At 40.5% G+C, this 72,089-nt stretch overlaps 1 protein-coding gene across 2 annotated transcripts; it reads left to right on the forward strand.

The window, feature by feature from the left end:
- Positions 1 to 9,570: 9,570 nt before the first annotated feature.
- On the forward strand, positions 9,571 to 27,611 carry TNFSF4 (TNF superfamily member 4). 2 transcript variants are annotated; one of them, XM_036343806.1, is made up of 3 exons: positions 9,571 to 10,140; positions 22,647 to 22,695; positions 24,647 to 27,611. In XM_036343806.1, the coding sequence occupies exons 1-3, from the start codon at positions 9,988 to 9,990 to the stop codon at positions 24,994 to 24,996; spliced, it is 552 nt and encodes a 183-aa protein (XP_036199699.1). In that variant the 5' UTR covers positions 9,571 to 9,987; the 3' UTR covers positions 24,997 to 27,611. The 2 variants fall into 2 exon arrangements, 1 of the variants encoding a protein (XP_036199699.1); XR_004973337.1 differs by lacking the exon at positions 9,571 to 10,140 and adding an exon at positions 11,653 to 11,868 and having other exon boundaries at positions 24,647 to 24,709.
- The last annotated feature ends 44,478 nt before the right edge of the window (positions 27,612 to 72,089 follow it).

Raw genomic sequence — 72,089 nt, forward strand, 5'->3', positions numbered from 1 at the left:
ATTCAGGGCTTATCATGATAGAGAAAGAATAGTATTTCCAAAGGCACTCTGATGTTGGGGGAACATGGGGATGGTGGACGAGGCTGCTGCTCTGGGGTTGGCCCAGGGAAGGAATTTTCTAGGTATTGAATTGCACAGTTTTGCTCATTTTGGACCAGTTCTTCCTGTGAGGTCAGCCAAAGGGGGAAATGCTTTTGAATGCTCTTCACCTTTGGCTTCTCAGTGTTAAGATCTCTATTGTCTGATTGTATCATGTGTGGTTTTGTGTGTTTTTTTTTTCACTGATGCAACTAACTTTCCCTGATTAAGATTGGGACTTTTTCTCTAAGGTCATTTTAGACCCTTTAGGTGGAGTTTTCATATCTTGTCTTTCCCTCTGATGTTTTCTTTACTTAAGCTTTATTTCAGGTTTCACTTAGTAATCCCCCTGCCCCAGCTCCACCCTAATTTTTAGATGTAGATAACAGAGAGTACCCACCACAAACCATCAGGTTCGCATTCTGCTCTGTAGTCTTAATGAGAAATAAAACTAAGACCAAGGCTGAAGGCCATTTGGAAGGACAAGATATACCTCCAAGATGGGTCCTTTTAGTTGGAGTAAATCCAGGATGATAATACTACATATTCCTAGCTTTGGAAGTGACCGATTATATCATTAGCTAACATTTACTACCCATTTATTATATGTTAGGTCATGCTCATGGCCTATCTTGTCTCTCCTGACATACAAACTCTGAGCAGAGAAATTTTCATTTTCAAGAGGAGAAAAGTTAGAGCTTAGAGAAATTAAGTGCCTTGCCAAAAGGTTGTACAACTAGTAAGTGGGGGTCCTGGGATTCAAATTCAGCAGCCTTAACCTTTCCACAGCTGTGTAAAGAGAAATATCACCAAGAGTGAGTGAGCCAACGGACCTTGGTCAAATTACATAACCTCTCTGTGCTTTAGTTTCCTTATCTGTAAAATGGGGAAAAGGAAATGACTCTTGGAGTCATTTTAAGCACCTCTGTGGTGCTTAAATAATGAGCTGTTTAAAACAGAGCTCTTGATTTGCAAACTGCCTCCCCCCATGGGCTCCTTCTCAGCCTTCCTCTTAACTTAGTTGATTCCTGATTCCCATGATTCCTTTGATTCCCTGATTTCCATCAGTTACCATATGTAATCCAGTAAGTCTCATTGCTCTATCTGCAAAGCACACTCCAAAGCTGACCATTTGTTATCTTCTTTATTGGTACAACTCTAATAGTCCAGGAATTTCCCATTTTGCCTGGATTCCTGTATCTAACTGCTTATATAAATTGTTAGCATGAATCAAGCAAACAAATCAACAAAATTTTATCCCTTTTATTTTTCTAAGCAGTAAGGAAAAGACCTTGTAGCAATGGAATCCCACATATAATGCATTATGAAGGAGCTTTACTATAAGGTAAAAGTTAGAGTTGGGGGCAAGTAGGAAACAGCTAATGTGGTTTTCTTTGTATGTTAGAGGAATTCTGTCTCTCATAGAATTCTGCCCTTCTATCCCTGGGTTAGTAATTAGAGGGCATAAAACAAGGGGGCTCTACATATAAGGAGTCTTAGAATTCTTTCATTGGTGGGCATTGAGTGGGCCCTTCCCTTGCCATCTGGAGACTGTGATGAAGTGGGTAGGGACCCTCGAGGTAGAAGCATTGGGTTCTCGAGTGCTGTGAGTAGATGTTTCTAGTAGCTGTAAAGGGGACCTAATCCACAGAAAACAGGAACAGGGAGATAGAGAGATCCGTCTGGGATGTCAAGGTGATAAGACTATGCAAGGGGCCAGAAGACTCAGGAAGAATAATGGTTCCAAGGGAGAACTGCTGGCAAAAGTGACAACCATCAACCAGGACTGATGTGTGGAGCCGCTGAGCTCTCCCTAGGATGCTCAGAAATATATGGACCATACTGTGAGGTGTGATTGGGTAATGCTACCCAAGTAACACAGCAGAAACTAGAAAGGAGAGGCTGGGAAGAATCCCCTAAGCCAATTTGCATAAAGCTGAAGGGTTTTTTTGGGTGTATGATTTTCTGAAGAAAGGACCTACCTCACTGACTTATCAGTACAGCCTAAAGAGGTGGAAATGAGTGAAGTAACCATATACAGTGGAACTGGGGATTGGGAGATTAGGGAATTCTATCTTTAAAAAGAGAGAGACTGCTGATTGGACTTGCAGAAAACTGTGAGAGGTGGCTAATGTAACATATGTCAGTGAAAGAATAAACACTGAAATGCACTTATAGGTTTAAGAAAACACAATACAATAACATCTGGTTAAGGTCTACTCTGTCTAGATATATTGTTCTATGTGCTATATATAGCTTATTTCACTGTAGCTCCAAAATAGGAAGTACATTCAGAAAAGAGTTCCTTAGAAGAACTTGATGATGACAGAATAAAATGTGTGGACAAACCTGAATGGAGTTCAGAAAACAATGCTCTTTTGGTATAGTATTTATTATTTCCAGCTGTCTTAGTCTGCTCGGGCTGCCATAACAAAACACTGTAGGGTGGCTTAAACAACAAAAATTTATTTTTTCACAGTTTGGAGGCTTGAAGGACATGAGCAAGGAGCCAGCATGGTCAGATGCTAGTGAGGGCTCTCTTCTTGGATTGCAGGTAACTGCCTTCTTACCGTATCCTCACTTGGGGAGAGAGAGAGAGATCTGGTGCTTCTCTCTGGTGCTTCTTTTTATGGGCACTTATTCCATCAGACCAGGGCCTCACTCTCATGACCTAATTACCCCATGAAGGCCCCATATCTAAATACCATCATAATGGGGGCTCACTACATGAATTTTGGAGGGACATAAACATTCAGTTTATAACACTATCTACTGAGTGTTTGGTATAGTTAAACAGACAAACCCAGATGATCTTGGCTCAAATCCCAACACTATTGTGGTTAAGTTACTCTGAGAGTCTGGTTCCTCATGTTAAAGATGTGGTTAGTAATAACCAAGCAGAGTATGCCTGCAGGTTTAAATGAAAGGAAGATTTTGTGTCTGGGATACGGAAGGCATCCAAGAAACATGTATTCCCATTCACCAATAATTTGAGGGGGAAAAGATCTAATCAATAGGAAACTTTTTCTTATTAAACTCATAGCTCTGTGCATTTGGCATGTTAATATCTACTCAGAATGTATTGTTTACTAAGTGCCCAGCCCAGACACAGAGCTTATATTTTCATTTAAAAATCACTATTTATCACATAGGTTTTAAGAACAGGCTCCACAGTCAAAGGACCTGCATTGAGATCCCCGCTCTTTCACGTACAAAATTTGTGGCCTTGGCCAAGTTACTTCATCTTGCTAAGCCTCAGCTTCTCTCAATGACAAAATGGGGAGAAAAGTAGTACCCTCCTCAAAGATTTGTTGTTGGGAGGTGGAGAGGCATTTCAGACAGGACAATAAGTAAAGGCAAAGACTATATTGCTTCATTCATGGTCAATGAAGGACATGGACATCTACACCAGAGTTTCCAACATCAGCATTATTGACATTTTAGGCCCATAATCCTTCGTTGTAGTGGAGGCTGTCCTGTGCCTTACAGGATGTTTAGCAGTGTCCCTGGACTCTATCTGCTAGGTAGCAGCAGCACCCACCCCAAATCCAGGCAGCCAAAAATGTCTCCAGACATTGCTAAATGATTCCTGGGGGACAAACTTGCCCCCAGTTGAGAATCATCGATTTACATTGGTTCCAATTTATACCCAATAAATGTATTTTGGAAGGAGGAGGGAATGTTTTATGTATTCAGTTTAGATTTGCTTTTAGAATTATTACTACTTAAAGAAAATGAGCTTTTGGGATGAATAAAGGTTCTGTATAGGATTGTGGCTTCATGAGTACATACAACTGTCAAAACACATCTAATTGTTCACTTTAAGTAGACACAGCTTATTGTCTGTAATTATATTTTAATACAGTTGATTTTTAAAAGAGAAAATTGCCACCCTAACCGGTTTGGCTCAGTGGATAGAACATTGGCCTGCTGACTGAAGGATCTCAGGTTCGATTCCGGTCAAGGGCATGTACCTGGGTTGCGGGCACATCCCCAGTAGGGGGCGTGCAAGAAGCAGCTGAATCGATGTTTTTCTCTCATCGATGTTTCTAACTCTGTATCCCTTTCCCTCTCCCTCTCTGTAAAAAATCAATAAAATATATTAAAAAGAGAGAAAATTGTCTATATTCTATTATGAATTAAAAGATGAATTAAAAGATGACTTATGAATTAAAAGATCTACTTACAAATTTCCACATGTCCTTGGCATTGCACATGTGTTTTAAATGCACAATTTAAAGTGTAATTTTGTGAGTGCCAATAATCTGTCTAGATTATTGCTTTGCTTTCCATAATGTTGTACTACTTCATGGGCATGTCTCCACAGACACAAACATTTCTGTTGCTGTTTTGTGCCACTAAGTTTTAGAATCTATCATCATGCCCTAAAATAACTGCCAGGGGTAAACTCAAGATAAAGTAAAGTAGCAAACATGAAGAATGAAAGGGAAAGTCAGCCCTGGGAGAAAAGGGGTTGACAAGGGAGGGTCTCAAGAGTCTGAAACCCAAAAGGAATGTCATTATGTGGGTTCACATTTGCATTTGAACCAATACTGTACATCCGGTTTCAATGAAAAGTACACATTTCAAGTTTGCTCATTCTTCACGTCTAAGTTCAAAGTCCAGCTATCAGGAGATTTCTGTGTTTAATAGTGCCATTTTCAGTTTTGTTAAGACTCTCATTCTGTTCTTGTCCTGAAAGTAGCATGCTGCAGATTGGCAGCAAGCAAATTCAATTTAATTTGGCAAATAATCTTTATAGAAAGGCTATCCCAGCCCTGCGAGTGAGTGCAGTACTGGACTCCTGACCTCAGAACCATGCAACATAATGGGGGAGACTGAAATAAATTTAAATAGCTATAAGACAAGACGAAGCATGATCAATGCACTCAAAATTGGTGGAAACAGCTGCATTCTTGCTGAAGGCCCAGGGAAGGCTTCTCATCACAGAAATGTAACAGTGAAAGAGAACTTAAGTGGTCATGTGGCGGGGGGGGGGGGGGGGGGGGGCGGGGGGGATTCACATCTGGGTTTTATGGAAACTTGTAGAAATACAGATTCATAAGGCATTATTCCAACCTTATGATTCAACCAGAATTTCTAGAGTAACGAGTTTGGAAATCTGGATCTTTCAAAACTCCCAGTGATTATGATGATCAGCTAGGCTTTGGGAACTACTGAGGCGACAAATTCTCTACCCAATGCTAGAATCCCCTGAACAGTGTTCCTTCAGAGTTTTGTTTAATCTCTTCTGGAACAATGCAAGCTCACGATCTCTCAAGGCATCCAGCCCTTAAGAGATGAAGGGTAAGGATATATCAGAAATAATTAGGAAACAGAGGGAGGTAAGTTTGGAGAGGAGACTTGGGGTTTCATGATGGAGTGATTTGAATATCACACTGAAGAATTTCAACTTTATCCTCTCTGAGATGGAGGCCCCTGATAGGATCTTGGTCGTCACTGGGTTTAAAAGCCTGTTGAAGCACAAAGGGAATGGAAGTTTAACTCAGGAGTTCAAGTGACCCAAATAAGGACTTTAGGTCAGAAGCAGCAGGAACAGCAATGTGGAGGGAAGTCTAAGCTGTACTGCAGTTCAGCCCTACAAAGCTTGACTGATTGGGGACAAGGAAGGGTCAAAGCTGATTCCGGGGTTTTGAGGTCCTAGAGTGCTGAAAACGTGAAGAATGGGAACTGCAGGATCAAGAGCAGGTTAAGAAGACAGATGGCTGCCCTGGCTGGTGTGACTCAGTAGGTTAGAACGTCGGCCCACACATAAAGGGTCCCAGGTTTGATTCCTGGTCAAGGGCACGTACTTGGGTTGAGGGTTCACTCCCAGCCTATGTGGGAGGCAACTAGTTGATGTGTCTCTCACATCTCTCTCTCTCTCTTTCCCTCCTTCTCCTCCACTCTCTGCAATGGAAAATATATCCTCAGGTGAGGAATAACAACAACAACAACAAAAGACAGATGGTCAATCAGGCTTTTGACATTGGTAATGCATTGGTTTCCATCACCATGCATCCTCCTGTCACCTGTGTCAGAGCAGAGCTTAGTTATGACCCCCTTGTGAAATAAGAGATGGGCCCTCAAAATGTCTGTTGACTTAAAATAGTCCTTCTCCTCTCAGGATCCTCTCTGCTTGAATTTAGGAGCTTATTATTTCTCACTTAAATAAACATAAGCCTGAGGACTGCCCCACTCATGCTGCTATCTTTGTGTGAATTAGAACAGTACCCTTTTTGAGTTTATAAATTAGAAAAAGTGGCTTTTGTTTGGGTGGAGGCAGCCCTTTGTTCAGGGCTTGGGCCACAGAGCACACCTTTGTGGGACAATGAAAACTCCCCTTCCTGTAGGATGAACTCCCTGTCCAGTATAGAGGGCTCAGGGAGCTGAGTGCAGGGGTGGGGGACCCCACTTGCTGCCTCAGCTGGTACACACACCCCTGGATTGGTTTCCCAGATGGTCTCTTTGATCCCCCTTGCCATTTCTATTTTACACAGAGTGATTTTTTTTTTCTAAAATAAAATTATATCTCATTCTGCCTCAAACTTTTCCATGTTCTCCCAATGTCTTCAGGATAAAGTTCCAATTCTTAACTAGTAACAGAAGTCCATTCGCGACAGCTTCCCACCCTCTTCCTGGGCCATTCTCCTCACCGTCCTCCTCTCCACTCACAGATACCTGGATGAGAAATGCACGAAGAAATGCTTGCTGGACCAGGCTGCGTTTTCTCACTCCCTGCCAGGCAAGCACTGTCCCTCCCACTCCCCCAAAGGCCAGATGGCTTCTGGCTTTTCTGAGGTTTACTTGACTCATCTCAAGGAAGCTGCCCTAGTCCTAATAGCAGTCTGCATGGGATCCGCCCCCGGGTGCCCTTCTTCCTGCACAGCCACCTGGAGCCAACACTTCCCTGGCTCTGACCTCCTGGAGGACTGAGAATATGGTCTGCTCCTGTCTTTTCCCTCAGCACCGTTATGCAGGGACCTGGCTCATCCTTGTTGAAATGGACAATGATTTAGAAACAAATGAAAAGTACAGAGTTTAACACCACCTCACACCAAACAAACAAAATAACAACAAAAAACCCAAAATCAAAAAAAGGTTTTGCTGCTTTCTAAACAGAAGATATTCTGTCAGTTGTTGAAGCCATTTTATTTTCCCTACTTTTCTGTAGTCTTAAAAGGGGTGTACATTTAGAGACTAATGATCTTTGGAAAGGTAACTGCTTGAATGAAGTCTGAGGCTTCCATTTCAAGGCTGGTTTGCTCAGGTGTGTCTGTGTATTTGACCTTTGTGAGATGCTTTAAAATATTGCCCATAGATTCAGGGAACATACTTGATCTCTTTCAAAACATGCCAGCTTTGAAGATGGAGGACTCTTGCCGTTGCTCTAAGATGGCAATGCCATCAGTGGTATCTCTGATGGTGTTCCAGCTGCTAGACCAGCCCAATGATGAACTTCATTCCATGTGTTCCAGCTGCTAGACCAGCCCAATGATGAATTTTGAAACACTTCCCTAATCTATCCAAAGGTTCCAGGAACTTTCAAGTCAATTTGCATTTATTTTTCTGTGTGCAGTCCCTGTCTTACCACAAAGAATGTGAAGAGGCTGTGAGAATGTGTTCAATGAAAAACAAACAATTAAATGTAAAGTATTACTTAAACTTCAACAAAAATTACAAGGAGGCAAAATATGACAGTCGGAGCTGAAACCAATTTGGCTCAGTGGATAGAGCGTCGGCTTGCGGACTGAGGGGTCCCAGGTTCGATTCCGGTTAGGGGCATGTACCTGGGTTGCGGGCACATCCCCGGTGGGGGATGTGCAGGAGGCAGCTGATCGATGTCTCTCTCATCGATGTTTCTAGCTCTCTATCTCTCTCCCTTCCTCTCTGTAAAAAATCAATAAAATATATTTAAAAAAAAAATGACAGTCGGAGACTGAGATATGGGAGATGAGAGCTGTGTCTTAGATGTGCCCGCCCAAATGTTGATATAGTTGACACTGTGCTTCCTTGGGATAACATCCAAATGGAAATCATTCTGTAGCACAATTCTCACTGTCTATAAGGAAATATGGTCGTTGCCAAATTTCCTTCATAGAAGCTATGTTAACAGTGAAAAGAGATGCTGCTCAAGCATGAGTCTGCACTTTGTAAATGTGTTTTTATTTTTTTTCAACCTTTGGCCATCATTTAAAAATATTTTCTTTGGTTTTTAGCACTAATAGTTTTCACTTTTTTTTCAGCTGGTTTTCATCAGTTTCCAATAGCATCTTAGCTTTAAAGAATTTTTTTTTTTTTGCTGTGATTCTTTTAGTGTTTTAAAATAAATGCATAAGTACTTATCAACTTTAATATTTACTATCACTATTAATAATTACACAAAAATTGAGCTCTATGCACTGACTTTTATTTCATTTCCCCCCTTCACACCCTGCATATTACACATACTTTGCTCATGGGAATGATCATTTTGAGGTAAGTTTGATTTTTAGTTTTGGCTGGGCATCTATGATACAGTGTCTCAGTTCCCTTATCTTTCAGGCAAAAACTTGAACTTCTGAAAACCAGTGCGTCCTCCAAATGCAAGGCATAATGTTTATCATGAGGGTATTAAATCATATTTTAATTGATTAATACTATAATAATAAATAAATGCACTTTTCTTTTCCCACAAGCTCTCTTTGGAATATGTCTCCTATCCATTTTCTATAAGACTAAATGCCTAAAACAACTCCTATTGTTGATTATAAAAATATTCCTCCTCCCTTCTTTCTTTAAACAGCTGTTTAGTGACTAATGGGGAGCTCAGAGGGACACATTTGTCCCAGAAGAGAGAATTCTGTCTTAATCAGCCCCTCCCCATCATCCTTTGTCATCCAGGACAGCACTAGGCTTATTACTATGTACTCAGTAAATATTTGTCAGTTTGAACTTGATATTATAAATGATTTTGCCATTTATTTCAGTGGTAAAGGGTAAGTAGTGTCTGCCAATTGATAGAATACTCTTATTTTCCAAGTTCCGAGTCCACCCTTGACTTCAAAGAAAGGAGCAACCTTCAAAGCTTTTTTTCTGAGTCCGTTCATTCATTTGTGCACATCTCAGGAGAAAGTAAAATGGACAGAAGGGGGGAAAATCAGGATACTCTTCTGCTTCTTTTCTGCTTTGCTTAACATTAACCATCTAAGTGTTTGCTAACTTCACCTGAAAGGATCAAATGAGAAGAAGACCACAGAAGCTCACTACATGCTAGCTTATTTATTACACTGTAATGGAATACAATTAGAGGATCTTACTCCTTTATTTCTACATGATCCCCCATCCTATTTTCTTCTTTTCTCTTTTTTTTCACTTTGAGAAGGATTTGTGTGTGCTTCTCCCTAAAATCTGTAGAATGGTTTCAAAGCTTAGTTTCCAGCATTTTCCTTAAGTATTTTCTGTGATTTAAGGCACCTGGGGGGAGGGATAGACGAGCTTCCACATCAACGGATGATGCTTCTTATCTTTATAAGTGACCCACAGTTTGGTTACTGGTGCAATGAGAAATTAAGAAAAGTGCACATGTCAATGACTGCCATTTCACAGTCACTCAAATCAGAACTGGGATGCCACAAAAACAACTCCCTGTTAGCCCAGAGAAGAAAAAAAGAAGAAAGAAAGTAAAGGGGAAATTCAGATTAGTCACAAAGAAGTTCCCCGCCTGCTGCAAAGCGGCAGTGTTAAAACTGAAGAGAGTCCGCTCTGCTCTTTCAATTGCCTCTTATCTCTGGTCCTGCCACCTCTGTGGATTTGCTGATTGATACGCCTGGTTTTATCTTCAGCTCCTTCTTGGCAGGGGAGACATCAGTTCTCTCTCAGATCTCCCTTTGGCCCAGTTTTCATCTTTGCTGCATCCAGACTGTGAAGATGGAAGGGGTTCAGCCCCTGGATGAGAATGTGAGAAACGCGCCAGGTCTGAGATTCCAGACACACAAGCTCATGCTGGTGGCCTCTGTGGTCCAGGGGCTGGGGCTGCTCCTGTGTCTCACCTACATCTGCCTGCACTTTTATGCTCCTCAGGTAAGATGCACACCCAGCACCTTGTTGCCACCAGCTCACGCTGATGGCAGCTCCAATAGCTGCAAAGGGTCACTTGGAAAGAATCTGATAACCAAATTGTCCAGGTGTTTGTTTTTTTCTTCCCCCCCTAGCAATTTTAAAGTGTGGTTAAACACCCTCTGGTCTCCTTTTTCCTTCCCTTTTCTCAGTAGTGGCAATGGTGGGGCGCAGTGGAGGTAGGGCAGGGGCGCTGCTTCTGGATTATTCTCTTTTTCTTGGCAATGCAGGAATACTGGTATTTTTTTATGAGCCGTCACTTTGAAGCTTCGAGTCATTGATACAGCTGGTTTACCTATTTTCTTAGTGTCTGATCAGGGAATTAATATAAAAAGGAAATAAAATGAGCTCAGTTCCACTTTGCCATTGTATTCATAAAACCCACAGACACTCGTGGACATTTGCTCCTGCTTTGCAAAGAATGCTGAAGGTATCAATAGTAAGTTCTTTTAAATAGCTAATAGTTCTTTTAAAGGCAGAGATGTGTGTGTTCCGTGCATCCGCGCACATGGCCAAACATTTACTCCAACAACTTACCCTGATATTCTCACAGCTTTTCTCTACCAATTACAACGTACAGACATCACTTTGTCTATTTTATACTTTATCCAATATATTATGTGGTGGGTGCATCTTTCTTGTATTTCCCCCACCTAATGAAGATATTCCTTGCAATCTCCCTTCTCTTTATTCTGATCCCCTTTACATTTCTTTTTTCTTATGTATTTGTTCAGACCTGCAAACATTATTCAGTCTTTAAGGATGTTCTTGACTGCTGGCAACTCCACTGAAAATAAATGTACAGTCTGCCCGTGTTCCCTTGTTGAGGCTAGTCTGATCATACTATTTCCCTGGCGGGTTGCTTGAGTTTAGAAAAGTCTGTCCCTGGTAAAGATTAGACAATAGGAACTTTTATTTCTGATGGACAGGTCAGAGTCTGAGTATCTCAAACAAAACTAGGATAAGACCAGTGGAGTCCTGGCAGACGCCTGGGCTTGCCTCTGCCCACCGGAAACAGGGGTTTTCAGTGCAGAGAGGCTGGTGAGAGTGTGGTTGTGATCACTGTACTGCAAAGAGGGCTCACATCCCCCGATTCCAGAAATGTAGCAGGTGTCATGCTCAAGTCTGCAGACTGGCAAGCAGAACACCACACTCACCCTCTCCTCATCATGCCTTTCTTTCTCTCTGCAGAACCCTTTGGGTGCAATTAGAATAGGCAATTTGGGTCGCGAGTGTGGGGGTGGTGCAATGTGTCCATGGCAGGGTGCCTAAGACGCAGACCGGAATTAGGCTCTTCCGAGAAGAAAACAAAGAGCGTAACCAAAAATAGAACAGCTGAGTGCATGCAACAGGTCTGGGAGCCCTGAGAGTGCTTTTTCAAATAACCACAGTGTCACAGACACTGTGACGATGAAAAGACAGGACAGATGGCTCCAGTCAAGACTCAACTAGGGCTGTGAGTAGGAGAGAGCCAAAGGTGAAATGGATGCATATAGCCCGCTGGTGGCAGAGTGGCCCTGGACTAGAAATACCCAGGGGATGCTGAGAAGGAGAGGGGTCTTTTCTGCCAAGTCACCCAGCAGCTCTGTGATCGAGCGTGGAAGGAAAGCTGAGTGCTGGTTTCCAGGACACTAGAATTCATGGGGAGCATTCTTTGATCCTGGTGCAGAAATGGAAGCAAAGACATAGGAGGTACAGTAGAGCTGGTGGCTCAAGAAACTTACTCTCATATACTCTGGATACGGAATTTTTTGGCACAGACTTGACATGAATTTTAATTTTTTCTTATTTATAGCTAGACTGTTTTAGCTAACATAAATATCTCATACTGGTATAAGATGCAGTGCAATGGATCCTTACATTTAATCTCATATACTTTATTGGGGGGGGATAGCACAAATAGATCATATATATTTCTCCCTGGAACTTGATGAAATGGTGGTGGTGGCAGTGTGTGTGTGTGTGTGTGTGTGTGTGTGTGTGTGTGTGAAAGAGAGAGAGAGAGAGCGACATTGAGAGAGAAGGGTGTAGAGTAGCTGTTGAAAAAGGGACACTTTCTAAACTCATTGATAAAATTGTTTGGAATTTTGGTTGAAGCATTGGCTAGATGATGATGCAAAAACCCTCTACTTTTATAAAACAATATTGCAGTGATCTGTAATATTGCAATGAATTTCCATTTGGGTGTTATCTCAAGTGAGCCGAGTACTCATCATTCACCCAGTTAAGTTGGATTTTTTTTTTTTTGTAGGAAAAACATACTTGGAGAATAATAATAATGTCCCTCATATTTTAGATTTAATTTTTAGCCTTATGAAATAATTGATTATATGAAAGGCTCTGTAAAACACAGATGTAGCTATTAAATTCCTTGGGCAATTAACTTTCCCCTCATCATTCCATGACATTAGGTTGATTTCTGTGCACAGCACAAGTTCTCATTTTGGAATGTCAGAAAAATAAAAGACTTTTCCCTCTCATATAAGTCACTTCCCTCTTTGGGCTTTGATTTTCTCATGTGTAAGCAATTGGATCAGAAAAATCTCTTCCAGCTCAATATTCTATGAATATGAACTTTATACATATATTCAGAGAATGGAATGAGATTTTGAGAAATACAAAATATAAGTTAGTAGATTTTTGTGTCTAAGATGAATTTCCTGGTTCTTAAGAAGGGGTGGAAGGAAATCAAATTTGCATATATATTTGTAATTTATGCTTATTTATATACTATGTACATATCTAAATAACCTGTTATGTGTTAGCAAAATATCCTATTTAGAAGGAGGAAAGAAGTGGATGCTAGAAGAATATCTATGGTACAAATTATAAAACTGAGTGCTTCTGTCACCAAAAACAATACATGCTCTTTGGATAATTATTTAAAGTATTAGGCTTCTAGTTTTACCTATTACTTAGCTTGAAACAATGGCAAAAAAGTAGCTCAACTTACAAATATAACTTACACATTTATATATATAATTTTTATAAATATAATTTATAAATTTTATTTGTGTATCTCTGGATTATTGAAGCCAGGCTCTTCCAAGATTTGTATCACCCTCATCATGGCAATTTATAGATGTGAGGCTTTTAGTGTTAATTCTTTAGCAAATTTCAGTTGAAGGTTTATATTCTCAACACTTTTACTGCCGGGTAAAACAGAAGTAGAGGAAACTGTAAAGTGAGCTGACCAGATCTGATTAGAATTCAGTTTCTTGATGAAGGCTATAACTTGGACTTTTTTTTGTATTGTTATGGGAGAAAAAAGAAGCTTTTTTTAGCCTGAAAAATCTTGTCTCAGATTAACTCAGTTTAAATGTATCCCCATGTAATCTAACAAGAGTTTTAGAAATTCCTTTTTGAAAAAAAAAAAAAAGGCCAGACATGCAAATAAATGATTTTCAATGCAAATGAATTTACATTTCATAAGCGATTCCATGGTAATAACAAAGAAACATCTGAAGTATTGAACTGATTTGTCATTAAGTATTTGGAAGCTCTAAAGGGGGTACTAATAATAATGTATAGAATCATTGCATTTTTGAGCGGGCATTACACATAGTCTACTTACAGTTAAGAAAACCAGAGAGGGTAAGAGCTGGGAAGGAGGTAATGCTATAGCTGATATTAAAAGGAAGAGTAAAAAGTCTTTAAGTAGATAAGAAGGATGGTAGTGGTTGGGAAGAGGGTGGAAGGTTTTCTAGGTACTTGTTCAGTTGATTGTTCAAAATGGTTGAAGTTGAGTGTTCCTAGGCCAAAATGGTGGAAGGTAAAGCTTGAAAGGGCTGTGATTCATGCTAGGGAACACACTTCCTTCCATTACATGAAAAAAAAAAAACACACCAAAAAACAAAACAAAACAAAAAAACAGGAAAAATTACCCAAACTGCTGCTTCTCCAAATTTCGCTTCTGTTCTGTGGTGAACATATTTCTATAGATAGAAAGTGAGTCTAGCCCTGACTGATTTGGCTCAGTGGATAGCGCCTCAGCCTGTGGACTGAAGGGTCCTGGGTTCGATTCTGGCCAAGGGCACATGCCTGGGTTGCGGGCTCGATCCCCAGTAGGGGGTGTGCAGGAGGCAGCCAATCAATGATTCTCTCTCATCATTGATGTTTCTATCTCTCTCTCCCTCTCCTTGCCTCTTTAAAATCAATAAAATATATTTTTAAAAAAGAAAGTGAGTCTAATCTCATGCAGCACTAGGGGGCGCTATAATAAAACTAACCATTCTCAGATGGTTTAATGAAGCCTACGCTCTTTTCTTAAGGAGTCAAGATAAGAAAACCTTTTTTGAGAAGCCAAATACTCAACAGGTATAAGAGGAAGAACAAGGGAGGCCTCATCTGATACTTTATAAATGAAAAATTTTGATACAGTACTGACCCAAGTTGAAAATAGGATAGAAAAATTTGTACTGGGATCATGCTGGAAATGTCACGTGTCCGAGTATGGAAACACACATACACACACACGAGTTCCAGATGTAGATTTAGGGATATGGTCTCCCGATTCCACTTCTCTGACTTTAGCCCCTCGTTATAGGCACAGAGTAGACCCAGTCCTGCCTCGGGGCTAATCACCTGCCCTTCCAATCCTATTTCTTTTAATAGAAATTACTTCTGTGTCTACTTTCAGAGAACCTGTACTCTCCACTCACGTCAGGGATTCTGTCTGCATCCATGGAAAATTAACATTAACCTTCTGGAATAATTTAGGTGAGAAGAGCCATGTACAGTGTTGTTATGAGTGAAAATAACTGACTTACAAAAGGTTATTTCACATCAATGGTCACAAATGGAACATATGGTGGCATTAGGATGAAAGAGAATTCCATACCATCCTACGGCTTGTGTATTTTGTTTGTAGCCACTCATACTTTCAATATCCATATCTTTTTAAATGAAGGAATCAACACACTTCCTTACAAAAAATACAAAACATCTCCAAGTTTAGAGCAAGTCATTGAGGTATAGAGGAGAGCATGTTGGGCCAGAAATTACAAGGCTCTGGTTCAGTTCAGTCTTTAATGTTGTGACTCTGAGTAAATTTCCTGAAATTCCCTGAGCGTCAGTTTAATCATTTTCAAAATTGGAATTTGGTAGTTGTGAAGAGCAAATGTGTTACAGAGCTTTGGAAATGATGGTTATTATTCAAGGACACGCTTCCCTAAGCACTGTACCACTGAAATGTTTTCCTTGTAGCATGTGTACACACACACACACACACACACACACACACCCCATAACTCAAATCTCAGAAAGCATATCATAGGGTTAACCTTAATTTCATGGACTTTGACTTCCTTACTATAGTTTTTAGGATTAAAAAACCCCAGCTGGGATGTGAATCATCCCTTTGTCCAGCATCTCCACAGCTGTAGACACTCCTGGCCTATTAGTCACTCAGTTGCCACCTTGGATTTTAGACCTACTGTTGAGATATCGCAGTGCTTGTGTTCAAGTCACCCTTATTTTACTTAATAATAGCCCCAAAGTGCAAGAGTAGTGATGCTGGAACTTTTGCTATGCCTAAGAGAAGCCAGAAAGTGCTTCCTTTAAATGAAAAGGTATGTATGTATAGGATAAACGTAGTATATATGGGATTCGGTACTATCCGTGGTTTCAGGCATCCCCTGGCTGTTTGGAACATATCCCCAATGGGTAAAGGGGGATGACTGTAATTAATTATTTTCTTTTCAGCAGAACTTTTATTCTGAAATACAACTTAGGTGGGTTTTTAATTTGTATTGATTTTTCTACTTTGAGAACATGTAACTGCTATTTAAGAACATATTCTGATTGATAGAAAAATTGACAGATAGACCTACACTTTAGTTCTTCTAATACTAATTTAATAAGAGCTTGTGGTTAGAAAGTCTCATTCCCTTATTGCTGCATTGCAAATATGGGGAACAGAGGGGTCCAGTGAGTTTTCATGATGGACCCTCAGGGCTGGGCTTCCTTGTAGGTAGCCAGGGCATAAGCCTAGAGAACCAGAGAAACTCTTCAACAAAGGTCAGGAGGAAACTGACAATGAACATGACAAAAAATGATAAACAAGCATCCAAATAGTCATTAAGGAAAAATATAAAAGCCCTTTGGGGTTATAAAATAAGTTGTAAAATACCTACTTTACAGGTTAGTAATATAAAATATATTTTGAATTATTTGTGTTGACTGATTAATGTTTTTAGCTTCCAAGGTCCCTACAGATCTTAATCTGACCCTGTACATGGTATGATGAAGACTAGGAATGTAAAGCCTTTTTTAGGGGGTGAGTGTCACCTGTAATAAACAGTCTCTCATTTTTACAGATGTTTTCCCCACTTTTGTTTCTACTTCTTCACCATGACTTCGGAGGAAGATAGATATTTGTGTGCAGTTTTACAGTGAGGAAACATGAGGCATTACAGACTTGTCTGGGTTCATATTAAAAGGTCATGCAGAAAAAAAAAAAAAAGGTCATGCAGGGCCATAGCCGGTTTTGCTCAGTGGTTAGAGTGTCAGCCTGTGGACTGAAGGGTCCCAGGTTCGATTCTGGTCAAGGGCACATGCCCAGGTTGTGGGCTTAATTCCCAGTACGGGGTGTGCAGGAGGCAGCCTATCAATGATTCTCTCTCATTGTTGATATTTCTGTCTCTCTCCCCCTCTCCCTTCCTCTCTGAAGTCAATAAAAATATATTTTAAAGAAAACCACAAAGCCCGTTTCTAAAAAAAAAAAAAAAAGACTAGGACAAGTTGCTGAAAGTGGGCAAATTCTGTACAAGCGAGTCTTTGTCTTCTGGCTTCTCAAACAGCAGGCGAGAGAGCTTGATGAACATGAGGGCTGAGTGGCTCTGGTGTAGGCAGTAGCTACCACCAAGCAGCTCCTAGCAAGTAATTCGAAGGCTGGGGCTACTGTGAGCACTGACGCTGACCTCCATGTGTCCTGCACCATCCTTGGCCCACACCGCATAATGCCTTCTCCTCTTTCTTTAAGGTAGCGGTTCTCAACCTGTGGGTCGAGACCCCTTTGGGGGTCAAACGACCCTTTCACAGGGGTCGCCTAAGACCATTGGAAAACACATATATAATTACATATTGTTTTTGTGATTAATCACTATGCTTTAATTATGTTCAATTTGTAACAATGAAATGGGGGTCACCACAACGTGAGGAACTGTATTAAAGGGTCGCGGCATTAGGAAGGTTGAGAACCACTGCTTTAAGGATATAAGTTATATCAGATTTAGAGTCAGCCCTAATCTAGTGGATCTCATGTTACATCTGCAAAGACCCCATTTCCAAATAAAGTCACGTACAGAGTTCAGGTGGATGTTAATTTTGTGGGAGACACTATTCAGCTCACTATAAACCATTGATTCATTTACTTATCCCAACAGTATCTGTAGAGTGTCAATTACCTGTCAGACACAGAGGTAACAATGGTGAGCAAGACATGGTCTTCCTTGCCCTCCCAGAGTTTCCAACCCTGTGTTTAAAGCAGACACTAAAAGAAGCAAAGTGTTGGTTAGAGCCAATGTCAAATATTATGTGATTATGAAGTCCCTAACTAAGGAGCAGGCATAGTCTTAGGGGCTAAGTTCCCTCTTAGCTCAGCAAACATTTACTTAACTGAACTCCATTATGATTGAGGCAGGGTGAGATGTATGATAATACAGTGAGTACACTGTAACTGACCCTTCCAGTTGCTTAGAAACTAAGCTGCTACAGAATGTTATGCTGCAGACGCACCCAATCACCAAGGTGAGGAAGTGAGCTCTTAGAAATGTTTTGGCAGATGCCTCTGTGGGTATACTTTGAGGATTTCCCCAGTTCATGTGGAAAGGGAAACCCAGATATGAGAAAATCTTCCCCTTGAGGACAGCAAAAGTTGGATGCTTTTGGTTCATTCCTGAGATCCCTCGTAGGAATCTGTTAATTGCTAAGCTTCTGAGACAATGAAACTGCAGTTCTTATTCTCTGAGATAGAGAGGACAGGGTCCTCTCTGTGGGGTAGCCATTACTAAGTAATTGTGACAAGAAAAAGGGAAGTGTTTAGGATATCGCATGGATTGTGTAGTAGAGAAGAGAATGAAGGTTAAGAGAGAGCTTATAGTAGAAAGGTGCTGACAGTCATGGTGAAGGGTGGGAAGGAGAAAGAGAGGGTTTGGGATAATAATTAAAATGGCTGTTCTTTGTGGCATTAGATCCCAATAGATTCTCTATTCAACATGGTTTTCAGAGCCACACATCTTCGTTTCTAAGAAATGTAACTTTCGGGATGAGGTTTTTCTGAATGTGGAAGGCTGCTTGGGCAAAGAACCAGTTTTGCCCGTTCTTCCTAGTCCCCTCTCTGCGTGGGGTTCTGAACTTTCCTGATCAGAAGGTAAGGCCTTGCCCTTGGTAAGGAGGCTGTTTCTGCTGAGCACCACCGAATGCCTCAGGATGAGAGTCTAGCTTCCCAGCTGACTGCCATGGCTGAGGATGGAAAATTCCATCTTCCCCTGCAGAGGCTCCTTGAGATGCACCCTGAGAGGTGGAGAGGGTGTGCTTTCATGATCTCTCAGGTCTCTTCTGACATGAAGCCCAAGGCACAGGGAGGAGATGTTCACATCCCAGTGGAGGTGGCATGGTGAACTGGGGAGTCCCCATCACAGATCTGTTTCCCCACCGTGCTCCACTGACTCCCACACTACCCCTCTCCCACCTAACATCTTGACATTGTGGCTGGGTATCAAGTGAGGAAGGGCAAGGCCCACAGAGTGAAGGTAGAGCCCATGCTCTGGTTTCATACCTTCCAGAGGCTCATTCCTTCCTGCCAAGAATTACCCGCAAGACAAATGCCAAGTGAGTAAAATAACTGCCAACATCCTAGTAAGTTAGAATTAGAAACTCTCTCCAAAGATGAGCTCCTGGGAACATGGTACAGGCTGCTGGGTAAAGGCTGGATATCAGATGTTTCCCAGTTTTGTTCTCCAACAGCTCAGTGTTCAAGGTACTGTGAGAGGCCAGAAAAGGACCTACTTCTGACTCTTCTTGCAGCACCTGTCTACTTTGTACTTGTCCATGGGGCTGCTGCCCACCGTCAGGTCAATTGCACCTCTTCAGAGCCCAGCTAAAGGTTGGGCCAAATTGTACTACACAGACAACTATGTAGAGTTGGCTGAGGAGATCTTCTCTGGAGAACCTCTGGAGTATTTTGAAATATATCTGAATATTTTGACAACTATCTAAAACCCAATATTTTAATCTTGATCAGTACTGATGATGAAAATACTTCAAATTAATCTTAGACCCTCAAATACTTTCGTAAGGGTAAATATCAGATGATTTTTTTTTTTTACCCACACACAAACATGGTCTTTTTTATATATATCAGCACAAGAAAAATCCTCAGATCTTCTCCAGAGACTAACAAAATAGAAAATATCAAAAGTCCCAGAGGAGTTCTACATCCAAGGAAAAGCTACACAATAAAGCTTCTTCAATCTGGAAATGTCTGAAGACTCCACACTGTCTCCAAACTCCTGTCAGTCTACACTGACAGAAGTTCTCCAGAGATCTCCTTAGCCAACTCTACATGGTTGTCTGTGTAGTACAGTCTACACACCACAATCAGAGTACAGCCCTGATATTTGAATGAGACCATGTCAGAAGCATGAGTGTACAAGAAGTCATCTTCTAGTTGAACCTTGTATTTTTATAGATAAGTTGAGACCAAGAAAGGGAAGATTTCAACTCCACCCCTCCATTCCCGTATGATTTCCATTATACCACACAAGTAGCCCCCACCCCCATTCAAATTTGGAGTGAGGAGGAACCCCTAGGTAGATTTTATTAACATTCCATTCTTGTGTCCACTTCAGTGTCAAGCTCAGAGGAGAGAGAAGTTGGCACACACAGCAGATTGGCAGGGTGGTAGTCTCACCATGAACTCATCACGAGAGCACAAAGGGAGCACTCAGGGCTCAGGCTTCCCTCCTGGGTGTGAGGGCTGTCATAAGTGAAGCCAAGAAACGAGGAATGACAGAGTTACCAGAGATGAAGGGACATTCTTGTTGGATAGAACTAAGAAAGCAAGTATTTTCTAAAGCTTACCATGCACTTGGCAAATTGCTGGGTGCTTTCACATATGCTATCTTATTTAAACTTCACAGTCATCTCCTGGGAATAGTCCAATAACAATATGCCTTATTTTCACTGGCATGAGAGCTGAAGCTCAGGAATGCTACATAATGTTTCCAAATTCGTAAAATTAGAGAAGTCACAATTTGAACTGAATCTGACCCTCAAGGCTATGCTCTCTGTCTCATCTTACCATGCTTATTCAAGGGCAAAAAGATTAGAGAAAATGGTTGGCTAGAATGTAAGACACAGAAAGGATATGTGTGGAAATAAAGTTTGACCAGGAGGTTGGAGCCGGGCCATGGAGAACTTTGAATGGGGCACTGTGGGGGTATTTCTGGGCAGTGGGGTTATCCGCATGAGTTAATCAGGTATGGAGGGTGAGGGGAAGAGTTAGGGCAGGGCAGGGAGCAAGAAAAAGGACCATTTATTTTATTTCACAACATTGCCTAAACTTAATGGTACTGATGCTAGTTAGAGACTTCTGAGAATATGTCTATTTCTAACACTGAGTAACCATCAGGACAAGGAACAGAAAGCTTCAGTCTGGAGTTCCAGTAGCTCTAACCAAGAGAGGAAGTCATGTGAGCTTTCCTTGTTGCCTCTCAGCCTCTTGGTCTCAGAGAACATCCCGTGGGTCACTACTACCCTTACATCATCAGGGCGCTTCAAAACTGTGGTAGATTTCCTTGAACTGCAGAAACCATGTGGAGATTTTTGCATAGCCAAATAATCCAATCATGAGGGCTTTCAGATCAGAGGGCTTGACGTAAGTTTGGGGATGAGGAAGCCTTGTTTTTTCCTCTTCTATGAAAATTGACTTAGGGTTACAACTTCAGAAACCTGGATCATGGACGGTTAGTGCTGAAAGGGATCTCTTGAACTTCTAGTAATTTTTAAAGATGAGAAACTGATGTCTAGAGAAGTTGTGAAACTTGCCCATGATGACACCATCCCTGCCTGGCTGGCATTAGAACTCAGTTTGCTGCTGGCTGAGCCCTGCACTCTCTGAATTTAACCAGGTGGCCGTTCATGCTGGACTGACTTGCTGGCTTAGAGAGCAGTGGGGCATTTATTCACCCCCTGGGGATTATGAATTGGCAGGGCTGGAAAAGTCTCTCCCTTCTACCTCCCAGGCCTGTTGGTTTCGGCTGGGTTAGGCTTGTGCTTTGACTTCTACGGGAAATAGGGGATTCCTCGTCCGCGTGGGCAGTCACTAGAGGAATCCACTTGACTGCGGCTACCTGTATGCCAGCGAGTGGGAGGCAGGGATTACACACTCCAGGGCATGAAAACAAATTCCTCCCCACACCTCCATCAGCCAAAAAGCATCCTGCGGAGAGAGCTGTTGTTCTTGGCAGACACAAGAGACAGTGCGCTTTCTTTTCTCGCTTTCCCTTTTTAGTAGGTGATATAAGCAGATGGTACAAAATTGAAAAAAAGTCGACCATGAAAAGTAAGGGGCACTCCCATTCTTGACTTTAGGCTTCCAGTTCCTTTCTCCAGAGGCAACACTTGCAAACAGTGTTTTGTGTGTCCTTTCAGATAGAGTCAATGCCCATGCAAGCCATATTTTTATTTTTTTAAATACAAAGTCATATACTTTATACATGATTCTGCCTTTTGCCTTTTTTTTTGCTTCATATACTTTATAGTTTGCTCCTTATTGAACTTCTTTGTTCTCTTCCCCATCAAATTACTGTAGACATTTTACCCCTTGGGCTTCCTCTCTCCTTTCTTGATGTTAAATACTCTCTGGGTTCAAATTAGGTTTTCAAGCTTTTAAGGAGAAGGGAGAAAACCAATGTAAAAAATAGACTATATTCACATCTACCAAACTCTGAAGGATTACACTAGTTTTAGTTGGTAGTATGCCCTGAAAATAAAACACTTTTACACTTGCATTAGAGCTAGGAAGCTTCCAGAATTCACTCCCAGTGCATTCTGGAAGTCGGTGGTCACAGCGGGTGGATCTGGCACAGCCTTCTTCAGGAGGGGGTGGATCTTTGCGACTGAATGGGTTTCTTGACAAGATGACTATTAAATGCTCTGTTATCCAAAATGGGAAATTGGGACTCAGTGAGCTAAAACAACACACTAGAGGAGAGTTTGGCAGGGCTGAGCACAGACCTTGGTGCTTGCATGAAAGGGCAGAATACTCCTAACTTATCTTAAGGGGTGTTATAGAAAGGCCAGAGGGCAGGTTGGCAGTCTGGGTCTATTCCCCATGGAAAAAACCCAAGTCTTTGGCAAGTCGCTCCCTCTCTAGTCTACTCCATTTCTGTTTCATAGAATATGACTTGTTAATTCCATTTCTTCACCATTTTATTTTCCTAAAAATATCTCTTTGCTTTCTTCAGGTGCCACCTCAGTATCCTCCAATTCGAAGTATCGGAGCACAATTTACTAGTAAGTGTTGTCGAAAGTTTTATTTTTTTAAAAAGAATTTTTCCCTCCGAATCTCTTCATTTCCTCCAGAACACAAGATCTCACCCTTTCTTAGGGAAGCATTAAATCCTGGAATACCTCGACCTTGCATGTTGTTTATATTTGAGACAAAGAAGGTGTATAAAGAAGAAAAGGGGAGTCATTAGTTGCCAAATCTGTGCTTAATTCCTTTAGATGCCTTACTAATCCTTCCAGGAATCCTCTAAGCAGGAATTATTCTTTTTTTTGTTTTGTTACTCCTAACCCGAAGATATTCCCCCCCCCCCCCCATTGATTTTTAGAGAGAGTGGAAGGGAGGGGAAGAGACAGAGAGAAAAATCCATGTGAGAGAGACACATTAATTGATTGCCTCCCGCACTGCCCCCAACTGGGGACAGGGATTGAGCCTGCAACCGAATTATGTGCCCTTGACCTGAATCAAACCTGTAATCCTTTAGTCTGTGGGCTGACACTCTAACCACTGAGAAAAAAGCAGCTAGGGTGGAATTATTCTTATTTTTAAGGTAAGGGAACTAAGGCTTTACTTCCTTAGTTTTGCCAGTAATTCTGGTATAGGTCAAGATTTTACCTTCATGAGAGTTGGGGGAGGCCCCAGGTGTGAAGGCCAGGTGATACTTCACCAGGACAGCATGACTTGGATCCATGACTAACACTAAAACACCCACCAGTAGTTTCTTTTTAAAAAAATACATTTTATTGATTTTTTTAGAGAGAGGAAGGAAGAGGGATAGAGAGAAACACCGATGAGAGATAAACATCGATCAGCTGCTTCCTGCACACCCCCTACTGGGGATGTGCCCACAACCAAGGTACATGCCCTTGACTGGAATCAAACCTGGGACCCTTGAGTTCTGGGACCCTTGAGTCTGCAGGCCAACGCTCTATCCACTGAGCCAAACCGGTTAGGGCCACCAGTAGTTTCTTTAAGGCTATTCACTATCAAGTTCTCCTGAGACTGAGAGAAGTACGTCTTGCCCTCCATAAGAGGTCTTCATTTCCAGTTCAAGCATGCCCCCATGGGCCTGGTTCAGAGCAAGAATTATTGATTGTGTGTCCAGCAGTGGGGACCTACTCTTTCCTATTACCAAGGGACATGGGCCAGAGTGGGGAGTCTGAGATGTGGTTGCTTGGCCATATCAGGGCTAATTGAAAAGAAATTAAGGCTTTTTGGCTTACCCTTGGAATGGCTCCTCACAAGGGTACCAAAGCCATCACTCTGTGTCGTCTTTCTCCTCCTCCTCCCCCTCCTCTTCTTCCTCCTGTGAAAGCAGCTCTTCCCCAGGCACCTCCCAGGAAAAGCTAGTGACAAGGTAGAAGTGAGAGGCAGGCCTTTGTTCTGGAGCTCTTTCATCTGCCTCTTTCCGGGCAGAGCCTGAGCCCACTGACACTCTGTGCACAGCGGCATCATTAAGCTTCAGCAACTGCTGGTAAAAGCCAGTAGTAAATGTTGCTGGGAAGTCTAGTACCCAGGGCATGTGAAAATGTGCATTTCACAGTCAGGTGGAGAGAGAATAGGGAAGAGCTCAAAGCAATGGCCCTCCTGGCACCCTTTGCTCCTATTGAGCTATTGAATAAGGAAGCCCTGAGGTTGCCAGTCCCTCCCTGTTCTGCAAATCAGGGAAACCTCCAAGCTCCATTTCCTGCCGCAGGTCTGTTGTGACAACCGCCAATGGCTTTAATCTCTCCATTCTTGAGTTCCAGCCCCATCAGGAACTGTCTTGGGTACCAGTGCTAGCTCTACCTCCTCTTCCATCCCATGGGTAAAGCACAATGCCCGCTTCCTCTCATTCTTCTCAAAATCTCTTCCTATCGCTGTCTCTTTATATGTTTCTAGATGTGTAAGAATGTTGTTGCCCAAAGTTGTGCTAAGGAATCATTCTTTTTTTATTTCTTCTTGTCCTACCCTCCTTAGAGTGTGACAATGAAAAAGGTTTCATCCTCATATCCCAAAGCAAGGAGGAAACCATGAAGATACAAAACAACTCAATCCCCATCCCATGTGATGGGTTTTATCTCATCTCCCTGAAGGGCTACTTCTCCCAGGAGCTCAGCCTCAGCCTTCATTACAGGATAAACCGGAAACCCCTCTTCTCCCATGACAAGGTCACGTTTGTTGACTCCATCATCGTGGCCTCTCTGCGTTACAAGGACAAAGTCTACTTGAATGTGACCACTCACAATACCTCCTGTGCAGACATCCAGGTGAATGGTGGGGAGTTAATTCTCATTCATCAAAATCCCGGTGGATTCTGTGCTGAATGAGGACCTGATGGCCACACCTAAGCCAGGCACCAAGCTCGAATGACACAATGGGGGTGGACAGGACACTGGTTCTTCCTTGGTAGTGGGGGAGTCATCCCAGATCAGCTCCCACCTCTGGCTACACAGGATGTGACCAGAAGAAGATTCCCCCACTCCCACTCAGGGATATTTAAGACTTATTTTACATATCATTTAACTTTATTTATCCTCCAATCTTCTAAAGCACCTAGCCCTCATCCTTGCCTCAAGCCTGTCAGGTATCTCTGCCGAAGAAAATAGGTGCCTCTTCTTCATGATACCAATTGTTTCTATTGGTCAGGAAATGGTCATAATAAACTTGCTTTATTGAAAAAGACACTGGACGAGCATTTGCTGGAAATCTGGCATCTGGCATTGTCGAAATGAAGATGACCAAGGAGGGGGCGATGAATCAGCCGGAAGTGGTGTGGACCCACTGACAACCGCAGCTGCCTCTCTAGGATGGATTGGTTTGCAGTCTGCATGTTGCCTAAATACCTCTCACTGGGTGCAGTTAAGAAGGAAAATCAACTTGTGAACAGCTGTCAGGACTTGGTGAAGATAAAGATTACTCTGTGTCTGGGCTTTTTTTCCTCTACCACATTGCTTTCCCAGCCTCCAAATGTTCTTAATAGCAATTCCCCCCTCAAAAATCCAGTAAGAATTTAAAGAGTCTGGGGAGTGAAACACATTCTTTGCTACCGATAGTCAATGGAACATGTATGCACCCTTCAGCTTATGCTGATAACACTCAGCCCCATGCCTTGTACATGCACACCACATTGCTAGTTTCAAAAATGAAGCAATTCTATTATCAGATGCAACTTTATGTCAAAGACACTGAGAGCCTACTGTATCTTATGAAAAACAATGATCTCTATCTAGAAACATTCTAATATCACATATGATCCTATATCAATTATTGAGACTAGAATCAGCTAATGCCAAGGCTTTTAAGAGAATGAGATCCCTTATGTTTAGTATAAATGTTCCTCCTGATGTATCAGGCTCACAGCATTGTGAACACATGCAAATTTCTAGATAAGTTGTAGATTCTTAGATTTTGGCTAAAATTTGTTTTAATGGTTGGCAATGTTTCCCTACCATTTTAAATAGAGCATGCAGGATGTAGACCTTTTTCTGGATGATTCTGTGGCATCACAATAATTGTGCTGGGCCAGAAAGATGGCCCTGCACTAGATGGTTTCCATCACATTTGAATTTTTTTCTGTCTTTTTAACATAGTTTTCCATCTCCTCTTAAGTGTCTATCTCCAATTAAATTCCCACCCTTCTATTTTAATCTGTTGTGGAGACATAAGTGCTAAATAAAAAGCTAAATAAGAGAAATTGTGCATAAGTTAAGAGTAACCAAGCTCTAGTGGTGGCCAATCATAACTATAGGGAATATTTATGGAGGGTCTACTATGGACTAGGCATTGGGCTAAATGCTTTATGCCAATTGTTCTGAACAAAATATTCTATAAATCTGTCTCAACTACTCAGAGAATTTAAGTATGTGTGTGTGTGTGTGTGTGTGTGTGTGTGTGCTGACTATGGTCTGCAAGTTGATGTTACTCAATGAATGATATCTAATAAGTAAATGTTTATGACTATAGATAATATTTAAGAAAATGTATGTTTACTTTTTAAAGTTTGGAATTTCTGACTATATTTCACCTGGACGTGCACATTCCAGCTCTAAGCATAACTCTTCTGTGGGATGTTTGTCTTTGGTGTCATGGCCTGTCCTGGCAAATGCCCACTCCTTTTGAGTACACATGGCCTGCTCTTCCATGCTGGCCTCCCTCCTTCACCCACACAGGGATATTTCTGCCATGCAGCAGCCTCACTCCCCCACCTTTCACCCATCAAAACATGCATGTCTCATTTAAGTCACTCCTTCAAAAGGATAATTAACTTTTCTCTGGACATAACAGAATTCTGTGGAAACAGAATTGAATGGGAAGTCAGGAGACTGGAATTCTAATACTAGCCAAATGACTTTGGACAAATACTTTCCCATTTTTCAATCCTGCTTCCACCCTTGTTAAATGATCCCCTTACAGCAGTTCTCAACCTGTGGGTCGTGAACAATGAAAATACATCCTGCATATCAGATATTTACATTATTATTCATAACAGTAGCAAAATTACATTTATGAAGTAGCAACAAAAATAATTTTATGGTTGGGGGTCACCACAACATGAGGAACTGTATTAAAGGGTCGCGGCATTAGGAAGGTTGAGAATCACTGCTAGAATCTTATGCCCATAGTGCTAAAGTGTGAAAATACATGCTAAGTGTTCATATACTGGTTGCTATGAGTCAAGATAGGTAACTTCTTTTACTATGTGGATTTTTTTTTTTCTTGGACATGCTAACAGTCTTTCCTCATCAACTGTTACCTAGTGCCTTTCTACTTAGTAAATGACTTAAGGAATCCAACCTTGATCTAAGTCATATTTTGTTCTTAAGAATACTGGGCAGGTCCCCTATTTTAAGCCTTGATTTTGTATTTAGTGCTTTCCTGATTATCAGAGAGTATTAATATTGATATTAATAATATAGCCTAATAATAATATTGATATTTACATGGAAACAAATAAATGATTTCAGAATTCACTACTGGTTAGAGTATTGGAATTTTATTTATCCTGCTCTCCCTTTCCTTGGTAGATCCACCAAGTTCCTGATGAGGGGAGCCTGGGGAGTTCTCTTTTGGCTTGTCAGTTGCAGTTGGTTCAATAGGGGAGTGGAGACAAGCCAGGCGAGGAGGTGGGCTCAGTAAACTGAGCTCTATTGTGCTTGAATAAATGCTTGGGTTTGGGTTGTTTTCTTTCCTCAAAAATGCCTCTCCATTTCCCACTCCCACCTATGTGGAATCCCAAAGGTGCTGTGGAGAATAGCTGGATAACCACTGATCTAAATATATTTTAGGTATAAAATAACAAGTTCTATAAAAGAGATGTGAAAATTTTCTATAAACTTTCAGAAAGAAGAATATTAAGTACTTCTGAGGACTTTAGAAAGAACTTCATGGAAGAAGTGACATCCCTGAAGGAGGGAATAGTATTTGGAGGAGTATTCTAGGCTGAGGGAAGACATAAAGAAAATAGAGATTAGAAAGTTAAAGGTATATAGAGAATGCATAGTTTCATTTTAGCAGATGAAGTATATAGATATATGTAGTGTATGTAATGTATAAAGCAGACTATTGGGGAAAATTTCAGAAAAATCAATTTCTGAACAAGAGCACAGAAATCAGAAATTGCTAGCCTATGATAAATTAGACTTTGTTCTGTAATCAAGAAGGAGGCATTGGGGATGTTTGAGCTAGGAACCAACAAATTGGAACTGTATTCCACTGACTCTTAGGCTATCAGCCATTGTGCATACACCAAAGATATCTAAAACCATTCTCTAGCTCAGATGCTTTCTACTCTGGTGTCACACTATTGCAGGGGTCCTCAAACTACGGCCCGCGGGCCACATGCAAATACAAATATTGTATTTGTTCCCGTTTTGTTTGTTTTTTTACTTCAAAATAAGATATGTGCAGTGTGCATAGGAATTTGTTCATAGTTTTTTTTTAAACCATAGTCTGGCCCTCCAACGGTCTGAGGGACAGTGAACTGGCCCCCTGTTTAAAAAGTTTGAGGACCCCTGCACTATTGCAATCATCTGTGTTATCTATATATATAAAAGCCTAGGTGACAGGACGACCAGACGACCAGATGACCGGCTGGTAGCTATGACATGCACTGGTCACTAGGGGGAAGGTGCTCAACACAGGAGCTGTCCTTGGTGGTCAGTGTGCTCCTACATTGGGAGTGCCGTTCCAGGCTGCAGAAGTGTGAGCCTCTCCCGCGAACACTCCCCCTGTGCGCCTGAGTAGTGGCGTGGCAGGCGCAGTGGGGGCCTGGACAAGCAGAAGCGGTAAGACATCCACCTGGGCTTAGTCTCCCCGGCCGCCTGCCACTTCACATACTATTTAATGCTGTGCGGGATTGAGCAGCTGGTGGGTAAGGCTGGGCTGCGGCAGTGCAGAGGTCCACTGATCCCTGCAGGCCAGGCTGAGGGACCCCACCAATGCACGAATCCGTGCACCAGGCCTCTAGTTAGCAATAAAATGCCATTTATTGAGTACTTATGACATGCCAGGCATTATATTAGCCATTTTATATGTATTGTTTAATACTATCTTTCTAAAACTCTTTGAGGTGGGTATTATTATTCTTATTTTGCATATGAGAACTTGAGACTCTTAGAGATAAAATAACATCCTTAAAGGCATGCAGTTGACAAATGGTAGAGCTTAGGTTCAAGACCAGGGATCACTGACAGCAAAGACCATGCTCTTAACTAGGATACCCAGGCTCTGGGAAACTCCAGGTGGATGTAATAAACATCTCTGCATAGGATACTCACATTTGACTATTCTCTTCCTCATCTCTGCTCCTGGTTCATAATGTTGGTTAGAGTCAGCATAATAATTCCAGAAGCCAGAAATCTCAGGGTCATCCTTCTCTCCCACCATCTCTCTGTTCCCACCCATGGGTTTGTAGATTCTGCCTTCTCTTCATTAACTCTTTTTTTAGACTATTATAGCAACTTCCCACCAGGCCCACATGCCTCAGTGAGTCCTGGTTGGATTAAGAAGATGATGCACCCTAATTCAGTGAATAAGGAAAATGGCCAAAAAAATGACACAGGGTGCCATGGTGCAAAGACTGTGGTGTGTGAAGCCTGGTTTTAAATCCTGACTGTCGTACATGAACTAGGTGACCCTGGCAAGTTTGCCTTTTTTTTTTTTTTTTTCTTAATCACTCTAAATCTTAAATCTTACTTTCCTTATCTGTAAAGAGGAGATATCAATATGCAGGGTGTCCCAAAAAATGTATACATACTTTGAATAAGTATTAATTCCAATAGGTTAAATCTGAAAGAAAGAAACATCAATTGAGCTATCAGCTATTAACATGTGTATACATTTTTTGGGACACCCTGTATACTGTCTGGGTTATTGTGAGCACAAGAGTATCTAGTACATTGCCTGTAACATAGTTGGTCTTAATACCTAATAAATATTAATTTACAAAGGTCATTTACTCCACAAGGCAGAAAGTATCAAATGAATATGAGAATTATGGGGATTCAGGAATGGAGAGGACACTGAAGCATAATGGAAGAGTTTTGTAGGACTTAGACTGGACCACAAAAAGGAAGGAAAACATAACAGGGGAAGAACAGTATACACAAAGGCCGAGGAGTAGGAATTCTCATGGTGTTTTCTGTGGACAAAGAGGTACCACTGCTGTTATGGCTCTCACTCTTTCCTTTATTTGAGCACATTCTATTTCTTAAGATAGAAATTTGTGTTTGTTCATGGTTAGTGATAAGGATTAAAGGGTAGTTTGAGGACAAAATATTGGAGGCATTAGTGACACAGCTAAGAATGTTGGATCATGTCTTGCAAAAGAAGATATTATAGGTTTCTGAATTAGGATAATTTATTATGATTGGGGAAAAAGCCTAAGTTCAATATCCCTTTTCATTTTGACTCAATTTATGTGAATACCTACCTATTGCCAGTTGAACTAAAGCTTAAAAATACTTTCATTAGAATAAAAAAAAAGGAATGTCATAAGAGCCAAGTTTTTAATGCTTTTGGGAAAAGATATATGGAGAGCTTCTTATTTCTTTGTTTCTTTGCTGATTTTTTGTCTAGAGGATTTATCCAGTGATGTCAGTGGTGTATTAAAGTCCCCTACTACGATTGTATTGTTGTCGATCTCTCCTTGATATCTTCCAGGAGTTTTTTTTTATGTATTTGGGTGCTCCTGCATTGGGTGCATATATGTTTCTCAGGGTTATATCCTCTTGCTGTATTGATCCCTTTAGTATTATGAAGTGGCCTTCCTCATCTCTTGTTATTGCCTTCACTTTGAGGTCTATTTTGTCAGATATAAGTATTGCTACCCTAGCTTTTTTTTTCATTTCCATTTGCCTGAAAGATATTTTCCATCCCTTCACTTTCAGTCTGTGTGAGTCGCTTCTAATGAGGTGGGTCTCTTGTAGACAGCAAATATATGGGTCATGTTTTCATGTTTTTTTATCCATTCAGCCACTCGATGTCTTTTGATTGGAGCATTTAGTCCATTTACGTTTAAAGTTATTATTGAAAGGTACTTGTTTGTAGCCATTTTTATTTTTTGTGCCTGTTTTCTTTCTTAGTTTTTTATTTATTCTTTTTACACCAGTCCCTTTAGCATTTCTTGCATTGCTGGCTTGGTGGTGATAAACTCCCTTAGCCTTTTTTTGTCTGTGAAGCTTCTTATTTCCCCTTCAATTTTGAATGATAGCCTTGCTGGATAGAGTATTCTTGGAATCAGTCCCTTGCTTTGCATCACTTTGTAAATTTCCGTCCATTCTTTTCTGGCCTGATGTGCTTCTGTTGAGAAATCATTTGATAATCTAATGGGAGGTCCCTTGTATGTAACTTTCCGTCTCTCTCTTGCAGCCTTGAAGATTCTTTCTTTGTCCTGAACATTTGCCATGGTAATTATGATGTGTCTTGGTGTGGGTCGTTTTGGGTTCATCTTGTTTGGGACTCTCTGGGCTTGTGTGACTTTTTTCTTCGCCACCTCAGGGAAGTTTTCTGATATTATTTCTTCAACTAGGTTTTCTAACCCTTGTTCCTCTTCCTGTTGGTCTGGCACCCCTATTATTCGTATGTTGCTTTGTTTCATGTTGTTCCATAGCTCCCTTAGGGTCTCTTCCTGTCTTTTAATTTTTTTCTCCAATTGCAGTTCAGTTTGGGTGTGTTTTACTTCCCTGTCTTCTAATTCGCTAATTTGGTCCTTCGTTTCTCCTAGTCTACTGTTGAAACTTTCCATGGTGTTTTTTATTGCAGCTATATCACTCTTCATTTCTTCTTGATTCTTACATAAGTTGTTGATTTTTTCCTCCATCCAGTTTATGAACTCTAGGACCCTTAGTCTGAATTCTTTTTCTGACATATTGCATGCCTCTGTTTCACTTAGCTACTTTTCTGGCGAGTCCTCCTTTTCTTTCCTTTGGGGGTTTCTTTATCTACCCAAAGAGTGTCTTATAAAATTCAGAGTGAATGTTTAATAAAGACTGTACTGGGTGGTCTTTAAAATACTAAATATGTTTAAAAGTAATATTTAAAATATCAACCTGAGATCTTATGAGCACTAAAAAATAATCCCTGAGAATTTCAATCACTCTGCACATTTATTAATTTGTTTAGGATTTAAATATATCCTGTTTCTAAAATTAAGTTTCTGTCAATGATTTGGAATTGTCTGTCTATCTATTTATCTATCTACCTACCTACCTATTATTTTCTTTTCCCTGCAGTAACCTTCATCACAGAATATGTGGGGACCCTGGAACCTTCCACAATAATATCCCTAATAACAAGCCATGGTGGTTGTTACAGCCACTCATTCAATGCATGATCCATGGGCTCAAGCTATGGAAAGATATTGTTAAAATTTCAACAAAAATATTACTTGGGAGAACTGATACGTAAAGCCTATTAATGCTTTACCACCACCATCCCCTACCCCCTTCCTGACTCACCCCCTTGTCTCCCACCTCCCTCCAAAAAATCTGGTCAGATGGTTCATTCCAATCTTGAGGGAATGGGATATAAGGGCCTTAAGTGTTGACTGATGCCTGGGGGACAATTAAGGTAGCATTAAGAAGCAGGCAGGGAGTTGCTGAGTGTCCAGGCAGGGCATTCTACAGTTTTACCCCTGCCCTTGAGGAATCTGGAGCCACTGTGTAATGGGCATGGTCAAACATGGCCTTGATCAGCATTTTAGTTAATGGAACTGGTTGACTTTGTTCAGCTTCCTCTGGCCTGTCTGTGGGAGGGAACCGAGGGATGCTAGGAGCTGAAACACAGACTTTTAGCATTTGGGTTTCCTTGGAGTCATGCCAAGGCTGAGCACTTTTACTTTCATATACATTCTCTTTACTGCTGATGGATAGAAAAGACCTTTCATTTTCCTCCTGATTTATGTGCTCTTGAACTTCCTTGGTTTTTGAGGTTTGAGGCTAAAAGGAGAATGATAATGAAATAAAAGTGATCAACAGGAAGACTCAATATTGTAGAAACATAAGCAGGAAGTAACCAGGAAGTAATCTCTAAAGGTCATTTCAGTCCAGCTCTCTACTTTTATTTAGGATGCACAATATTTTAGGATATGACAATTTATGTCCTCCCTTTATAATCAATCTCAAGAGGTAACACTCTATAATTCTATGATCACTTCTTGACCCTTTCAATTTACAAAAATTTCATTCATGATTTAAATCAAGCAGGCAGTTGACATAAATTTGATCTACTCTTACTATATTCCAAGCACTGTGCTAGGAACTTAGTGATAATTTTTTTCCTTGTGAGAAATGAAAATGAGCTGTTATTCTTTTTTTTTTTTTTTTAAATGAAGCTGTTTTTCCTTTTTTTGTGTGGTTCTTCTCAGGTTTTTAAAAAATATATTTTATTGATTTTTTACAGAGAGGAAGGGGAAAAATAGAGAGTTAGAAACATCAATGAGAGAGAAACATCGATCAGCTGCCTCCTGCACACTCCCTATTGGGGATGTGCCCACAACCAAGGTACATGCCCTTGACCGGAATTGAACCAGGGACCCTTCAAACTACAGGCTGATGCTCTATCCACTGAGCCAAACCAGTTAGGGCTGAGCTATTATTCTTGATCTTCTTAGACTCAAAACCCCAGGAAGTAGATGCATACATGACCCAGATACACTTCAAAAGCCTAGTCATTGCCCTAACCAGTTTGGCTCAGTGGATAGAGCGTCAGCCTGCGGACTCAAGGGTCCCAGGTTCGATTCCGGTCAAGGGCATGTACCTTGGTTGCAGGCACATCCCCAGTGGGGAGTGTGCAGGAGGCAGCTGATCGATGTTTCTCTCTCATCGATGTTTCTGACTCTCTCTATCCCTCTTCCTTCCTCTCTGTAAAAAATCAATAATATATATATATATATATATATATATATATATATATATATATATATATATATATATGTAAAAAGCCTAGTCATTCAATAAAAAGCACTGATAAATTGTACCACATTTTTATATTTTTCATAAATACTACTTATCTTCTTTTAATCACATTCTGACTATTTTAAACTCTTTTAGGTGAGTAATAAACAATTCTCATTCAATTTACAGTTAAATCTCATTTTGTTACTAGGTCAAATACATGCCATTTGTTTTACACAAAGCCCACATCTGAAAGTCCAAAGTAATTTTGTGTATGAATTTTCATTTTTAGAGTATTGAATTCATAAGATAAAGGAGACCAGAGACAGAATTGGCAGGCTTCTTTTTTTTTTTTTTAATCCTTATCTGAGGATAATTTTTCTATTGATTTTCAGAGAGTGGTTGAAGAGAGCAAGGGAGAAGGGGGAAGAAAGTGAGAGGGGTGGGGAGAGGGAGAGGGAGAGAAAGAGAGAGAGAGAGAGAGAGAGAGAGAGAGAGAGAGAGAGAGAGAGATTGGTTGCCTCCTGCATGTGCCCAGGCCTGGGACTGGGGATTGAACCTATAACCCAAGTATATGCCCTTGATGGGGAATTGAACCTATAAACTAAACCACTGAGCCACACCAGCCAGGGCAGAGTTGGCAGATTTCTAATCTAACACTTCTTAAATAACCAATGATTTTTTATCCATTTATCCACTCATACTGTGTGTTACTGTGTGCCTACTATGCTAGGTACTGGAAATATAAAGATAAATATATATGACAAATAGTTTCTTTCCACTAAGCCAGAAAAAAATGGAAAACATATTTAAAATATTCAAGGAAAAGAAAATATGAGCCAAGGATTTTTATATCTAGCAAAAGAGACATTCAAATATAATGGGCACAGATAAATTGTTTTAAACTTTTAGGAACTGAGGGAATATTGTTTCTATGAACCCTTCCTGAAGATTCCATTAGAAAATGAGACAATGAAAATAAAGACAACCTAAGAACTTGTGATGATCATGAAACATCTAGTTTTTATAAAATAAGGCTTCAAATGAAGATACTTACACTACTAGAGGTTTATTAAATTTGAGGGTTTATTCACCACAACCTCAAACAGATCAGGGGTAGAAGAGAAAGGAGAAGTATGTTAAAAATATGTTTTTAAATTACATTTTTTCCAATTACAGTTGACATTCAATATTATATTAGTTTCAGGTGTACAGAATAGTGTAGTTAGACATTTATATAACTTACGAATTTATATAAATGATCCCCCCAATAAGTCTAGTACACTGTTCTTCCTAACTGTATTAATGATAGTTATATTAATAACACATTATTCTGAGTCTGTTGTGTATCATGTATAATTAAATGTATAATCATCATTCAAGGCTCATCTCAAAGAAAACTCCATAAACCTTTCGTTAATTCCACTAGGAGGAAGGAATTTTTTTCCTTTTTTGGCTTCCCATTATACTAGTGCATTATGTAATTCTTTCATGACACTTACTTTTTTCTATTTTTCATTATAGCGATTCTATGCAAGTATTTTTCTCAAGCACCATGATGATGAGTTTCTATACTTGGCACAGTGCTAAGTGTATAAAGTTGGCCAGAAAATTTTTTTGGGGGAATAAATGATTTATTTAGAAGAAACATAACAGGTACAGAGATGAAACACTGATATTGTTAATAAAATTCTCATACTAGATCCATATTTCTCACCCTCCCAAGTGATGCAATAGCTAAAGGATAGATTTTTTGGTCCAGTTGGTAGTATGGAAATAGCTCCCCAAGGAACTACTGTTTTCTGAAGGTAGTTAATGTCTATGGATATAATTTTTTAAATCTTTTTAAAAATTTTTAAAATTGATTTCAGAGAAGAAGGGAGAGGGAGAGAGAGATAGAAACATCAATGGCAAGAGAGAATCATCGATTGGCTGCCTCCTGCACGCCCCCTACTGGGGGTTGAGCCCCCAACTGGGGCATGTGCTCTGACGGGGAATGGAACCCTGATCTCCTGGCTCATGGGTTGATGCTCAACCACTAAACCACACTGGCCAGGTGCCTATGAATATAATTTTTAGACAAGCCTCAGAAACCATAATTAACTACCCACAAAAAAGCAATTACACCACTACTAATTACCTGCCCACAATTTCCTTGTACACAAAACAAGTTACCTTGTACAGGATATAAGGAAGCTGTAGCAGTCACTCGGAGCTTATAACCCAGCTATGTACTTACAAGCAGGAGACAACTGTAAGAAGCCGGCTGGTCTTAGACCAAAAAAAGGGGGCATGACTTCCTTCTTGCTTGGCAGACTGCCCTGTTAAATCAGTGTCAATTGAAAACATAACATATTCCACCCAACAGGAGTCTTACTAGAAAAAGGAATAAAATCTGGCTGGGGGAACTGGAGAAAAAAAATAGTATTGCAAACTAAGTCTAGACATGCAGAAAGTCAGTTCTAGATCCACATTGCACAAGAAGGTCTGGTCTGAAGTAACTGTTTTCCCATAAAAATAAATAAGACAGGAACCCTCTCTCAATAAGTCACGCTCCTTATTATACTTTTGGCAGAAATTCTTAAGTGGGTAAGTGGAGTCCAAGGATTCCCATAGCTTCCTAAAGAAATCTTCCCTCTCGGGGAGGGGGCGGGTGGGGGGGGGGCTGAGATGGCCCTCGGCTGTCACAGGAAAAGGAATGGGGGGCTGCAAGACATGCAAGAGTCAAAATAAAGTAACCTCGGAGACAAGAAACACGGAACCAAGAAAGGAACAATTTAAATGTCCTTCAAGAATGTAGATTTACACTATAGTTTTATTAAATTTGAGAGTTTATTCACCAACGATCGCAAATGGATCAGGCACTCCACATCTCTATTCTAAAGTAATTTTTCAAATGACTTATTGGAGTTTTCACAAACACAAGGCTCTCTAGTAGCCATGTGGCAGTGAACAAAGAAAGAAATGAAAACTTTGCCACCGACTTGCATGCTGTAATTCATTGCATATACTTTAGCTGTAAGTCAACAAAAGGGTGTCCTTTAAAACCTAACCAGTCTGGCATGCTAGAACGGGTTCCAGTATCAAGTCTGCCACATCTCTCACAACCGTGGGGTTTTAGATCTGTAATTTTTCATCCTAATTCTTAGTGTCAAGAAGTTCTAAATGTATGGAATGGGTAGATCTGTCAGTATAATATCTAAAACTTCTCTTGAATCTAACACTCTACTAAAGCAGCAGCTGTATTTAAGGGAAAAAGGTACCACTAGCACCACTAGACTACTAGTCTTTAACATCTTTTTTTCCTTCTTTCTTACTAACAGAAACCTGATTTTGTGAGGGAGAGCAATTGCACTCAGCTAAGAGACTATATTTTCCAGTACTCCTTGTAGCTAGGAATAGTTGTATGTTTAAGTTTGGGCCAATGAAATATAAGCCAAAGTTTCAAGGGTGGCATCCAGAAAAGTTCCATCAAAAAAGGGACTGACTCAGGGGGGATTATAACCTGTTGGCTCTTTTTTCTCCTTCCATCTCCTTCACTGGAAGACAGAGTAGCTGATGCTGAAGTGGCCACCTTGAGACCTTAAAAATGGTCTTATGGAGAAAGATTCTGCATTAAAGATGGCAGAACTGAAAGCAAGAATGGGCTGAGATCTTTGATGGTTCCTCCATCATGGAGATAGTTCAGACTGGCCTACTCCTAGGCTTGTTTTACATGAGAGAAAAATAATCCCTCTATCTTATTTAAACCCTTGTTTGGATGACTTCCATTCCTCATAGCTGTATACAATTTCTAAATAATGCCTGCAGCTTTAAGGCCTGGTGTCTCACTATCTCTTTAGCCTCATCTTCTACCATGTCTACCAACTTTGGTCCTCAATCCTCACAAACTGACATCTCAAGCAGAATGGGTTACTTTTAGTTCCCTACACTTGTTTCTCTGTTATCTCGGCTTTAACTATATTTTTGTCCCTTCCTTTGACTAGTTTAATGTCTGTTCTTCTTTCTAGTCTTAATTGTCACTTCTTCCAGGAAGGCTTCCCTTTTATTCTAAGTCTGAATAATTATCCTTCCTGTGTACTCTCATAAAATCTCTACTTTTTATCTTGTCTGGTATCAATTGTAATTGAGAGGTTCCTTATCTGCTTCCTTCACTAGGCCTTAGGTTCAGTGAGAGCATGAGCTTTTTATCTCTAAGATCTCATAATAATCCTGGCACCTTAGAGCCAGGGTTAGAGTCAGTGCATGTGTGGTGACAAATGAATGAATGAATGGGTGAATAAATACATACCACGGTGAAAATTATGAATTTATCTGAATGAGCTGCTTCTGACAGGGCTATTTTCCTATAAAAAGAGGCCAGAGTGTGGCTCCTGTGGAAGAGATGAGAGGTCCTTTGGTTCTCCTGATATCACACCTCCTGTTTCCAAGAAGCAAGAAATGATGGAACATTTCCACTTTTGTCTACGATCTGTCTTTATCCGTAGCAATCCTTACTCTTTCTCCTCCTCCCCCTTCCCACAAACCATGGCTTAGCGGAAAAATCAAGTGAGGATGACCATTTCTTCAGGGAAAACATTGTCTCTAATTTAAACCACACACAAGCCAAAGGGTCAAGTTGAGTAATGAGTTTGGAGAGGTCTCCATGTGCCAGATGCTGCACTGATACCATCAACTTTTTACGCAAGTTTGACTTTGTTTTCCCAGTTTTTATTGTTACTCACACTTTCATATCCTTTGTTCCCATTCTGGTGAAATGATAATTTGCTGAAAGTTAGCTCATCTTGGGGTCTGTGTCTATGGAGAACTAAAACCTAATTGGGTATATTTGTTGGCCAGGAGTAAATTCTACTGCATATGGTTTACTTTGTGAGTCTAAGATACCTAACATAAATTGTCACTTAAAATAGAGGACTTGCTTGGGATGGTCAATAATTCTTGCAATGTGGCCAAAGGATGAAATGTCCACCCTCAAAAACTGAGCAAATAAAGTAGCTACATTTCAACAGTTTGAAAAACCAGTTCTTTTAATCCCTGCCATTATGTTCTGTCATGGAAACAAGGAGTCCTTTCTAAACTTTCTCCTTGGAAGGTATGCAGATGGAATTCTGAAATTATACAAGGTGGTTTATAAAAGGAGGTCCAAGAAGCTGCATTTCTGAGACTTATAGATCAACTTTTGTTTAAAATTACTTAAGATATATATATATATATATATATATATATATATATATATAAAACTTTTTATCACCTGTCACCTCCTCCTGCCTCCCTAGTCAATCCAATGTTAGAATGGACTGAAATACAAATAAAATCCACAGTGTATCTGAGTTCTTTTTGGAACTGGAACAAATTTGCTCATAGTCAGCCAAATCTCTTAAAAGTTGTTGTGAACTAGATACTCTTGAAATGCCATGATAAAAAAAAAAAAAAGGAAACGCGTCCCAGGTCGTGTCCCTGAGCAAATGGAGTGAGCAGCTGAAACTAGTAACATCCACCCGGAATTGGCGAAATTCCTCAGCTGGCGAGACGGTTTACAGCCGGGAAGAGCAGAACTCCCCTGGAAAGGTAAAAAAACCAGGGATTTGGGCAGGAAAGTTTGCCAGACCTCTGAGCCCAGAGAGTCGGAGGGAGACCGCGTGGCAGACAGCCGCGTCCCTTGGGACAGGCACAGCCCCTGACGGGGGAAAGGAGAACCGCGGGATCCCTGGCGCTGCCGGGGGAATTGAGAGCTCGGTCTGTGATCACAGAGGACTGAGCCTAAAGGGGGCAGCCTGAAGAGCTGATCAGACCATGCAGTCCCGGTAAGAGAAGAAGCTTACAGAAACCAAGCCTTCCCCGTTTCCGCGGCCGGCGTTTGTTTGTTTGTTTTCACTGAACCCTGTTCATGGGACATTTCGGATACAGACACTCACCTGTGCTGAAGAGAGGGAGAGTGTGCGGAGGAGTGGAATCTGGGGAGAGACTGAGGAGAGAAGGGGGGCCGGGAGAGGTGGCAGCGAATTGAGTGCTGAGACACCCCTGAGCCCACGTCTGAGGCAGCCATTCTCTCCGGAGAGTGAGACTCCTCCCTCCAGCCCCCAGGCAAGGAGCACAGCCACACCCAGATTCCACCCTGTAGGAGATCAAGGATTAAAATAACCTGATCAGTCCCTGGGAGTTAACAGGGTCTGGCCTATAGAGGGATTTTCAATCCCAGCAACAACACAGCACTGGTAACTCTTACGCAGCCAGCTCTGGGCAGTGAACTTCCACTGGACAGAGAGGCCCTGTAGCCTCAGAGGCCAACCCCAGAACACTGCCACCCAGAGGCTGACCCACAAACTGACTCTTTGCTAAACACAAAATAAGGCAGTCTGGGAAACAAATGCGGCTTGCTTTAAAATAAGGACTGTGGTTTACAACACAGAGGAACAGTGTATCGCAGGGAAACTCAACACTCTCCTGAATACCCGGCAGGTCTAAGGCGAGCCACACTGAAGAATAGAAGAACCGAAGGACCTTCACAACTGCAATATTTTTTTTTTTTTTCACCTTTTAACTAAGAAACCAATTTTTTTTCTTTTTTTTTCTTTTTTTTTCTTTTCCTCTTCTTCTTTTTTTTTTTCTTCTTTTTTCCATCACCTGATTTTACCCTTTTAATTACTACCTTCTTATTTTTAACCAGTATTATTACTGCTACCATTTTACCATTTTTTTTAAAGTGCCATTTTATTTTCTCTTTATTTTATTTTGGGATTAGTGTTCTCCATTCTATTTTCATCGTTATATTATTGGTTGTTTCTAGTTTGCATTTATCTCCAGGGATCTGTTGCTGGAATTTGTTGGGATTAATGGCTGTTCTATAGGAGTATTCTCCTCATATAAAAAGTCTCTTCCCCTCTTCCACTTCATTCTCTCTTTTCGCTCTTTTTTTTTCTTTTCCTTTCTTTTCTCGCTTTTACTTTCCCCCCTCCTTTTTCCCACTTTCATTTTTGCACTCCTTTTTTTGGTCCCTAATTTTCTTTTCTTTTTTCTCTTTTCTCTTCCTTTTCCTTATCCCCTAATTCTCTTAATTCAGGTGCTCACCTTTATTTGGGGTTATTAATATCGTGAATATATTTGTGTATAGTGCCTGGTACGTGGTGCCTTGTTGTGTTGTATTTTGTGCCTTTAAATCAACACAGCAGATCCAAGCAACAGCAACCTCCTGAGCACCACACCCTCTGCTGAGGAACAGCAGCTGTACGTGAAACCTCGCCCCACCAGCCAGAAGAGCCACCACAGCTGTGAACAGCACCCACCAGAGGAGTTGCTGCCAACTGAAGAGCAGCTGCTACCACAACCGCCCGAAGAGGAACCGCAGACCAAGGAGTCACTGCCACCAAGGGAGCAGCCACTGAACGACTCAACGTCTAGATATGTCAGTGAGATCAAACATGGGTAGACAAAGAAACCCCCAAAGGAAAGAGAAGGAGGACTCTCCAGAAAAGCAGCTAAGTAATACAGAGGCATGCAACATGACAGAAAAAGAATTCAGAATAAGGGTCCTAGAGTGCATAAACCGGATGGAGGAAAAAATCGACAACCTCAGCAAGAAGCAAGAAGAAACAGATGAAAAAATCGATAACATATGGAAGAAGCTAGAAGAAACAGATGAAAAAATCGATAACATATGGAAGAAGCTAGAAGAAACAGATGAAAAAATCAACAACTTAAGTAAGACCCAAGAAGATATGAAGAGTGATATAGCTGCAATGAAAAACTCCATTGAAAGTATCAACAGTAGACTAGGAGAAGCGGAGGACCGAATTAGTGATTTAGAAGACAAGGAAGCAAAACACACCCAAAATGTACTGCAATTGGAGAAAAAAATGAAAAGACAGGAGGAGAGCCTAAGGGAGCTTTGGGACAACATGAAACGAAACAACATACGAATAATAGGGGTACCAGAACAACAGAAGGATGAACAAGGATTAGAAAACCTATTAGAAGAAATAATATCAGAAAACTTCCCTGAGGTGGGGAAGAAAAAAGTCACACAAGCCCAGAGAGTCCCAAACAAGGTGAACCCAAAAAGACCCACACCAAGACACATCATAATTACCATGGCAAATGTTCAGGACAAAGAGAGAATCTTACAGGCTGCAAGAGAGAGACGGAAAGTTACATACAAGGGATCTCCCATTAGATTGTCAAATGATTTCTCAACAGAAACACATCAGGCCAGAAAAGAATGGACGGAAATTTACAAAGTGATGCAAAGCAAAGGACTGAATCCAAGAATACTCTATCCAGCAAGGCTATCATTCAAACTTGAAGGGGAAATAAGAAGCTTCACAGACAAAAAAAGGCTAAGGGAGTTTATCACCACCAAGCCAGCAATGCAAGGAATGCTAAAGGGACTGGTATAAAAATAAGAAATAAAAAGCTCAGAAAGAAAACAGCCACACAAAAACAGAAATGCCTACAAACAAGTACCTTTCAATAATAACTTTAAACGTAAACGGACTAAATGCTCCAAACAAAAGACATCGAGTGGCTGAATGGATAAAAAAAACATGACCCATACATCTGCTGTCTACAAGAAACCCACCTCATTAGAAGGGACTCACACAGACTGAAAGTGAAAGGATGGAAAAATATCTTTCAGGCAAATGGAAAGGAAAAGAAAGCTGGGGTAGCAATACTTATATCGGACAAAATAGACCTCAAAGTGAAGGCCATAACAAGAGATAAGGAAGGCCACTTCATAATACTAAAGGGATCAATACAACAAGAAGATATAATCCTGGTAAACATATATGCACCCAATGCAGGAGCGCCCAAATTCATAAAAAAACTCCTGGAAGATATCAAAGGAGACATCGACAACAATACAATCATAGTAGGGGACTTTAATACACCACTGACAGCACTGGATAAGTCCTCTAGACAAATAATCAGCAAAGATATAGCAATCCTAAATGACTCACTAGATCAGATGGACTTAATAGACATCTTCAGAACACTTCACCCGAAAGCCAGGGAATATACATTCTACTCAAATGCTCATAGGACATATTCAAAAATAGACCATATATTGGGTCACAAGCAAAGTATCCCCAAATTCAAGAAAATTGAAATCATAAAAAGCGTCTTCGCAGACCACGATGGCATAATATTAGAAATAAACTACAATAAAAACAACCCAAAATACTCAAACACCTGGAAGCTGAATAGCATGCTATTAAATATTGATTGGGTTACCAATGAAATCAAAGAAGAAATTCGAAACATCCTGGAAACTAATGACAATGAAAACACAACAATCCAAAACCTATGGGACACAATGAAAGCAGTCCTGAGAGGGAAGTTTATAGCTCTACAGGCCTATCTCAACAAACAAGAAAAAATGGTAGTAAATCATCTAATTCTACAACTCAAAGAATTAGAAAGAGAGCAACAAGAAAACCCCAGAGTGAGCAGAAGGAAGGAGATAATAAAGATTAGAGCAGAAATAAATGACATAGAGACCAAAAAAACAATACAGAAAATCAATGAAACCAAGAGCTGGTTCTTTGAAAGGATAAACAAGATTGACAAACCTCTAGCCAGACTCACCAAGAAGCAGAGAGAGAGGACCCAAATAAACAAAATCAGAAACGATAGAGGCGAAATAACAACAGACCCCACAGAAATACAAATGATTGTTAAAAAATACTATGGACAGCTCTACTCCAACAAACTAGACAACCTGGAGGAAATGGACAAATTCCTAGAAAAATACAACATTCCAAAACTCAATCAGGAAGAATCTAAAAATCTCAACAGGCCAATAACTATGGAAGAAATTGAAGCAGTCATCAAAAAGCTTCCAGCAAACAAAAGCCCAGGACCAGACGGCTTCACAGGGGAGTTTTACCAAACATTCAAGGAAGAACTAAAACCTATCCTCCTCAGACTACTACAAAAAATTCAAGAGGAAGGAACACTTCCAAGCTCATTCTATGAAGCCAGCATCACCCTAATACCAAAACCAGGTAAAGACAACACAATGAAAGAGAATTACAGGCCAATATCCCTCATGAACATAGATGCCAAAATCCTCAACAAAATCTTAGCAAATCGGATCCAGCAGTACATCAGAAAGATCATACACCATGACCAAGTAGGATTTATCCCAGGGATGCAAGGATGGTACAATATCCGCAAATCAATAAACGTGATACATCACATAAACAAATTGAAAGAAAAAAACCACATGGTCATATCAATTGATGCAGAAAAAGCATTTGACAAAATTCAACACCCATTTTTGATAAAAGCTCTCAGCAAGGTGGGAGTAGAAGGATCATACCTCAACATAATAAAAGCCATATATGACAGGCCCACAGCCAACATCACACTCAATGGACAAAAACTAACACCATTTCCCCTAAGAACAGGAACAAGACAGGGATGCCCGCTCTCACCACTCCTGTTCAACATAGTACTGGAAGTGTTAGCCATTGCAATTCGGCAAGAAGAAGAAATAAAAGGCATCCAAATTGGAAAAGAGGAAGTAAAACTGTCCTTATTTGCAGACGACATGATATTATACATACAAAACCCTAGAGACTCCATCAAAAAGCTACTGGACTTAATATATGAATTTGGCAATGTAGCAGGATACAAAATTAACCCCAAGAAATCCGAGGCATTTCTATACACCAATAGTGAACTTTCAGAAAGAGAGATTATAAAAACAATCCCGTTTACCATCGCACCAAAAAAATTAAGCTACCTAGGAATAAACTTAACTAAAGAGGTAAAAGACCTCTACTCAGAAAACTACAGGACGTTGAAAAAAGATATAGAGGAAGACATAAACAGATGGAAGAACATACCGTGTTCATGGATTGGTAGAATCAACATCATTAAAATGTCCATACTACCCAAAGCAATCTATAAATTCAACGCACTTCCCATTAAAATACCAACAGCATACTTCAGAGATCTAGAACGAACTCTCCAAAAATTCATCTGGAATAAAAAAAGACCTCGAATAGCTGCAGCAATCCTGAAAAAGACCAAAGTAGGTGGGATCTCAATACCAGATATCAAGATGTATTACAAAGCCACTGTTCTCAAAACTGCCTGGTAATGGCACAAGAATAGGCATATAGATCAATGGAATAGAATAGAGAGCCCAGAAATCGGCCCGAACCAATATGCTCAATTAATATTTGACAAAGGAGGCAAGAACATACAATGGAGCCAAGATAGTCTCTTCAATAAATGGTGCTGGGAAAATTGGACAGATATATGCAAGAAAATGAAACTAGACCACCAACTTACACCATACACAAAAATAAACTCAAAATGGATAAAGGACTTAAATGTACGACAGGAAACTATAAAAATTCTAGAAGAATCCAAAGGCAACAAAATCTCAGACATATGCCGAAGCAATTTCTTCACTGATACAGCTCCTAGGGCACTTGAAACGAAAGAGAAAATGAACAAATGGGACTACATCAAAATAAAAAGCTTCTGCACAGCAAAAGAAACCATCAACAAAACAACGAGAAAACCCACTGTGTGGGAAAACATATTTGCCAATGTCATATCCGATAAGGGCCTAATCTCCAAAATTTATAGGGAACTCATACAACTTAACAAAAGGAAGATAAACAATCCAATCAAAAAATGGGCAAAGGACCTAAATAGACACCTTTCAAAAGAGGACATTCAGAAAGCCAAGAGACATATGAAAACATGCTCAAAGTCACTAATCATCCGAGAGATGCAAATCAAAACAACAATGAGGTACCATCTCACACCTGTCAGACTGGCTATCATCAACAAATCAACAAACGACAAGTGCTGGAGAGGATGTGGAGAAAAAGGAACACTTGTGCACTGCTGGTGGGAATGCAGACTGGTGCGGCCACTATGGAAGACAGTATGGAGTTTCCTTAAAAAACTGAAAATGGAACTCCCATTTGACCCTGTGATCCCACTTCTAGGAATATATCCCAAGAAACCAGAAACACCAATCAGAAAGGATATATGCACCCCTATGTTCATAGCAGCACAATTCACCATAGCTAAGATCTGGAAACAGCCTAAGTGCCCATCAGTAGATGAATGGATTAGAAAACTGTGGTACATCTACACGATGGAATACTATGCTGCTCTAAAAAGGAAGGAACTCTTACCATTTGCAACGTCATGGATGGAACTGGAGAGCATTATGCTAAGTGAAATAAGCCAGTCAATGAAGGAAAAATACCACATGATCTCACTCATTCATGGATAATAGAGACCATTATAAACTTTTGAACAATAATAGATACAGAGGCAGAGCTGCCTCAAACAGATTGTCAAACTGCAGCAGGAAGGCCGGGGAGGGTTGCGGGGCAGGAGGTAGGGGGGTAAGAGATCAACTAAAGGACTTGTATGCATGCATAGAAGCATAACCAGTGGACATAAGACATTGGGGGATAGGGGAGGCTAGGGGATTGTCTAGGGCGGGGGGATAAAATGGACACATATGTAATACCCTTTGTAATACTTTAAGCAATATAAAAAAAAAAAATTACACTTCTATTTCAGGAAAAAAAAAAAAAAAAGGCTTTAAAAAATCAGAAATAACGAATACACTTGAGTGTCAAACCCACTAGTGCAAAGTTGGCTGGCAGAAGAGAGGTAATGGAGAGGAAAGATGGAGGCAGAATGAGAGGAGAAATGATCAGTTTCAGTGTCTGAGGCTGTCACCATCCCCTTTCCTGCATGGCAGACATCACTAATCAATTTAGACATTCTCTTCTGCTATGCTCAATTTAGCTTTACGATGCTGGTTTACCCAGTGTCCAGGTAGATGCTAAAATTTATTGCATTAGTAAGATAAAAAAGAGCTCTTTGTAACTAAAGTATTAAAGAGGTATGCATTGGAGGTACTTAAAACTTAGTGAAAATCAACATACTTGATTTGGGATGTAGGTCTGTTAGGTGAGATAGTTGTTCCAATGGGGAGAGAGGATGTGGAGGGGGATTTTGAGCCTGTGCAGAAAGGCTGAGCATCCTTGCCTACTTGAACGGCATGAAGTGCAGAGATTCCATCTCCTTCACTTATGGCCATGCAACTTTGCACAGGCCACCAAAATTCTCTGAATTGCTCTGTTTTCATTTGTGCATTTTCAGGACAAAGCTGTTGTGAGAACTAAATGAGATAATCAAAAAGTTTGCAAATTATAAAGTGTTAATGAGAACCTAGGATTAAGGGACTACTGGTTTGTAATAAATGGTAGGCCAGATAGACCTAGATAGTTATTACGATAGTGGTGGTAAAATTTTGAGACTATGGGAAGGGTAAAAATCATGAGAGCTAATACACAGAGTAATTAATCCTGCAAAATTACAAACCAACTCACAAACAGGAGAAAATAATGGTGGAGGTAGGAGAGATAAAGGGAGTGGGCTCCAAGGAGTGGGGACTCCAAGCCTAGATTCTACAGAGACAAGTAGTAGGAAAGGACCCTGGAGCTTTCATCAGGTAGATAAAATGAGTCATTATTTTGGGGTAATTAGGTTGTTGTGCTAAGCAGTGAGCAGTGGTGGCAATGTGTGTGCCTGCTGGGACAGAGAGGCCAGGCTAATGTCCAGCCTCCTGCCCTGCTCCCCTCCCACAATGACCAGAAGCAGATGAGGGTAACCATAACAGAGCCAAAGCCAGGTTCCCCAAGCAAAGATAAGCAAATATTGAAGGGAAATTCACACCATGGAAAAGAAGCAACAAAGCCAACAAACAACACTATTGTGAAAAAGAGCTTGGGAGCCAGCAGCACACCTGGGATGGACACTGGGATACAGAGACACTGAGACAGGGTGTTGAGCAAACTCTGAGCTGATATATTCTGTGGGCAGGCTCCCAGTAGCCACTAGGGACAGGTAGGTACAGGCTGAGAACAAGGCAAAACTTTGAACAGATGACTTTGGAGTTTTTTCAGAAGTTTACTACTCAGGGATGTCCTGGCTTCTAAATGTGATGATTATACAAACAGTTGCTGAATACTTATTATGTATCAGGCATGGTTGGTGTATGTATGAAGGTCTGTGAGAAATAACCCGTAATGGGGTTTGCCTCACTCCACTCCAGCTGCCTTTGTAAACAAGAGTCAAATAACATTACAGTGATGGATGTTACTTGATGAATGGGACAGACACAAACTGCTACTATATTGGAAAGAGAAGTCATTGTAGGTTGGAGTTCCCTGAATTTTCATGGATGTGGTGAGCCATAGCTAAATGTTCAGATTTTTGATTAAAAAGCAGAAAAAAAAAGTTAGGCAACTGGCCCTATAACTCGTAATCTTCATGGATCCTAACAGGCATGAAGCTTCTATTGCCAAGAGGAGCTACAAAACCTAACATTCTTTCCAGGATTTGGGGGGGGGGGGGGGGGGGGGGGAGGCAAGAAACACTCCATGGTGCAATGAACAGGACAAGGAACTAAAATAAAAGGCATACTAAGTACTCATGGGCCATGAGTCAAGGTTATCTGTCCTTTGTGGTTGTCCAACATCTTTGAATAGACTCCATATTTTTATTTTTCTCCTATCAAGTCCCACCTTTTTGGGTAAAATGGTGCTGGCATGTAACTAGATTCTACCAATCAGACACACAACCCCGCAGTGAGCTATGCGAGGGAAAAGACTGTGCAGGTGGCAGTGGCTTGGTTCTGGGGTCAATGGTGGCAGCATTTTTCCGTGGTGAGGTTCTGGGAGGAGATTTTAGAAACTCAGCCATAAGTTTATGTCTCCAACCCCTTGAGCTACCTAACATCCCATTATACATTCCCTTTCTGCGTAAACTAGCCAGAATAGGTTCTCTTTTTGCAACCAAGAGGCCTAGCTGACCTTCTGTTGGCTCCGATAACCTCTGTAGGTCTTGGCTTCAGAAATGCCCTTCATCCCTCACTGCATGAAGTCTAAGCAGTAGAGTGACCGCATATAACTCACGATATAAACAGAGGGCAGTTTCATTGTCTCCTCCTGACCCCTTTAATGTTTATTCAGAGGACATAAGCTCTTACTCCTGGAGGAAAACTTTGGTGGATCCCAAGGATTTTCTATCCAGGAGGTATGGTCACTTTAAGTAATGAACATGGCCTAAAGTCAGTAATTAGAATATCCAGGAGAAGATATTAAACAGATCCCAAATCCTTATCTAATTGCTTATCTCCCCCTTCCCTAGATCAGCCAGTTTCAGTCTGGAAGCTTTTAGTGGGAAAGGGAACATAGCTGGTTTTTTCTTTACCTCTCCATCTTCTCATCCTTCCCCAAGAACTTGCTGATCAGGAAGTGTAAAAGGGATTGAAAAAGCATTCATTGAATTGAGCAAATAAACATGGTCAGTTTAAACATGGCAGATGTTTAGAGCAGAGTCTTTCATGAAGCACTTGGTGGCTAGGATCAAGTCTCTCAGGCTTCAGTTCTCTTGTGCTGAGCAGATACTTCTCTAATCTAGATGGTTACTTGTGCTTCCGTAGTTTCTGATAATCTGGTGTTCATCTCCAGCTTTTTGGTACTAGGGTTCTGCTGCCTCTTTAGGTGACTGCATATGATAAGCCCTCAAGGTGACTTCTCACACCTGGTTCCATCAACATCCCTTGCCCTGACCTATTCTGGGAGTGTTGGCCAATCTCAATATAACAGCATTTTCCCTGTCTTTGCCACCAGAGCACTTAGTTCATATTCTGAGTTGAGATTCTCTGAGTGGACATCAGACCTCAGCCCCTTTGGCCTATAGTGGTAACATATTAAACTTTCTCAGTAGCCCCCATGAAGGCCCATACCTCCCCCATGAATGAGATGAGGGAGCAGGCATCTCTTTCTAAAATCTGGTTAAAGAAATGGAGAGTAGATATGAGTTTTGTTGGAGAAAAAATGCTTTCAAAATTTAATAAGTGGAATTCAACAAACATCTCTGCAGTGAGTAGTGAGGCCCTGGGGTTGTAGAAGTGAATAAAACATGATACTTGTCTTCTATGCAGCAGATGAGTAAGTGTAAACAAGTAATTGCAGAATAGGATGTCAAAGAGAAATGGTGGCATCAATCATTCTGGAAGGATTTGGCCAGAGGACTAGATAATTAAACAATGAGTAATGATAATTTTATGAGAGAGCAATCCTCATAAACTCAGTGAAAAATGTCTGAATGTATGAGATGGACATAAAAATATGGGAAATTTTTATACTGCAACAGAAGATGATGCGAAAAATTTGGCTCACTGAGAGGGGAGTTTCCCTTCAATTTACTATAGAACTCTTTAGACTGTAATGTCTTGTCTTCAGGATACACGTCAAAGGACATTTGGGAGACTCATGGCATCAAATATTTGTGCACTTGGTTTGGTTTTAGGAACCTATATAAGTTGTTTGTGAACATCAGTGAGTATCATCAAGACTTTTGCTTCTTTAAAATTTTCTCAGGGAAAATAACAGACAAGCACCAGGAATTACTTAATGAGTAGAATTATTTTCCTTGGATCTAAAAAAATAACAAGAGAAGGAATTCTCCATGTTATATCCTCTGGTTACAGTGTAATAAAATGAGAAATGTAATACCTTATGTTATTACTATTATTGATGCAGGAATTCAGATACATTATAATAAAAATCATATAAAAAGTGTTTTATAAATTTGAGACATAAGCCAATTGGTTAATAACAGACTTTGGAAAAAATAACAAAAATTAGAACTCTTCATAATACAGAAACCTCTGGGGTGAAATCACAGAAATACTCAGAGGTCAATTCATAGTCTTCAGTGCTTTTACTGTTAAAAATAACAATGAAGAAATAAACAAATAAAGCATTGAATTTAATTATGTAGAAGGGAAAACAACAAATTAAAAGTCCTAAGGAAATTGGCAGAAATGAAATAAAACAAAAAAATTTTTTTAAGTAAAAATGTTAAAGCAGGACTAACAAACCCATCTATATATATAAAAACCTAAGTGACCATCCAACCTTCCGACTGGTAGTTATGACGTGCAATGATCACTAGGGGGCAGATGCTTAACTTAGGAACTAATGAGCTGCGGTGACTTGGCAGCTGTGGTTCTTGTATGGTGCACCTGAGGAGGGAGCCTGATTCCAGGGTGCATCACCCGAGAACTGCCCTCTCACAATCTGGGATCCCTCGGGGGATGTCGGAGAGCCAGTTTCGGCCTGATCCCCACAGGCCAGGCTGAGGGACCCCACCTGCTGGAGACACCTTGCTCACTCTGAAGAGCCTTTCTAGCCCTGGCACCGCCCCACATGCAGCTGCCCAGGGAGGGACTATGGGAGGTTGGCTCCAGGTCGTGTCCAGCCTGTCTCTCCCAGTCCCGCCCCACAGGCCACCTTCTAATTAATTTCCTTTCAATGTGCAGGAATCAGTGCACTGAGCCTCTAGTGTATTATAATTGCACTTAAAAGACTGCAGATTTTTATCAAGAAAGAAAAAAAATGGAAAGGAGAAAACACTGTAAAAGAGACTATCCTGAGGAGAAGTCGAAGCTGGGTTTTATTGCATGCTTAATTTTCTCCCCCTTAAGCAATGGGATTTACTAAAGAACAAAACTCAGCAGCCTGGGAACTATGGGGTTTATGTGACTGAATTTATGATTTTGGTACAGGCCTAATGTGGACCCACACACACTTGCTGTCAATGTGGTTAACTATCGGGGCCAGCAAGGATGCCTTTGGACAGTCTTCTGTTTAAGCAAAAATTCTTAGACAAATTAATCTATGACACATGTCAAAGTTTATTGCTAATTAAGGAGGAAAGTAGGAAGTGGATATGGAATGTCAGTTCTCAGTGAAAGGAGAGAAAAGAATGTGCACATTCACCAGCTTCTACCCTATCAGTGTGGTTCAACAGTGGCAGGGACCATTCAGTCCTCTTTCTAAAGCTGGTAGGCATGAACCATTAATCATAAACAACAAGTAACACGTGGGAGAAGAGCAGTAAGCAAATTGCTCTGCAGCAATGAAACAATACCAAACAACAAGACTTTATTCTTCCGGAGGCCAAATTAGGCAAGACTAATTCTGATAGAGGTCATTTGCTGGAGTTCAGAACAGGTTAACTCCAAAATGGCGCCTTCGAATATTGAGTATTGGCAGGTAACCTTACCTTCTCATCTGAAGCAGCCCTCCCTATACCTGGAGGAAAGGAGCATTTTTATCTCTGAAGAGGGAGGGCTTCTAAGAGGAATCTGAATAAACAGGTCTTGCTGAGTTTCCCAGTTCACTACCCTGAGCTCACACCCTTTGTCCCATCACGTTTTGCCCTAACTTTCCACTCTTCATCAAACCTAGTACAGTACAGAAACGCTCAGGCTTAATTAACCATTTCTACGGGCTCCACTGTCTCCACTAAATTTTATGCTTTTCTTCAACCCTTTGCGGTCCAATGTTATTTTTGGAATTCAAACAGTCTGGTCCAAATTAATTGATGGGATTGAATGTTGAACTTTTTAATGTTCTTATTGCTCGACGTTGGACCTGCTCCTAGCTCCTGGTCTGTCGAGTCAGCCTCAAGGTTGGACCGAAAAGGGTTAATCTATCTTTTTCAGTTTAATTTTCAGGCCCAGCCAAGGACCCTAAGACAGTTAAGGAAAACTTTTCCCTTCTCAAACACTTAAGTAGAGACACTCCTGCAGCTGTTCCTAAACATGCAATTAAAGGTAATTTTTTTTTCCTCTCACTCCAAGGCCATAATGATTCTGGGGCAAGAAATGAAAGCTGTCCTCTATTACTGAATCCCTCACATGCATTCTCTCACAGTTGGCAGGGCAGAGAGTAGAAAAAAGCCTCAATGGGAGTAGAACCTAGGAATATTCTTTCCTTTACCCTGGGTCAGGAGTAAGTGTGTTCCAAGGATTCTGCCCTTCCAATGAAAAGGGCAAGGTACCCTGGCTGATCTGGCTAAGGCCAGGTCATTGCCGCTCTGGGCCTGAATCCTGCATGGGGCACAGATGAGCAGGAGAAATACACTGTGGTCCATGGGCACAGATGCGAGGCTACATGGACTCAATCCCGCCTCCCCTCCCCCTACCCTTATGGACTGAAGCCTCTCTTCTCCATCGCAGTGTGCGTATGACTCCTTCACTATTTAAAATAAAACCCAACATTGTTATAGATATAGAAGATCATTCATGATCTTAGCCACTGGCTACTTCCCCACTCCAGCTATTCAAAACTTTTGTTTTTCTATGAACAAAACTCATTGTTCCCAATCTCTGGGCAGAGCAGACCACTCACTGGGTCTCCTAAGCCAAATTAATAAATTCTCGGCCCAAACACTTTTGAGTTTGAGGAAGGGGGGGGGGGGGGGGGGAGAGAGAGAGAGAGAGAGAGAGAGAGAGAGAGAGAGAGAGAGAGAGAGAGATCCAACTCAAGAGCTGTCCGTGACCATGTTTTTATCCAAATGTGGAGAAAGCCACTGAGCTCCAAGAGAGGCTGAGGCTCATATGTGCAGAAATGAGAAAGAGGCTGAGAATCTTGCAGCATTGAGTGTGCAGTTCCAATTGGGTTTTATGACATTGTTGACCTGGTTAACACCTCCTTTTCCTCAGAGTTGTGTGAGAGACACTGCACAGAAATAAGAAAAAGTTTCTGATCTCCAGTGAGCCCTCCTTGGACTAGCACACAGTGGTGGACAGAAGACATCCTGTTGATTTTTAGCTTTGACCTTGACTCAAAAAGTGTTCAAAGATTTTTTTCCCTCCTTGAGGCTTTTATTTCCTTTTTAATTAAAGAAATTTTTTTGAGGCAGTTAAGACAGGATCTGAGCTTTATGAAATGATCTGATAACTTTAATTTGAAAAAGGTACTATGTTTGGAGCATTCAGTCAAAAAGTACCAGTTGTTAAATATTTATTTTCCTCCTACCTACAACATGCCCAAGGCACAAATCCTGGTTAACAATGTTTGGAATGCAAGAAAGAATGTAAGGAATTAAGTTAGAACAAACTAATTACCTGCAAAGCACCTTTTTGGTTTCAGGATTGAGCAAGTTTGTGTTGTTTGAAGTTGAGGTGTAGAAACCTACACCTACGAAATTTCCCTTTCACTGTTAGCACAAGTCAATACCTGGGAAGCCTCTTGGGAATAGGTGCCATGGGGTGTGTCCTGTGATGAGTCTTACCTTTTCATTCATTAGAACCTGGCTCAGCTTTTTCCACCTCTGGCAGGTGTCCATGAGGAGTCTGTACAGTCAGCAAAGGGAGGCAGAAAGCCCATGATGTCAGTGCAGGCTGCAGCTGAGCAGGAAACCAAAGTGGATGGGAGCTGTGGGTGGAGGTAAGGGAGAGGTGCTGGGGAGTTGGATCAGTGTAAACAGGATGTTTATATCCAGGTCTTTATGTAGCCAGACAATCAATGGGTTCGTGCTGCCTGTCACTACTTGAGCCAATTAAGCAGAGACAGGGTTGAATCATATATGAACATTTATTCCAATACTGCCAGCAGTATGGGAGAGCAGCAGGTCATCCACAAAAATCTGCTCTGCAGCCCCCCATAAGCCAGCTGCTTATATAGGGTAGGACAATGATTACATGGGGAAGTAGGGATTACAGGCATGGGGAAGTAGGAGGGTGGGGTGGGACTCCATAGTTTGGGGAACAAGGTTGTTAATCTTTCCATGATAATAGGCACTTCTTAAATGAGAATGGACCGCATTCAAAGGTTGACTCCCAAGTCCTGGGGGCACACAACTCCCAGCCAGGTCAGAATGTCCTTTCTTTAACCAACACAAGGCAATCATGGTTAACAGAGCATGATTAATATTTCCTATACCATAGCTCAGTGGTTCTCAACCTTCTTAATGCCACGACCCTTTAATACAGTTCCTCAAGTTGTGGTGACTCCCAACCATAAAATTATTTTCATTGCTACTTCATAACTATAATTTTGCTACTGTTATGAATCGTAATATAAACATCTGATATGCAGGATGTATTTTCATTGTTACAAATTGAACATAATTAAAGCATAGTGATTAATCACAAAAACAATATGTAATTATATATGTGTTTTCCGATGGTCTTAAGTGACCCCTGTGAAAGGGTCGTTCAACCCCCAAAGGGGTCGCGACCCACAGGTTGAGAACCGCTGCCATAGCTAGTCCCCAATATTCTATTTTTGCTCCTAACATTTACTCTGGAATCCCCCTCAACCTACAGGTACACCAAGGATTAAGGAGAACATGTTGGGTTGTCCTTTCCAGCCTTTATTGAAAAAACAAAACAAAACAAAAAAACACACAACATTCTCAGGTTGTACATTAACAAGGAGCTCAAAGAAAAGGGAAGAGGGTAAAATATTAGCACCTGCAAAGCCTCCTTGGATTAGGCACTAGTCAGTGTTCCACTTGCTATTTGCACAATTTCAAGGAGAATCGAAGGACCTTGTGTTGTAGGAACAGCACCAGGTGTTTTGCCCACCCCTGTGTTAGACCCATGGGGTCAGACTGGACCTGGGTTCAGCAACCTCGGTACTTGAGTTCTGGCCAGGAAAGAATTCAGAGCCAAGACTCAAACTATAAGAGAACATTTATTTGGAAAATTGCAGAGGTAGAATGAGTAATTTTAGAAGAAACGGGCTTACGAAACAAGTTATAGAGGTAGAGGAAGGGCCCTTGGAGCTTGGGAGTGAGGAAGCTAATGGTAATATGCCTGGGGGGAGGGGAAGAGAGGAAGGGAAAGAGAAAGGTGCAGTGCTCCTGGAGGGAGAGTGCACTGGATCCTCTGTCCTAAGGGTTTTAAGGGTGGAGATTTTAGAGGAGGTCCCTGGGGAATATCTCAATAGAATATGCATCAGCTTTCCAGGTGTCTCTTTTCAGGGTCTAGGTCTCCATTGATTGATTGATTGGTGTCAGGGCAGGGGGTCATTATCCAATGCAGCTGGTCCTGAGGGAGCCATGGGGCTGCTTGTCTGGTTTGCTATTTTTCTGGGCCTAGAGCTGAAATGCAACTGAGGCGTAGATGTTATCTCTAGGGAGCAAAGGTCAGGGGATGATATGCTAGGGGAGAAAAGGTCACCCTCGGGGTGAGGTCCCACCCTACAGTTGTCCTTTGCTAGGCACCCGAGACTTTCTGTCCTGGTGACCTTCTGTACCTGGCCCATCGTCCTTGCTCTGCTCATGTCTAACTGCCCACACTTGGGTGCCGGGGTCACCTTGACATTGAACCTCAAGGCCCCTCAGTTTCTCCAAGAGTAGCCCCAACTCCTTATTTGGGTATTAGAGAGGTGAGACATCACCGGGCTACTAAACAACCTTAAGTTGGGGAATTAAAAGCAGGTTAACAAAGCTTTGAGGGTGGATCTGGGCTCTCAATCCATAAATGAAGAAGCCATCCATCACTTCCGAGCCCAAGCCTCCCTCCTTTGCTTGGCTAATCCTGCAAGTAGCCACAGCTCCTCAGGAATGTGCCTAGTGAAGGAAGCAGATGGCTGGTTTCATCTCTCACTCTCTCTCTTTCTCTCTCTAATTTTATTAAATCTATTCGAATAACTAACATTGGTTAATAAAATTTACAGGATTCAGATGTCCAATTCTATAATACATCCTCTGTATACTGTATTATGTGTTTCCACCCTGAGTAAAGTCTCCTTCCATCACCATTTATCCCCCCTTTACCCTCTTCTGCCTTCCTCCCACCCCCCTTTCCCTCTAGTAATCACTTTGAACAGTAACAACAAACCAGAGAAACTGGCAGAGATCAGATCCCTCCAGGGCTTCCACTCCTCAGTGATGTAACTAGGCTGGGAGGATGATGCAAATCGCTGGGACCAGCCCAGGAGGAATCTCTGGTGGGCCGGCAAAACAGTCACAGGGGACTTTCGGGGTTAGTATAAAAATTGGCATTTCTGCCCTGTGGGAGGAGCAGTTCAGCTCAGACTTTTGCTTTCTTGGTCCACTCTTAGAATGAAGACATAGCTTCAGGAGGTGGACTCTTTGTTCCTGATCACTCTGCTCCTCTGAATTTAAGATCTAACACCCCCCCCCCCCCCACCTCTATGGAAAGGTCTTGCTTTTCACTACCTTAAGCAAAGAATAAAACAGCTAGTTTTTGGGAATAATAATGGATCCTGTAGTTCGGTGCCAGCAACCTTATTTCTCATGATGAGGAGGAAACTGGTCTTGCCAGGTGTGTCAGGCCATAAAAACTGTGAACAATGCACTGCCGGGGCGGGGGGGGGGGGGGGGGGGGAGAAGGTCATTATCGCTGGCCCCAGGACAGATATCAGATATGGCCTGGGGACCCCCAACACCTGAGGGCCTTCCTGTAAGCCCACAAAAGGGGGCGGAACCATATCTGTAAGACAAAGACCCCAGAAGATTATAAAAAGTGAAGCCCTCTGCGTGTTACTCACTCTGATTTGGAAATTATTCCCGGAGTCCACTAGTGTTCCACTAGTGTTAATAAACGGGGTCCCTCCCTTTCTTTAGGAAGCATGCTTGGTATCTTCTGCAACATTGACATGTTTGTGACCCACCTCTAAAATCAGGAAGCTGCCCAGTCACAAGAGGCTCAGTTACAGAAAGTAGGTGGCAGCCCAGAATAAATGCACGCCAGCCCTTCCACAGAATGAGCAGGAACTGGACAGAGTTCCTCAGGACATTACTTGGTCCCTCTGCGTCAGAACAGAACTGATGACTTGGGAGAAAACAGCTTGTGCTTCACAAGACCACTTCCAGAAGTGATGACAGAGTTAGATGTTGGCAGAGCCTTGCATTTCATTTGAAAGTTACACCCTATCTTCTCCTTCCCATAAAAACTAGGATTTGTGGTGGCTGTTAAAAAAACAACATAGTGAGCAATCATGTGGTCACAGTAGAAATGGAAGACATAAGACAGGTAGAGAGAAGTGTCTGGTTAGGAAATGTGCCAGAAAGAAAATCACTGTTATTACTGAGACAGGCCAGTAAGACAGGACAAGCAAAATAGGAAAACCAACAGATAGTTAAACAGCAGTTTGCAATCATAAATCCTATCTTCCCTAACCAAGGACAAGTAAAATTAAGTGGTTTGCACTTCTCCCCAACCAGAGGGTAAATAGCTTTATGTCACCTTAAATCAGAGAGACAGAAGAAATCCAATTAGTACCACTTGTCAACCACAGCCAAGGACAGATGAAGTTAAGAGAATAAACCTCTTTTTTGGTACATGAGCATGAAGCCAATGAATAGTCTATTGAGATCCTCCCCTAAGACCCCTCAAAAAGAAGGTCCCTGCATTCTCTTCCTCCCAGGTGCATGTTCTTCCTCCCAGGCACATGCTGGAGCCCTCCACTCCCTCCTCTTTCTTCCCCCACAGGCATGCATCTCCTAAACTCTAGTCTAAGGGACACCATGAGGCTTGCAACCAGGGCAGCAATGCGGCGGTGGTAGTTCATCCCGCGTTTACCCCTGAACCTATTTCCAAGGCTCCCTTTTCTCTGACTTCTTAGTGAGCCAAAGCAGCCCAGCCTAGGCTCATTTTCCCAGTCCTTCCTTGTTTCACAGTCTCCAGCTTTAATAAACATTCTCCAAAATTCACCTGGACTCCTGTTGTGAAAAAATTTCCTGCAGGAAGTCAAGAACCCACCTGCAGGCCCTAGGCCAGTGATGGCGAACCTTTTGAGCTTGGCATGTCAGCATTTTGAAAAACCCTAACTTAACTCTGGTGCCGTGTCACATATAGAAATTTTTTGATATTTGCAACCATAGTAAAACAAAGACTTATTTTTTTATATTTATTTTATATATTTAAATGCCATTTAACAAAGAAAAATCAACCAAAAAAATGAGTTCGTGTGTCACCTCTGACACTCGTGTCATAGGTTCGCCATCACTGCCCTAGGCAGACCCCCTGGGGGCCAGATCCCCTTTTCCACAACATTACTCTGAATTGCACATTCAAGTAGCCACAAAAACAAACAAAAACAGGAGTCAAAGAAAACAGTCAAGTAGCCAAAGAAAGAAGGGAGGGAGGAACCAACACTTATTGAACACCCAGCATTGTGTGCTCAGGCACTTTTCATAGCTATTTCCTCTGGCCCTTGGTCCACTACTAGGGAGAATAAAGCATTTTCTCTATTTTACAAACGAGGACAGAGAGATTAAATATATCAGCCTCAGTTGCAGGAATAGTAGCTGGGATCAGGATGCAGCTTTTTCTTTCTGTGCCTGGTGAGGATCTGGGAAGATTGTGAGGTCTAGAGTCTAAGAGTGTGTTCTATAGAACCAGATACCTGGGTTCAAGTTCTGGGCCCACCAAGTACTACCTGTGTGCCTTCTGGCCACAACTCTTCATGCTCTATCTCTGAAATGGGGATAAAGAGTATTGCATAAAATAATCTATATCAAGCAAGTATTTGTAACATAGTGAATGCTAAAAATGATTAAAAATTATTATATAGAAACTGATAGGAGTGGGTGGGGTACCAACTGTGTTTTGTTTTGTTCTTTCATTCATTGGGTTCCCTATTTCATTTTGTTGATGGTTTCTTTTGCTGTGCAAAAGCTTTTTAGTTTGATGTAGTTCCATTTGTTTATTTTTCCCTTGCGTAAGGAGATATATTGGCAAAAATATTGCTATGAAAAAGGTCTGAAATTTTTCTGCCTATGTCTTCTCAGATTTTTATGATTTCACAATTTACATTTAAGTCTTTAATCCATGTTGAGCTTATTCTTGTTAATTTCTTTTTTGCATGTATCTGCCTAATTGGCTTATCTCAGAGATGTAGAACAAAATACTCCAAAAATGTATATGGAACCACGAAAGACCCCGAATAGTCTCAGCAATCTTGAGAAAGAAAAACAAAGTAGGAGGTATCACACTACCTGATATCAAACTACACTACAAAGCCACTGGCACAAGAACAGGCATGTAGGTCACTGGAACAGAGTAGAGAGCACAGAAATAAACTCACATTTTTGTGATCAATAAAATAAATAAATAAAAAAAGATTTTACTTTTAGAGCAGTTTTAGGTTCATAACAAAATTGAGAGGAAGATACAGAGATTTCCCAGACTCCCTGCCCCCAGATATGCATAGCCTCTCCCACCAGTGGTGCATTTGTCACAATTAATGAATCTACACTGACATATCATAATCATCCCAAACCACAGTATACATTAGGGTTACTCCTGGTATTGTACATTTTATGGACAAATGTATAATGACATGCATCCATCATTATACTATCACACAGAGTTCTTTTCTTTTTTTTCTTTATTGATTAAGGTATTACATGTGTCCTTATCCCCCATCCGCCCCCCCCCCCCCCACTTATTTTCTTTTTTAAAAATATATTTTTTATTGATTTCAGAGAGGAAGGGAGAGGGAGACAGAGAGAGAGAAACATCAATGATGAGAATCATTGATTGGCTTCCTCCTTCACACCCCACACTGGGGATTGAGCCCTCACCTGGGCATGCTCCCTGACCAGGAATCAAAACCTGACCTCGTGGTTTATAGGTCAACGTTCAACCACTGAGTCATGCCGACTGGACCACACAGTGTATTTTCATTGCCCTAATATCCTCTGTGCTTCACCTATTTATCCCTCCTTCCCCCCAAGTCCGGGTAACCCATGGATCTGTTTTCTGTCTCTCTAGTTTTGACTTTTCTAAACTTTTATATAGTTGTAATCATACAGTAAGTAGCCTTTTTAGGTTGGCTTCTTTTACTTATAAATATGCATTTAAGGTCCCTCCATGGCTTGATAGCTCATTCCTTTTAACTTCTGTGTAATATTTCATTGTCTGGATGTACAACATCTTCTTTATCCACTCACCTACTGAAGGACAACTTGTGCTTCCAAGTTTTGGCAATTGTGAGTAAAGCTACTATAAATAACCATTTGTAGGTTTTTGTGTTAGATATATGTTTTCAGCTCCAGTGAGTAAATACTAGAGTGTAATTGCCTTCCGTGTATATTTTGGATAACATTTCATTCTCAAATGTGTCTTTTGCAAGTATTTTCTCCCAGTCTGTGACTTATCTTTCCATTCTCTTAACAGTATCTTTCAATGAAGTCCAGTTTATCAACTCTTTCCTGGTTCATGCCTTTGGTGTGGGCAGACTGGAGTGCCCACACACATGTTCATGGCTCAAAACACTCTGGGATAGAGCCCAAGATGGAAAGGGGAATCAGACTTTGGGCTAGGGGCTGGGGACCAGCTCACTATGCTATCATATTTGAGCAGAGAACTCTGAGTAGAGCCTGCAAATTCTGAACTTGAACTTGGTCTTCCAAACTATTATAATCCATGCAAGATGATAGAACATGTTTAATTTAGCAGCTTCTTAGATTAGCCTCTTAGATATTTCGAATATTTAGAATATGGTATGTGGGTCTCTATTTATTTTTTCACACCTGGACCTGAGAATGTTAGGAGGAGACCTGCTTAGAGTATTCTATCATCACCCCTAACTCCACTCCAAGATAATGCTTCTCTCCTTTCTGGATAAATGTCTGATGAAGTTTACATCATGAAGTCCAGGTGGATAAAGAAGGCTTTCAAACCTGATTACTAGCTGATCTTCACTTTTTTTGCTGGTTTAAGGCAAGGGAGTTGTAGTCACATATAGCTTTTCAAATCGGGCCTGAGCTTGTATCTGGCTTTTTTCCTTAGGTCCTTACTGAAATGTTCCCCTAGCCCAGTGGTCGGCAAACTCATTAGTCAACAGAGCCAAACATCAACAGTACAACGATAGAAATTTGAGAGCCAAATTTTTTAAACTTAAACTATATAGGTAGGTACATTGTTATTAACTTAATTAGGGTACTGCTAAGGCTTAGGAAGAGCCACACTCAAGGGGCTAAAGAGCCACATGTGGCTTGCGAGCCGCAGTTAGCTGACCACGGCCCTAGCCTGAGTGGGTTGAGGATTAGCAGAGAAGGATAAAGTCTTTCTTTAGGGAAGGGTGCATTCCACCCACTCTTTTTTTGGTCCATTTCTACTTCAAAAACACATGCACACACATGTGCAGAACCAGACACGGTTCCTGTAAAAACTGGAACCCCGATTTCAATCCCTGAGATTTTTTTGAAGCTTCCTTCCTTCTTTTCGTGCTATCGGGCATTTTCCACTCAAAACCATTGACTTAAAAGAAGAAAAAGAAAAACAACAACAAAAACACCCCTGAGAAAAAAAGAAAAGGGAAGAGTTCTTGTCAGAACATGGAAAAGAAAATTCTAAAAATAACTTACATTCTCAAATTCCCCTATAGACATGATGCAAGTATTATCAAGTGAGGAACTGCTGACACCAGTAACATGATTTCTGGTCCTTTGCCTTTTCCATTCTTTCCCATCAATGTTTTCTCAAACCTGGCTTCTGGGCAGTGACTCTTAAATACAGTCTTGCAAACAAGCACCCAGAGCCTACAAGAAAATCTTAGAGTTATGGCTCCTTTTCACCTTGTAATTATATGTATATATTATCCTCACCCAAGGATATGTTTATTGATTTTAGAGAGAGAGGAAGGGAGAGGAGAGAGAGAGAAAGAGGGAGAGAGGAAGGGAGGGGAGAGAAAGAGAGAAAACATCTGTCTGTTGCCTCTCCTATGCATCCCCAACTGGGGATAGAACTGTAACCTAGGTATGTGCCCTGACCAAGCACAACCTTTTCGTGTATGGGACAACAGAGCCACCTGGTCAGGGCAAGCAATTATATTTTTATAGAGATATGTACTGACAGAGGCTCATTTGCTATAAATAGCTCTTTAGATTTTCCTGGTATGGTGAAGGGGATCAAAGGAGATAGAGACGGGATAAATGCTATTGGGAACCTAACAAACTTTAGTAGCTAACCTAGTGATGCTGTTAAAATTGAGTACTACTCAACAGGTTTTAGGAGGCTCAAGACATTAAGATAATTTATCAGTCTAATCATTCAACTAGTATTGCTGTTTCCTTCTTTCTATTTGAACATAAAGAATTAAAGCAGCTAAGTTGTATTTACTGTGTTCACTCATAAGGATTATGTACACTATTCTGGAAAATATAAGATGTGACACAGCTTCTCAGAAGCTAAAAACTATTGGGGAAGAAAGCATGCATGTGAGAAAGTTAAAACATGTAAGACTATCAGAGATATTGTACTCTCAGCTGTACCTCTTAAAACTCAGCTTCCCCTTAAAACTCCCAAGTGGTTCTCTATTACTGACTGGGAAAAGTTCAAGAGCCTCAGCAGCATTTGCATAAAGTGCTCATGACCTTATCCTAGTCTCCCCTTCTGGACTGACCTCCAGTCACCACTACCCCTTTCTGTGTATGGGAGCTTCCTGAGAGCCATGACTATGTCTTACTCATTTCTGATTTCCCAGTGTTAGGGCACAGCCTTCAAGAACACTTTGATGTAACAGAGTCTTTTCCACCCATCCATCTCCTTTCTAAATGATTTTGTTGTGGAATTTAACACATAGAGAACATTTCAAAGAACAAATAAATACTCATATAATTACCACCTAATTAAAAAACTGGACTGTTGCTGGCTCCCCAGAAGCCCTCTGCATGTCCTTTCCTAATCACATTCCCATTGCTCCCCACAAATTTAACCATTCATCCACCAGTTTGCCTATTCTCAGCTCAAGCTACAATCCCCACAACCTCTCTCCCCTCTCTCAACTTCTTTCCCCTGACGTCATACAGCCCACTGAAAGTTTTCTTCCTCTCTCTCTCTGATTTTATTTTTAAGAAATACTTTTATTGATTTCAGAGAGGAAGAAAGAGGGAGAGAGAAACATCAATGATGAGAGAGAACCACTGATTGGCTGCCTCCTGTATGCCCACACCTGGGATAGCCTGCAACCTGGATATATGCCCTGACCTGGAATCGAACCATGACCTCCTAGTTCATACGTCAATGTTCAACCACTGAGCCATGCCAACCAGGCTTTCTCTGATTTTAAAAGCACCTATTTTCTTTAGCATTGATTTGGTATCTAGTCACTCCCAGCATCTCAAATAAAATATTGTGTGTTTTACAAAGTTACATCTATGATAATCTTCTTGTATTATGTATATTATTTTGCCTTCACTGTAGGTATCATTATCACCTCAAATAGATTTTTTTGATATGTATCCTTTATATTGCTATTGTCTATGTTTTACATTGATAGTTAAGATCTCATTGTAGATGCTCAATGAATATTTATTAGGTGAATAGTGATTGAATTACAGACACATCAAAGCATGTAAAAGGCAGAGGTTTACTCAACCAGAGAAAGAGAAATAGCAGAGTATAGTCTCCACAAATAAAATACATACACACACACACACACACACACACACACACACTATCTAGTATAGTGCACATTAATATTCAAGAGTTTACACACTGAAAATCATTATTTCCCTCACCCCTATTCACTTCCTCAAATCAGAGAAATTGTTAGAAAATCCAGATGTGCTTCTAATATTATCTTCATACAGTTTCATGCCACTGGCTTTGACTTTGGTTTTGAGTAAAGATGACATTTAGGGTTAGGCAATGCATGTGCATCTTTCACATTTTACTAAAGGAAGTACCAGAGGAAACATAGCCAGAATATGGGCCAGACTATGGGATGACCTCCTGACATGGATACTCCAGGAAGGATTCCACATTTTCAGGGATAGTAGAAGAGATGACACTAAAAATCCTTTCTCAGCTTTGTAATGGTCTGGGTAAATGAAAGCCATTGGCAATCTAAACATAATGATGAAGTTTGTAGTTTTACTTAGGAATTAAGTTGGTACTGAAAGCTCATGACATGGGGTTGTGATTCAAATACCTCCTAGTTTCCAAATGGTAAATATAGTTAAGAATTTTAGACAACTTATATTCATCCTTTCAGCTCTTGGATGGAATAATAAGTGTTAAACATGTAAACCTGAACTGTCTCTCCTTGCTTGTATATACTATTAAATGGCCACCACCATACTTTTCACGTAGAATTTGACTCATTCTTTGAGATTCAAATAAAACGTGTCTTTCTATATGAAGTCTACCTTGATCTCTCATGAAAGTTAGGGCTTTGTTTATTCTGATCTCACAACTTTTTTCCTTAAAATACTCAATATATTGTATTTTGAAGGTGTACTTATCTATCACATAGAATTATAAATCCCTCAGCTTTAGGGATTGGGTATTATTATTGAATGAGTAGTTGGTGATGCTAGACCTATAGTAGGTGCTCAATATTTGAGCGAACGAAAAGTGCGAAGTAGTAAAATTTGAGACACAGAATCAAAAGTAATAAACACCCAGTGCCTTCTATTTAACCATGCACTAAAGAGGAGCTGAGAAAAAGCAAATGAAACACAGAATAGCCCTCCAGGAGCTCACAGACCAGTGGGGAAAACAGAGAAGTGAACACATGTTGGAGGGAGGAAGATGGAGATGGATAGGATGCTGTGGGGGCCTAGGGGACTGGTTTTTGAGTCATTACTGGGGAGTAGGAAACAGAGGTTCAAGTTGACTCATCAAGAACATGTAGTCAGGTGGAGAAGGAGAAGACATGGAGGGCATTCAAGGCAGAGAAAACAGAAGTATTGGAGTCCTCTATCTTAATGAAACTTGGTCCTATGTCCTTATGGAGAAATTCCTAGTGAGAGCAAGCACAGAAATTTGCTTCTACCAGGTGGATCAAGCCCTAGCATTTCTGCTGGGAATACAAGAGAAGAAAAAAGAAAGGAGAGAAGAACGAGAGAATAGCTGCAGAGTAAATCTGTGTTAAATTAGAAGGGAGAGCAGCATATTTCTGTCTGACTTGGAAAAAGAGATGCAATTGGGTCACAAATGTACTTGAACTCCACTTAGATGTAAAAGAAAACCTGAGCTTCTTTATTTTTCATGACATGTCTGATCTTCCTCTTTTATCCTCTTGGGAGGTGAGGGCAGAGACTTTCAATTTCCCAATTTTTGCATCACAGGCTCTTCCAGTTTGAATAGTGTAATTTGAATGACTCAGTCTCTTTTTGTTAAATGCTTTTCAGATTTCCTCTCCCCACCTCTACTCCTGCCTCTTTCTCTTGCTTTCTTCCAAGGGTCATCTCATGGCAGGAGGGAAAACAAATGTTTGGAACTCATGTAGCATTTTCTAGAACCTTATTGGCCTCCTCTGGACTCTGTCATGGGCAGCCATTCAGAAATGCTCCCTGGACTGGTGACCTTTCATGTGCAGCTTGATCTTGTGGAAAACATGCGAGCACCTGTGACTAGAATTCACAGTCCAGGGCATTGATATACTTTAAATGTAGTAATCATTTTATTCAGACCTTGGGTCCTAGCTAGTCTGCTAATCCTGTTAGCACCTAAACATCTGGTCACATGGTTGTGTACCATGCACAGGCCTTGCGGAACAAAGAAAGAAACTTTAGGATCATCTTTCTAAGTGCCCTCCCCAGGGTCCCCAGGCATATACATCTGGATACTCTCACTGGATACTTCCTCTTGGGATTCATTCTGAGTGGAGAAAATAAAGAAATGAAAGATCTCTTCACAGTAGTTAGTCAATTCTCTTTTCTTTCCTGTAATCCACTAGGACAAAAGGTGCAATTGATTGACTTCTTCCATCTTGGCATAGATTCCCTTAATAGAAGAAGGAATATTATTTCCATATTGTGAAGCTATAATTTGAAAAGAAACCCTAAAATCTGAGTTGGCCAGGCCCAGGCACGACTCTTGAGAAAGGACAAGGGAACACTGGTTTAACATTCCCACATATTATTCTAATTATAAAAGCAGAGATATGACAAAAAAGGCAACACTTACAATAGAGAAGTGTTCTTGAATGACAGAGCAAGAAAGTCAGTGGAACTATTTTCTCACAAAAACATAGAAACTCAACTAAACAACTATAATCAACCATTTCAGAACTCTAGAAATTAGCCAGAGCCACAGAACAAACCAAAAATTATTTATTCAAGAGAAATGACCAAACCTCTGCAAAATCATGGTATCTATGTCATATAACATTCACTAGTTCCATCCCCCTATTCTCTCCAGTCCAGTAGCATGTCTATCATGAAAAGCTAGTCGTATCAAAACCAATGGGAGGACTGACCACTACTGGAACTTGATTAAAAACCCCATCCATATGGTACAATCAATATTTTTTCTGAATTAGCAGCTACCTGGAAAACTTCTTTGCCCAGGGTATTGGAATTATTTGATTGGACTCAGAGCTTAGCTTAAAAACAAAAGATCCCTATCCTTAGGACATTACCTAAAATAATAGCAATCTGCTGAAAACATCAGAGCTGTTGGTTCAAGGCTGTTATTTTAGTTGAGGCAAAAAAAGAGCGTGCCTGGAAATTTATAAGGAAGCCTGAGAGGTCTAGAACACTAGAACTAGTGAACTTCAGAATGCTCTAAGACATTTCTGGGTATCTAGAAGTTAGTATGTGGATATATAAGATGTGACCTGGGAAAGGAGAAGGTTCCAGTCACTCCAGTCCATGCCTGGTTGTTAAGGTCCTGTATAAGCAGGAAATGAAAGCTAAGTCTGTTTAGTGAATTGCCTAAAGCTTAAAGTCATGCCTTTATATACAGATTCCCTTGGCAAAGGATGAAAGACATATCAACACAGCATTTAAGGAATATTATGATATATTATTGGCTAACCACTAAATAATACTGACTCAAGAATAATCCCCAAGAACCAAGCTTAAAAATAAAAACAATAATTAAAAAAAATAAAAAAGAAAACCACCTAGCAGAGAACTCAGTGGCTACATGTTGCAAAATACCAGCAAAAATAACAAACTTGAGAATGGAGGGTGATCTGATATGACGGTTATTATAATATAAAATGTATTATCTAAAATATACAGTTTCAACAAAAATTATGGAGACATGCAAAGAAAAGAAAAATATGATACATACTAGGAAAAAAAGAGAGAATGTCACTAGGGGGAGGGGACTGATGGTGGGTTTAGTAGACAAAGACTTTAAATCAGCTATTATAACTAAACATAAAAAACATAAAGTATGACAATGATATCTTACCAATTAGGAAAAATCAATAAAGAGAAAGAAATAATAAAAAAAAACTCACTACGATCAGTTTAAAAGTATAACTGAAACACAAAAGTTCACTAGAGGTGTTCAAAAGAGAATTTTAGTTTCAGAAGAAAGAATATGAACTTGAAGATAGGCCAATTAAGATTATTTACTCCTAGGCGTAGAAAGAAAAAAAAATCAATAAATGAATACTGCCTTAGAGACCTGTAGATACAATTAAACATATGAACACACAAAATGAGAGCCTCAGAAGGAGAGAAAAGAGAAAGGGGAAGAAAGAATATGTGAAGAAATAATGGCCCCTAACTTTCCAAATTCGATGAAAAACAGTAATCTACACATCCTAGAACAGCCGTGGGCAAACTACGGCCCGCAGGCCGGATCCGGCCCATTTGAAATGAATAAAACTATTGAAAAAAAAGACCGTACCCTTTTATGTAATGATGTTTACTTTGAATTTATATTAGTTCACACAAACACTCCACCCATGCTTTTGTTCCAGCCCTCCGGTCCAGTTTAAGAACCCATTGTGGCCCTTGAGTCAAAAAGTTTGCCCAACCCTGCCCTAGAAGCTCAATGAACTGTAAGATAAACTCAAATTAATTTATATAAAGACACATCATAATCAAATTTTAGAAAGACAAAGACAAAAAGGGAATCTTGAAAACAGCAAGAGAGGTGCCTCATCACATACAAAGAATCTTCATCAGAAACCGAAGGAGGACAGAAGACAGTAGGATGACATTTAAAGTACTGAAAGAAAGAGATTGTCAGCCAAGAATTCTATATCCAGCAAAAGTATCCTTCACAAATGGAGGAGAAATAAAGATATTTCCAATAAACAAACTGATAAAATTTGTCACTAGCAGAGTTATACATTAAGAAATACTAATGGAAGCCCTTCAGGCTGAAATGACACTAGATGCCAACTCAAACCCATAGGAAGAAATAAAGCTAATACATAAGTAAAGGTTAGTACATAGATAAATAAAAAAAGATAGTATAAATATATTTTACAGTAGAAAATATATATTTCAGACATAAATCCTATCTTCTAAGTAATTACAGTAAATGTAAGTGGATGAAACACTCCAATCAAAAGGCACAGGTTGGCAGAATATATGTGAAAACATTACCCATTTATATGTTGTCTATGAGAAACATGCCTTAAATTCAAAAGAATGGAAAACAATATACAAAGCAGAAAATATCTAAAAGAGGGCTGAATTGGCTAAATAAATCTAGACAAATAAGATTTTAAGGCAAAAACTGTTACAAAAACATTTTATAGTAACAGAGTCATCAATTCATTAGGAAGACATGTTAATTATAAACATATTAGAAGCCTGGTGCACAAAAATTCGTGCCCTGGGGGGGTGTCCCTCAGCCTGGCCTGCGTCCTCTCACAGTCCAGGAGCCCTCAGGGGATGTCCTTCTGACGGAGAGTGGGCCCTAAGCCGCAGTTTGGCCTCCCTCTGCGGGGGGCAACTGGGCGGCTGATTAGGGGACAGCCCCGCCCCACACCCCCCATCGCCCTTCTGCCACCGCTGGTTGCTGCTGCCTCCCCCCCATCGCTGTCCCCTCCCTCTGCCAGGTGCTTTGGCTGGCCTGACGCCGGTCCCGTCCCCCGCTGACTGGTCATTCAGTCATCTGGTCAATTTGTATATTACGCTTTTATTAAACAGGCTATGAATCTCACAACAAAGTCACAAAATGATAAAGCAAAAGCTGACAGAATTAAAGGGAAAATAGAGAATTAAACAATAAAATTGGAAGGTTCAATCTCAAAATATCAACAAAGAATTAGAAGACTTGAACAAAACTTTAATCAACTTGATCCATCTGACATCTATAAAGTGCTCCAATCAACAGCAAAATATACATTTTTCTCAAGTGCACATTAAATTTTTGCCAGAATATATCATATGCTAGACCACAACATAAGGATAAGTAAATTTCAATGGCTCAAAAGCATACTAATTATATCTTTGACATCATTTGGATTATATTAATAATAAACAGTGAAAAGAAATTTGGGAAATTCACAATATGTGGAAATTTAATGGTAAAAGACTGAATGCTTTCTCCCTAAAATCAGGAAAAAATGCTTTCATCAATCCTATTTAATTCCTGAGTTTCTGCTGGAGACTTTAGCAAGGGCAATTAGGTAAGAAAAAGAAATTAAAGGTATCAAATTATAAAAGAAGTACAACTATTTCTACTCAAAGATTACATAATCTTGTATTATAGACAATCCTAAGGACTACACAGAAAGCTATTAAAACCAATCAATGAGTTCAGCAAGGGTGCAAGATATGAGATCAATATACACAAACCAACTGTACTTCTCTATGTTAGCAATGAAAAATCAAAAAATGAAATTAAGGAAACAATTCCATTTACAATAGCATAAAAATAGTAATATATTTAGGAATAAGTTTAACAAAAGAGGTGCAAGACTTGTACACTGAAATCTACAAAACACTGTTAAAAATTAAAGATTTAAAGAAATAAAAAGACATCCAATGTTTATGCATTGATAGAGTTAAAATATTGTTCTAATGGTAATACTCTCCATATCTATCTGTAGATTCATTAAAATCCCTACCAAAGTCCTAGATTCCTTTTTGTAGAAATTGAGAAGCTAATCCTAACATTTTATGGAAATGAAAGGGACACAGAATTGCCAAAAGAACCTTGAAAAAGAGAAAATTGGGAAACTCAGACTTCCCTGTTTCTAATCTTACTACAAAGTTAGAGTAATCAAGAGTGAGTATGGCATAAAGACAAAAATATAGATAAATGGAATATAACTGAGAGTCCAGATATTAACTTTTATATTTATGATCAACTGATTTTTTTTCTTTTTTAAAAAAATCTTTATTGTTGAAAGTATTACATATGCCCATCCCCATTTCCCCCGCACTGACCCATTCCAGCCCACCCCCGTCCCCTGTCCCAGGCCTTCACCACCCTATTGTCTGTGTCCATGGGTTATGCATATATGCATACAAGTTCTTTGGTTGATCTCTTCCCATCCACCCACCCACCCAACCCCACCTTCCCTCTGAGATTAGACAGTTTGTTCCATGCTTCTTTGTGTCAGAATATGATAAACTGATTTTCAATAAGAGTTCCAAGATAATTTAATGAGAGAGAATAGTCTTTTAAATAAATAGTACTGGGACATCTTAATGTTCAATGGAAAAGTATGAAGTTGGACTCCTACCTCATGGCGTATACAAAATGAACTCAAAATGGATCATCGACCTACATATGAGCTAAAACGATAAAGCTTGCAGAAGAAAATTTAGGAATAGGTTCTTGGGATCTTGAGTTAGGCAACAGTTTCTTATCTATAGCACCATAAACACAAGTGACAAAAGAAAAAAAAAAGAAATGGGATTTCATTAAAACTGAAAACCTAAAAAACTGAAAAATTTTGTACTTTAAAGGACATTATTAAGAGAATGAAGATAACCCACACACTGAAAGAAAATATTTGTAAATCCTCTGTCTGATGTGTATTTAGAATATATTAAGAAAACATAACTCACTAACAAATGGTCTGTGCACTTAGGGAAACCATTTGGCAGCTCCTCATATGATTGTTAAAATCAAATTGTTAATCCTAGAGTTACTATATAACCCAGGAATTTTATTCTTAGGTACATACCCAAGAGAATTGAAAACATATGTCCTCACAAAAATGTGTGCATGGATGTTCATAATAGCCAAAAAAGTAGAAACAACTCAAATGTTCATCCACTGCTGAATGGATAAACAAATGTGGTCTACCCTTACAGTGTAATATTATTCAGCCCAAAAAAAGAATAAAGTATTGATACACGTCATAAAGTAGATAAACCACAAATACACACTAAGTGGGAGAAGCCAATCATAAAGGCCACATGTTGTGTGATGCCATTTATATGAAATGTCCAGGATCCACAGTGAGAGAAAGTAAATTAGTGGTTGCTGTGGCCTGGGGAGAGGGAGTCTAATGGATGGCCAGTGGGCATGGAGT

The sequence above is a fragment of the Myotis myotis genome, unplaced genomic scaffold (genome assembly GCF_014108235.1).
Source record: "Myotis myotis isolate mMyoMyo1 unplaced genomic scaffold, mMyoMyo1.p scaffold_m19_p_18, whole genome shotgun sequence".
Classification (NCBI taxonomy): Eukaryota; Metazoa; Chordata; class Mammalia; order Chiroptera; family Vespertilionidae; genus Myotis; species Myotis myotis.

Coding starts and splice junctions, on each gene's coding strand:
- TNFSF4 (XM_036343806.1), top strand. CDS start 9,988: ATGGAAGGGGTTCAGCCCCTGGATGAGAATGTGAGAAACGCGCCAGGT. Junction 10,141..22,646: donor TGCACTTTTATGCTCCTCAG/GTAAGATGCACA, acceptor TGCTTTCTTCAG/GTGCCACCTCAGTATCCTCC. Junction 22,696..24,646: donor TATCGGAGCACAATTTACTA/GTAAGTGTTGTC, acceptor TACCCTCCTTAG/AGTGTGACAATGAAAAAGGT.